Source organism: Hylobates moloch, unplaced genomic scaffold (genome assembly GCF_009828535.3).
Source record: "Hylobates moloch isolate HMO894 unplaced genomic scaffold, HMol_V3 SCAFFOLD_14, whole genome shotgun sequence".
NCBI lineage: Eukaryota > Metazoa > Chordata > Mammalia > Primates > Hylobatidae > Hylobates > Hylobates moloch.
In genome coordinates, this window is record NW_026652289.1 from 76,303,602 (window position 1) to 76,375,690 (window position 72,089).

A 72,089-nucleotide genomic window follows, 5' to 3' on the forward strand; every position below is an offset into this window, starting at 1 on the left:
GCATGGTGGTGGGTGCCTGTAACCCCAGCTACTTTGGAGGCTGAGGCAGGAGAATCATTTGAACCTGGGCGGTGGAAGTTGCAGTGAGCTGAGATCATGTCATTATTCCAGCCTGGGCAACAGGGTGAGACTCCATCTAAAAAAAAAAAAAAAGAAATGTAGAAGTGTAGAGATGTTGCCTAAATAGGCCAGTTGATAACAGCTCAGAAAACTCAGATTTGACCATAGAAACGAATGGTGTCTCTAACGCTGGCTTTTAGTAAACTGTTTCTCTTCTCCAGATGCAGAACCTTCAAAGGAGCGTGGAAAATGTCTGGAAGGAAAGGTGTGCACCTTGGAGCTTTCCTTGGAGTGTATCATTGAGCTCTTTGCGTTTGGGTGGTGAGTCTTTGGAAGGTAAGAATTCTGACCTCCAAAGGGGTGGATCTCCAGAGAGTAGCCTGACTTCCTGAAGGGCATCCTGGAGAAGCAAGGGTGAGGGAGGCAGAAACCAGAGTTCATCTTGATCCTCTAGGAGCTTGACCTTGGAGCAGAGGGCTGAGGAGGGCTGAGTATTTGAATGGAAGAAGAGGTGCACCTTGAGTCTGGCACTGAGATTCTAAACATGGGATACTGTTATCTGCACTTAACACTGAAGAATGAAATCCACCTGCCTCAGCAAACCACATAGGGTGAACAAGATCTTGAATTACATAGAAGGTAACCATACCTCCTGGTTTTCTGAAACAGTCCTGGCATAATTATTAACAGCATTCCTTTCTATTATCACAAGTGTCTCAATTTGTACAATAAATTCCTTGACCACGTTGTGTAGGATCAGTTTTCAACAGTGATATTATGCGTTCTCACAAAGCAATGGCAGTGGACCAAGGAGTCCCAGGTTGGCTCCTGGCTGGTGTGAATGCTAGAATGACCCCTCCCTGCCCTTGGACTTGAGAGCTATAAATGCTCGTGACAATTTAGGAGGGAGGAATAACTTCAAGAAGGAGTTCAAATATATCCAGTTTTTTAAATTTAATACATGGTACTTTATTCGATTTTATGCAACTTTCTGAAAAGAGGTACTTCACTGCAGTGAATAGTGCCTGTATGTGACAAGAATTTCTGTTTTCATCTAATACTAAGCTAATAGGGTAGAATTTTTTACCTTAAATTAAGAAAGTTACAGCCTCTGGTAACCATTCTTCTACTCTCTATGCTTCCTCCTTAGCATGTAACTGACCCTATAAAAGTAATCTCAGTTTGGATTTTCCATTTAATCCAGAAGTTAATTAAAAGGATCTTTTATAAAATTTGCATGTGGCTAGATATTACTGGTTGGTTACACATTTTCATAATTTCTATAGTCATTGCACAATGCCTAGAAAATATGACGTGCTTGATATCAGCTTTCTTAAAGTTGAGACATTTTTAGACCTAAAACCTTACCATTTAAAATAATTTTCTCTTGTACTGGAAAATAATGTAGAGTATATCCTGTTAGCAAGGCATGTGAGTGTTTCAGCAATTAATTGGAAAAATAAGAGGTGTGATATATATGCTACTTTGAGTTGGTGAAGCTATTTATACCAGTCATATTCTACTTATTTTAGAATTGTTGCTTACTTTAGCCCTAGTGACCTGATTATTTACATGGTTCTTAAATTGAGCTCTTTGTAGAAGCTTTCACCATCTTAATCTACTATCTTTAGAAGTTATAATTTTTGCTCATAGGAAGACACAGAGTTTAACAATGAAGTAGACCTCTGCTTTTGCATGTCCAGCATCCCTTTTCTCTTCCATAGGAACTGAGCCCCTTTTACTGGGAGAAAAGCATTCCATATAGTTTAGGTGATTCCCTTACTTTGTTCTTCTTCTTTTACTGCTCTTAGTCCTTAATAAGGGGCTGAACATATGATATTAGCTTGACCAATCAGAGTACTCCATCCCTCTGGCCACATTGACTGTGGGACAGGGTAGGCAATTGACCTCAGATAGGCCAGTTTATGACCTTTTCTGGACTTTACTGCTGAACCTGTTGGAAAAGACTTTTATTCTGCAAAGGTTGCTAATCTGGTAGTACGAGATCTAGGTTGTTGGCAGCCATCTTGCCACTAAAAGGAGAAGGCCCATCTGAAGACAGAAGAAAAAGAAATGATGTCCCGAGACATTGTTTTGAGGTTTCTTGCTCTAGCCTTGCCTAAAGCCCCAAGTCTATTTGCGCACTGAAAAAAATTTTGTGGGTACATAGTAGGTGTGTATATTTATGGGGTACATGAGATGTTTTGAAACAGGCACACAATGAGTAATAATCACATCATGTAAAATGATGTACCCATCTCCTCAAGCATTTATCCATTGTATTTACAAACCAATTATACTTAGTTATTTAAAAATGTGCAATTAAATTGTTATTGATGATAGTCACCCTATTTTGCTATCAAATACTAGGTCTTACTTAAAAAAAAAAAAATCCACTAAGCATTCTCACCTCCCTGCCATCATCCTTCACAACTTCTGATAACCATTATTCTACTATCTTCATGAGTTCAATGTTTTGATTTTTAGATTTCACAAATAAATGAGAACATGTGATGTGTGTCTTTCTGTGCATGGCTAATTTTACTTAGCATAATGGCCTCCAGTTCCAATGCAAATGACGGAATCTCATTTTCTTTTTATGGCTGAATAGCACTCTATTGTGTAGATGTACCATATTTTCTTTATTCATTCATCTGTTGATGGGCACTTAGGTTGATTCCAAATTTTGGCTATTGTGAACAGTGCTGCAATGAACAAGTGTAGATAGCTGTTCAATGTACTGATTTCCTTTGTTTTGAGTATATACCCAGCAGTGGGATTGCTGGATCATACGGTAGCTCTATTTTTAGTTTTTTGAGGAACCTCCAAACTGTTCTCCCTAGTGGTTGTACTAACTTACATTCTCACTAACAATGTATGAGTGTTCCCTTTTCTCTATATCTTTGCCAGTATTTGTTATTGCCTTTTTGGATAAAGCCATTTTAACTGGGGTGAGATGGTATCTCGTTGTAGTTTTGATTTGCATTTCTCTGATGATCAATGATGTCAAGTACCTTTCACGCATGCCTGTTTGCCATTTGTATGTATTCTTTTGAGAAATATCTATTCAAATATTTTGCCCATTTTAAATCAGATTATTAGTCTTATTTCCTATAAATAAGTTGTTTGAGCTCCTTATATACCCTGGTTATTAATCCCTTGTCAGAAGAGTAGTTTTCAAATATTTTCCCCCATTCTGTGAGGTGTCTCTTCACTTTGTTGATTGTTTCATTTGCTGTGCAGAAGCTTTATAACTTGATGAGAACCCATTTGTCCATTTTTGTCTCGGTTGCCTGTGCTTGTATTACTCAAGAAATTTTTGCTCAGACCAATGTACTGGAGAGTTTCTCTGATGTTTTCTTGTGCTAATTTCATAGGCTGAGGTCTTAGATTTAAGACTTTAATCCATTTTGATTTGATTTTTGTATATGTTGAGAGACAGGGATTTCATTTCATTTTTCTGCATATGGATATCCAGTTTTCTCAGCACCATTTATTGAAGAGACTGTCTTTTTGCCCATGTTTGTTCTTGGCACTTTTGTCAACAATGAGTTCACTGCAGGTGTGTAGATTTGTTTCTGGGTTCTCTATTATGTTCCATTGGTATATGTGTCTGTTTTTATGCCAGTACCATGCTGCTTTGATCACTATAGCTCTGTAGTATAATTTGAAGTCAAGTAATGTGATTCCTCCTGTTTTATTCTTTTTGCTTAGGATAGTTTTAGCTATTCTGGGTCTTTAATGGCTCCCTATAAGTTTTAGAATCGTTTTTTTTAATTTATGTGAAGAATGTCATTGGTATTTTGATGAAAATTGCACTAAATCTGTAGATTGCTTTGGGTAGTATGGATATTTTAATAATATTAATTCTTCCAATCCATGAACTTGGAATAACTTTCCATTTTTTGGTGTCCTCTTCAATTTCTTTCATCAGTGTTTTACATTTTTCATTATAAAGATCTTTCACTTCTTTGGTTAATTCCTAGATATTTAATTTTATTTGTGACTATGATAAGTGGAATTATTTTTATTTTCTTTTCAGATTGTTCACTGTTGACATATAGAAATGCTACTGATTTTCACAAAGTGGAGACAGGTCATCATGGTGGATGGGAGGCAGCACTAGATGGCAGCTCCAACTCAGACAGAGAGAGAAGCATGCAGAGGCTCGCATTGTGAATTTTAGCTCCAGATCAACTTCAAGAACAAACCAGCAATTCTGAGAGGACCTATAGACCCTCTGAAGGAAGTGGACTGCTCCTGCAGGACCCAGAAGACACCCCAATGCTGTGTTGGTACCCATGGCTGAGAGACCCATAGACAGTTCATATGACAGGACTCTGTGCAGACAACCCCTGGTACCAGCCTGGCACCTGGTAGACTTGCTGGGTAGCTAAACCCAGAAGAGAGGCAACAATCACTGCAGTTCTGCTCACAGGAATCCACATTCTTAGGAAAAGGGGGAGAGTGTTACATCAAGGGAACACCCCATGGGACAAAAGAATCTGTACAACAGCCTTCAGCCCTAGACCTTCCCTCTAACAGGGCCTACACAAATGAGAAGGAACCAGAAAACCAACTCTGGTAATACGACAAAACAAGGCTCTTTAACACCCCCCAAAATCACACTAGTTCACCAGCAGTTGATTCAAACCAAGAAAAAAAAAATCCCTGATTTACCTGAAAAAGAATTCAGGAGGTTAGTTATTAAGTGACTAAGGGAGGCACCAGAGAAAGGCAAAGCCCAGTGCAAGGAAATCCAAAAAATGAAACAAGAAGTGAAGGGAGAAATATTCAAGGAAGAGGTAGCTATTCTTATATCAGACAAAACAAACTTTAAAGCAATAGCAGTTAAAAAAGAAAAAGAGGGACATTTTATAATGGCAAAAGGCCTTGTCCAACAGGAAAATATCACAATCCTAAACATATATGTACCTAACATTGGAGCTCTGTAATTTATAAAACAATTACTAATAGACCTAAGAAATGAGATAGACAGCAACATGATAATAGTGGGGGACTTCAATACTCCACTGACAGCAGTAGATAGGTCATCACACAGAAAGTCAACAAAGAAACGATGGATTTAAACTATATCTTGGAACAAACGGACTTAACAGATATATACAGAACATTTTATCCAACAACTGCAGAATACACATCCTGTTCAACAGCACATGGAACTTTCTCAAAGATAGAACATATGATAGGCCATAAAACGAGGCTCAATAGATTTAAGAAAATTGAAATTATATCAAGCACTATCTCAGACCACAGTGGAATAAAACTGGAAATCAACACCAAAAGGAACCTTCAAAACCATGCAAATACATGGACATTATATAACCTGCTCCTGAATGAGCATTGGGTCAAAAATGAAATGAAGATGGAAATTAAAAAATTCTTCGAACTGAAGGACAATAATGACACAACCTATCAAAACATCTGGGATACAGCAAAGGTGGTGCTAAGAGGAAAGTTTATAGCCCTGAACCCCTACATCAAAAAGACTGAAAGAGCACAAGCTGAATTCGAAGGTCACACCTCAAGGAACTACAGAAACAAGAACAAACCACACCAAACCCAGCAGAAGAAAGGAAATAACAAAGATCAGAGCAGAACTAAATGTAATTGAAACAAACAACAACAAAAGAAATACAAAAGATAAATGAAACAAAAAGCTGGTTCTTTGAAAAGAGAGATAAAATTGATAGATCATTAGCAATATAAACAAAGAAAAGAAGAGAGAAAATCCAAATAATCTCATTAAGAAATGAAACAGGAGATATTACAACTGACACCACAGAAATACAAAAGATTATTCAAGGTTATTATGAACACCTTTACACATATAAATGATAAAATCTAGAAGAGATGGATAAATTCCTGGAAAGATACAACCCTCCTAGCTTAAACTGGGAAGAATTAGATACACTGAACAGACCAATAACAAGCAGCGATATAGAAATGGCAATTTAAAAATTACCAACAACAAAAAAAGTCCAGGACCAGACGGATTCACAGAAGAATTCTACAAGACATTCAAAGAAGAATTGGTACCAATCATTTTGACACTATTCCACAAGATAGAGAAAGAGGGAACCCCCACCCCCCAATTCATCCTGAGAAGCCAGCATTACCCTAATACCAAAACCAGGAAAGGACACAACCAAAAAAGAAAATTACAGATTGATATCCTTGATGAAGATAGATACTAAAATCCTTAACAAAATACTAGCTAACTGAATCCAACAACATATCAAAAAGATAATCCATCATGATCAAGTGGGTTTCATACCAGGGACACAGGGATGGTTTAACATACACAAGTCAATAAAGGTTATATGCCACATAAACAGAATGAAAACCAAAATCACATGATCATCTCAATAGATGAAGAAAAAGCATTTGACAAAATCCAGCATCCCTTTATGATTAAAACTCTCAGCAAAATTGGCATACAAGGGAGATACCTCAATGTAATAAAAAGCCATCTATGACAAATCACCAGCCAATATAATGCCGAATGGGGAAATGTTGAAAGCATTCCCTCTGAGAACTGGAACAAGACAAGCATGCCCACTCTCACTACTCCTCTTCAACATAGTACTGTAAGTCTTAGCCAGAGCAATCAGACAAGAGAAAAAAATAAAGGGCATCCAAATCAGTAAAGAGGAAGTCAAACTGTCACTGTTTGCTGATGATATGATCATTTACCTTGAAAACCCTAAAGACTCCTCCAGAAGGCTCCTAGAACTGATAGAAGAATTCAGCAAAGTTTCCAGATATGACATTAATGTACACAAATCAGTAGCTCTTCTATATACCAACAGTGACCAAGTGGAGAATCAAAACAAGAATTCAACCCCATTTACAGTAGCTGCAAAAATAAAATAAAATATTTAAGAATTTACCTAAACAAGGAGGTGAAAGACCTCTACAAGAAAAACTGAAAAACATTGCTGAAAGAAATCATAGATGACACAAACAAGTGGAAACACATCCCATGTTCATGGATGGGTAGAATCAATATTGTGAAAATGACATACTGCCAAAAGCAATCTACAAATTGAATGCAATCCCCATCAAAATACCATCATCATTCTTCACAGAATTAGAAAAAAACAATTCTAAAATTGATATAAAACAAAAAAAGAGCCCACATAGCTGAAGCAAGACTAAGCAAAAAGAACAAATCTGGAGGCATGACACTACCTGATTTCAAACTAATCTATAAGGCCATAGTCACCAAAACAGCATGGTACTGGTATAAAAATAGGCACATAGACCAATGGAACAGAATAGAGAACTCAGAAATAAACCCAAATACTTATAGCCAACTGATATTCGACAAAGCAAACAAAAACATAATATGGGGAAAGGACACCCTTTTCAACAAATAGTGCTGGGATAATTGGATAGCCACATGTAGGAGAATGAAACTGGATCCTCATCTCTTGCCTTAGACAAAAATCAACTCCAGATGGATTAAGGACTTAAATCTAAGACCTGAAACTATAAAAATTCTAGAAGATAACATTGGAAAAACCCTTTTAGACATTGGCTTAGGCAAAGATTTCCTGACCAAGAACCCAAAAGCAAATGCAATAAAAACAGAGATAAACAGTTGAGACTTAATTAAACTAAAGAGCTTTTGTATGGCAAAAGGAATAGTCAGCAGAGTAAACAGACAGTCCACAGAGTGGCAGAAAATCTTTGCAATCTATACATCTGACAAGGGACTATTCAGAATCTATATTCGGAATCTACAACAAACTCAAACAAATCAGCAAGAAAAACCAAACAATCCCATAAAAAATTAGGCTAAGGACACGAATAGACAATTCTCAAAACAAAATATACAAATGACCAACAAACATATGAAAAAATGCTCAGTATCACTAATGATCAAGGAAATGCAAATCAAAACCACAATGTGATACTACCTTCCTCTTTCAAGAATGGCCATAATCAAAAAATCAAAAAACAGTAGATGTTGACGTGGATGTGGTGAAGAGGGAACACTTCTACGCTGCTGGTTGGAATGTAAACTAGCACAAACACTATGGAAGACAGTGTGGAGATTTTTTAAACAACTAAAAGTAGAACTACCATGTGATCCGGCCATCCCACTACTGGATATCTACCAGGAGGAGAAGAAGTCATACAAAAAAGATATTTACACACTCATGTTTATAGCAGCACAATTTGCAATTGAAAAATCATGGAAACAACCCAAATGCCCATCAATCAACTAATGGGTAAACAAATTATGGTATATTTATATGATGGAATACTACTCAGCCATAAAAAGAAATGAAATAATGGCATTTGCAGCAACCTGGATGAGATTGGAGGCCATTATTCTAAGTGAAGTAACTCAGGAATGGAAAACCAAACATCATATATTATTATTGATATGTGGGAGCTAAGCTGTGAGGATGCAAAGGCCTAAGAATGATACAATGGACTTTGGGGACTTGAGGGGAAGAGTGGTAGGGGGTGAGGGACAAAAATGTAGGGACAAAAATATTTTTTAAAAGACTACAAATATAGTGCAGTGTATACTGCTGGGGTGATAGGTACACCAGAATCTCACAAATCACCACTGAAGAACTTACTCATGTAACCAAATACCAACTGTACCCCAATAACTTATAAAAAAAGTTACTGATTTTTGTATGTTGATTTTGTATCCTGCAACGTTACTGAATTTGTTTATCAGTTATAAATAGGTTTTTTTGGGGGGAGTCTTTAATTTTTTTTCCATATATAGTATCATCTGAAAACAAGCAGAATTTGACTTCTTTCTTTCCAATTTGGATGTTCTTTATTTCTTTCTCTTTTCTGGTTGCTCTAGCTAGGATTTCCAGTACTATATTGAATAACAGTTATGAAAGTGGACATGTTCCAGATATTAGAGGAAAGGCCTTCAGTTTTTCCTCATTCAGTATGATACTAGCTGTGGGTCTGTCATATATGGCTTTTATTATGTTGAGCTATGTTTTTTCTATCTCCAGTTCTTTGAGGGCTTTTATCATGAGGCCTTGTTGAATTATATCAATTGCTTTTTCAGCATCAATTGAAATGATCATATGGTTTTTGTCCTTCATTCTGTTGATATAATCAATCGCATTGATTGATTTGTGTATGTTGAACTATCCCTGCATCCCAGGTCATGTATTGTTAATTTGGTTTGCTAGTATTTTGTGGAGGATTTTGCACCAATATTCATCAGATATTTTGGCCTGTAGTTTTCTTTTTTGATGTGTCTTTGTCTGGTTGTGGTGTTACAGTAATATTGACCTTATAGAATGAGTTGGGAAGTAGTCCCTCCTCTTCTGTATTTTGGAATAGTTTGAATAGGATTGGCATTAGTTCATCTTTATTTATTTTTAATTATACTTTAAGTTCTGGGGTACATGTGCAGAATGTGCAGGTTTGTTACCTAGGTATACACGTGCCATGGTGGTTTACTGCACCCATCAACCCATAATCTACATTAGGTATTTCTCCTAATGCTATCCCTCCCCTAACCTAACCCCCAACCCCCTGACAGGCCCTGTTGTGTGATGTTCCCCCCTGTGTCCATGTGTTCTCTTGTTCAACTCCCACTTATGAGTGAGAACATGTGGTGTTTAGTTTTCTGTTCCTGTGTTAGTTTGCTGAGAATGATGGTTTCCAGCTTCATCTATGGCCCTGCAAAGGACATGAACTCATCCTTTTTTATGGCTGCATAGTAGTCCATGGTGTATATGTGCCACATTTCCTCTATCCAGTCTATCATTGATGAGCATTTGGGTTGGTTCCAAGTCTTTGCTATTGTGAACAGTGCCACAATAAACATACGTGTGCATGTGTCCTTTTAGTAGAATGATTTATAATCCATTGGGGATATATCCACTAATGGGATTGCTGGGTCAAATGATATTTCTAGTTCTAGATCCTTGAGGAAATGCCACACGATCTCCCACAATGGTTGAACTAATTTACACTCCCACCAACAGTGTAAAAGCATTCCTGTTTCTCTACATTCTCCCCAGCATCTGTTGTTTCCTGACTTTTTAATGATCACCATTCTAACTGGTGTGAGATGGTATCTCATCATGGTTTTGATTTGCATTTCTCTAATGACCAGTGATGATGAGGTTTTTTTCATGTTTGTTGGCTGCATAAATGTCTTCTTTTGGAAAGTGTCTGTCCATATCCTTTGCCCACTATTTGGTGGAGTTGTTTTAGGTTCTTTGTAGATTCTGGATATTAGCCCTTTGTCAGATGGATAGATTGCAAAATTTTTCTCCCATTCTGTAGGTTGCCTGTTCACTCTGATGATAGTTTCTTTTGCTGTGCAGTAGCTCTTTAGTTTAAGTATATCCCATTTATCTATTTTGGTTTTTGTTGCCTTTGCTTTTGGTGTTTTAGTCATGAAGTATTTGCTCATGCCTATGTCCTGAATGGTATTGCCTAGGTTTTCTTCTAGTGTTATTATGGTTTTAGGTCTTTTTTTTTTTTTTTTTTTTTTTTTGAGACAGAGTCTCACTGTCGCCCAGGCTGGAGTGCAGTGGCGTGATCTTGGCTCACTGTAGGCTCCGCCCCCCGGGGTTCACACCATTCTCCTGCCTCAGCCTTGGTTTTAGGTCTTATGTTTAAGTCTTTAATCCATCTTGAGTTAATTTTTGTATGAGGTGTAAGGAAGGGATCCAGTTTCAGCTTTCTACATATGGCTAGCCAGTTTTCCCAACACCATTTATTAAATAGGGAATCCTTTCCCCATTGCTTGTTTTTGTCAGGTTTGTCAAAGATCAATGGTTGTAGATGTGTGGCATTATTTCTGAGGCTTCTGTTCTGTTCCATTAGTCTATATATCTGTTTTGGTACCAGTACCATGCTGTTTTGGTTACTGTAGCCTTGTAGTATAGTTTGAAGTCAGGTAGTATGATGCCTCCAGCTTTGTTCTTTTTGCTTAGGATTGTCTTGGCTATATGGGCTCTTTTTTGGTTCCATATGAAATTTGAAGTAGTTTTTTCCGATTCTTTGAAGAAAGTCAATGGTAGCTTGATGGGGATAGCACTGAATCTATGAATTACTTTGGGCAGTATGGCCATTTTCCTGACATTGATTATTCCTATCCATGGGCATGGAATGTTTTTCCATTTGTTTGTATCCTCTCTTATTTCCTTGAGGAGTGGTTTGTAGTTCTCCTTGAAGAGGTCCTTCACTTCCCTTGTAAGTTGTATTCCTAGGTATATTAATTCTCTTTGTAGCAATTGTGAATGGGAGTTCACTCATGATTTGGCTCTCTGTCTATTATTGGTGTATAGGAATGCTTGTGATTTTTGCACATTGATTTTGTATCCTGAGACTTTGCTGAAGTTGCTTATCAGCTTAAGGAGATTTGGGGCTGAGATGATGGGGTTTTCTAAATATACAGTCATGTCATCTGCAAACACAGACAATTTGACTCCCTCTTTTCAGAACTGAATACCTTTTGTTTCTTTCTCTTGCTTGATTGCCCTGGCCAGAACTTCCAATACTATGTTGAATAGGAGTGGTGAGAGAGGGCATCCTTGTCTTCTGCCAATATTCAAAGGGAATGCCTCCAGCTTTTGCCCATTCAGTATGATATTGGCTGTGGGTTTGTCATAAATAGCTCTCATTATTTTGAGAAATGTTCCATCAATACCTAGTTTATTGAGAGTTTTTAGCATGAAGGGCTGTTGAATTTTGTTGAAGGCCTTTTCTGCATCTGTTGAGATAATCATGTGGGTTTTGTCATTGGTTCTGTTTATGTGATGGATTACATATATTGATTGGCATACGTTGAACAGCCTTGCATCCCAGGGATGAAGCCAACTTGATCGTGGTGGACAAGCTTTTTGATGTGCTGCTGGATTCGGTTTGCGAGTATTTTATTGAGGATTTTCAAATCGATGTTCATTAGGGATACTGGCCTGAAATTTTCTTATTTTGTTGTGTCTCTGCCAGGTTTTGGTATCAGGATGATGCTGCCCTCATAAAATGAGTTAGGGAGGATTCCCTTTTTCTATTGTTTGGAATAGTTTCAGAAGGAATGGTGCCAGCTACTCTTTGTACCTCTGGTAGAATTTGGCTGGGAATCCGTCTGGTCCTGGACTTTTTTCGGTTGGTAGGCTATTAATTGCTGTCTCAATTTCAGAACTTGTTATTGGTCTATTCAGGGATTCGACTTCATCCTGGTTTAGTCTTGGGAGGGTGTATGTATCCAGGAACTTATTCATTTCTTCTAGATTTTCTAGTTTATTTGCATAGAGGTGTTTATAGTATTCTTTGATGTAGTTTATATTTCTGTGGGATTAGTGGTGATAATCGCTTCATCATTTATATTGCATCTATTTGATTCTCTGTTTTCTTCTTTATTAGTCTGGCTAGTGGTCTATCTATTTTGTTGATCATTTCAAAAAACCAGCTCCTGGATTCACTGATTTTTTAAAGGGTTTTTCGTGTCTCTATCTCCTTCAGTTCTGCTCTGATCTTAGTTATTTCTTGCCTTCTGCTAGCTTTTGAATGTGTTTGCTCTTGCTTCTCTAGTTCTTTTAATTGTGATGTTAGGGTGTTCATTTTAGATCTTTCCTCCTTTCTCTTATGGGCATTTAGTGCTATAAATTTCCCTCTACACACTGCTTTAAATGTGTCCCCAAGATTCTGGTACATTGCGTCTTTGTTTTCATTGCTTTCAAAGAACTTGTTTATTTCTGCCTTCATTTCATTATTTACCCAGTAGTCATTCAGGAGCAGGTTGTTTAGTTTCCATGTAGTTGTGTGGTTTTGAGTGAGTTTCTTAATCCTGAGTTCTAATTTGATTGCGCTGTGGTCTGAGAGGCTGTTTGTTATGATTTCCATTCTTTTGCATTTGCTGAGGAGTGTTTTACTTCCAATTATGTGGTCAATTTTGGAATAAGTGCAATGTGGTGCTGAGAAGAATGTATATTCTGTTGATTTGGGGTGGAGAGTTCTGTAGATGTCTATTAGATCTGCTTGGTCCAGAGCTGAGTTCAAGTCCTGGATATTCTTGTTAATTTTCTGCCTTGTTGGTCTGTCTAATATTGACAGTGGGGTGTTAAAGTCTTCCACTATTATTGTGTGGGAGTCTAAGTCTCCTTGTAGGTCTCTGAGAACTTGCTTTATGAATCTGCGTACTCCTGTATTGGGTGCATGTATATTTAGGATATTTAGCTTTTCATGTTGCATTGATCCCTTTACCATTATGTAATGCCCTTCTTTGTCTCTTTTGATGTTTGTAACCATTTAAAGTTTGTTTTATCAGAGACTAGGATTGCAACCCCTGTAGTTCATCTTTAAATGTTTGATAGAATTCAGGAGTGAAGTCATCAGGTCCTGAGCTTTTCTTTACTGGGAGACTATTTATTACAGCTTTGATCTCATTACTTGTTATTGGTCTTTTCAGGTTTGGATTTCTTCATGGTTCAGTCTTGTTAAGTTGTTTTTGTTTGGAAATTTGTTAATTTCTTCTAGATTTTCCAATTTATTGGCCTATAGTTGCTCATAGTAGCCACTAATAAATCCTTTGAATTTCTGCAGGACCAGTTGCAATGTCTACTTTTTTCACCTCTGTTTCGTTTATTTGGATCGCCTCTCTCTTTTTCTTAGTCTGGCTGCAGGTTTTTCAATGTTGTTTAACTTTTCAAAAAAGCAACTTTTTGTTTCATTGATCTTTTGTATTGTTTTCTTCATTTTGATTTCATTTATTTCTGCTCTGATCTTTATGTTTCTCGTCTACTAATTTTGGGGTTGTTTTGCTCTTGCTTTTCTAGTTCTTCAAGATGCATCATTTTGTTGTTTATTTAAAGTTTTTCTTCTTTTTTGATATAGGCACTTACAGCTATAAATTTCTCTTTTAGTACTACTTTTGCTGTATTCTATAGATTTTGTTCTGTTGTGTTTCCATTATCATTTGTTTCAAGAAATTTTTAAATTTCCTTCTTAATTTCTTCATTGACCTACTAGTCATTCAGGAGCATATTGTTTAATTTCCATGTATTTCTATACTTTCCAAAATTCCTCATTATTGATTTCTAGTTTTATTCCATTGTGGTCAGAGAAGATGGTTGATATTATTTCAATTTTTGAGAATGCTGTTTTGTGACCTAAAATATGGTCTATTCTTGAGAGTGATCCATGTGCTAAGGAAAATAATGTGTATTCTGAAGCTGCTGGATGAAATGTTCTGTAAATATCTATTAGGTTTATTTTGACTACAGTGAAGATTACATCCAATGTTTGTTTGTTGATTTTCTGTCTGGGAGATCTGTCCAAAGCTGAAGGTAGGGTGTTGAAGTCTCCAGGTATTATTGTATTAAGGTCTGTCTCTCTCTTTAGCTTTAATAATATTTGCTATATATACCTGGGTGCTCCAGTGTTGGGTGCATATATATCTAAAATTGTTGTATCCTCTTGCTGAATTAACTCCTTTATAATTATGTTATGACCTTGTCTCTTATATTTTTACTCTTTAAAGCTATTTTGTCTTATATAAGAATAGTTATTCTTGCCTGAATGTGTTTCTTTTAGGCAACAGATCTTTGGGTTCTGTTTATAAATTCCTTCAGCCAGTCTATGTCCTTTGATTGGAGAGTTTAGCCCACTTACATTCAATGTTATTATTGATAAGTAAAAACTTACTTCTGCCATTTTGTTACTTGTTTCCTTGTTGTTTTGTGGTCTTCTCTTCCTTCTTTCTTTTCTTCCTGTCTTCCTTCTAGTAAAGGTGATTCCATCTGGTGATATAATTTAGTTTTTCTTTTGCATTTTTTTGAGTATTCATTGTATGTTTTTTGAGATTACTATGTGGTTAGCAAATACTAACTTATAACCCATTATTTTAAGCTAATAACAACTTAACATTACTTGCATAAACAAACATGAAAAAAGAAAACAAAGGCTCTGTTTCTTAACTTTGTACCCACACTTTTTAACTTCTTCTTGTTTCTTTTTTTTTTTTTTTTTTTTTTTTTGAGACAGAGTCTCGCTCTGTCTCCCAGGCTGGAGTGCAGTGGCGCAATCTCGGCTCACTGCAAGCTCCACCTCCCGAGTTCACGCCATTCTCCTGCCTCAGCCTCTCCGAGTAGCTGGGACTACAGGCGCCTGCCACCACGCCTGGCTAATTTTTTTTTTTGTATTTTTAGTAGAGACGGGGTTTCACCGTGGTCTCGATCTCCTGACCTCGTGATCCGCCCGCCTCGGCCTCCCAAAGTGCTGGGATTACAAGCGTGAGCCACCGCGCCCGGCCTGTTTCTATTTATATCTTATTATACTGTCTATGTTTTGAAAACTTGTTGTAGTTATTATTTTTGATTGGTTCATTGTTTAGTTTTCCTACTTAAGAGTAGTATACATACCACAGTTACAATGTTATAATGTTGTGGTTTTCTGTGTACTTACTATTAGCAGTAGTTTTGTACCTTCAGATAATTTCTTATTGCTCATTAATGTCCTTTTCTTTCTGACTAATGTACTCCCATTAGCATTTCTTGTAGGATAGGTCTGGTGTTGATGAAGTCCCTCAGATTTTGTTTGTCTAGGAAAGCCTGTATTTCTCCTTCATGTTCGAAGGACATTTTCACCAGAATACTATAGCGGGATAAATGTTTATTTCCTCTAGCACTTCAAATATATCATGGCAGTCTCTCCTGGTCTGTAAGATTTTCATTGAAATTTCTGCTGCCAGATATATTAGAGCTCCATTGTGTATTATTTTTTTCTTTTCTCTTGCTGCATTTGTGATCCTTTCTTTATCCTTGACCTTTGGGAGTTTGATTATTAAATGCCTTGACATAGTCTTCTTTGGGTTAAATCTGTAGGTGTTCTATGTTTGGATATTGATATTTTTCTCTAAGTTTGGGAAGTTCTTTGTTATTATTCCTTCAAGTAAACTTTCTATGCCTATCTCTTTATCTCCCCTTTAAGGCCAATAACTCTTAGATTTTTTTCTTTTGAGGTTACTTTCTAGATCCTGTAGGTGTGCTTTGTTTTTTATTTTATTTTTTCCTTTTATGTCCTCTGTGTATTTTCAATTAGCTTGTCTTTAAGCTCACTAATTCTTCTGCTTGATCAATTCTGCTATTAAAAGACTCTGGTGTATTCTTCAGTATGCTAAATGCATTTTAACTCCAGAGTTTCTGCTTGATTCTTTTAAATTACTCTAATCTCTTTGTTAAATTTTTCTGATGGAATTCTGAGTTTCTTCTCTGTGTTATCTTGAATTTGAGTTTCCTCAAAACAGATATTTTAAATTTCTGCCTGAAAGGTCACATATCTCTGTTTCTCTAGGATTGGTCCCTGGTGCCTTACTTGGTTAGTTTGGTGAGGTCATGTTTTCCTGTTTCCATGTTTTTGATGCCTGTAGATGTTTGGTGTTGGGGCATTGAAGAGTTAGGCATTTATTGTAGTCTTCTCAGTCTGGGCTTGTTTGTACCCATTCTACTTGGGAAGGCCTTCCAGATATTCAAAAGGACTTTGATATTGTGATCTAAGCCATATCTGCTTTAGGGGACACCCTAAGCCCAGTAATACTGTGGTTCTTGCCAACTTGTAGAGGTACCACCTTGATGGTTTTAAGCAAAATCTGGAAGAATTCTTTGGATTATCAGGCAGAGGTTCTTATTCTCTTTCCTTACTTCCCCCCAAATGAATGGCATCTCTCTCTTTTCTGAGTCACCTGGAGCTCTGGGTGGTGTAACACAAGTACCTCTGTGGCCAAAACCACTAGGACTGTGCTGAACCGTTAGACCTGAAGCCAGCACAGCACTGGGTCTTACCCAAGTCCTGCTGTAATCACTCCCTGGCTATGGCCTATGTTCACTCAAGGTCTTGGGGCTCTACAATCAGCAGGTGGCAAAGCAACCAGGCTTGTGTCCTTCCCTTCAGGGTGGTGAGTTACCCCTGGCCCTGTGCATGTCCAGAGGTGCTTTCAGGGGCCAGGGCCTAGAGTCAAGAGCTTTAGAAGTCTACCTGATATTCTATTGTACTGCAGATAAGCTGGCATTCAAACCAAAAGACTCAGTTCTTCCCACTCTTCCCTCCCCATTACAAAAGCAGAGATGCCTCACACCGTGGCCACTGCCACCACAGGCCTATGGGGAATACTGCCAGACTACCACTAATGTTTCCTTAAAGAAGGCCCCAAGGCTCTTCAGTCAGCTTGTAGTGAATGCTGCCTGGCCTGGGACTCACCCTTCAGGGCAGTGGGAACTCCTCTGGCCTAGGGCAGTTCCACAAATGTATTCCAAGAGCCAAGTCCTGAAATTGGGTACCCAAGGGCTCACTCTGTGCTCTACCTCACTGTGACCAAGCTGGAAGACAAAGTCCACTTTGCTTTTTCCTCTGCTTTTCTCAAGTAGAAGGAATCTTGACCCATAGCCACAATAGCTGGGACTATGCTGAGTCTCACCTGAAGCCAGAAATTCTCAGGGTCTCTCCTAAAGCCCTCCACATAGTACCTAAGTATCGCTGCTGGTTATTCAGGGCCCAAAGGCTTTTCAGTTAGCAGGTGATGAGTCCTTCCAGGACTGAGTCCTCTTCAAAGTAGCAGGCTCCCTTCTGGCCCAGGGTGTGTCTAGAAATGTTATCTGGGAGCTAGGGCCTGGAAAGGGGGCCTGATTACTCTGACTGGTGCCCTATCTTCCTGTGGCTGAGCTGCTATTCAAGATGCAAGACAAAGTCCTCCCAACTTGAGTCCTCCTTGAGCAGTGGGAAACGGTCTCTTTTAGAGCCATGAGCTGTGCTGCCTGGGATTAGGGGAGGGGTGATTCCAGCACTCCCTTAGCCACTCTGTGACCACCCCCACTCCCTGCCAAGTCCACTGTGTCTGGGCCTAGTGCAGCACTAGGACTCACCTAGGAATTTCAAGTTTATTTAAGCCTCCAGAGTACTTTAGCTTGGCAGTGGCAAGGCTTGCAGAAACTTAAATTCCGACAGCTGGAATCAGCAATTCTCCTCTAGCTAGGGCTGGTTTAAATTATCCCTCTGTGGGCAGGTGTCAAGTGAGTTTGGTCTGGTTTTGTTTTCTGTTATAATAGGGAAGCACTGAGTTCAATGTCTCATGAGTGCTGCAATCTTTCTCTCCCCACCACACAGAAATGCTCTCCACACCACACCCTTGCTGCTGGAGGATGGGGAAGGGGTGGCATTGGCGATTCTAGACTGTTTTTCCTATCTCTTCAGTGTCTCTTTCAGCAATATGAAGTTAAAACTAGAGACTGTGAGTGCTCACTTGATTTTTGGTTCTTAAAAAGGTGGTTTCTTTATGTAGATAGTTGTTAAATTGGTGTCCTTGAAGGGGGATAATTGGTGGAGTCTTCTGATTTCTTGCCTAGCTTATTTATTCATAGACTTTTTGTTTTATATTTAAATATGTAAATATAAATACTTACGTATTTGCTATAAATTATCTTAAGCTAAGGTCACTTACAACCTATGAGTTCTAATATAAGCAATCTTCTGTATTTCAGGAATCCAGTGTGTCAGATTTTTGAGATTCACTAGAATAATTTATCAATTAACTTTTCTTAGCATCTATATAATTCCCCAAATGGTCAAATTTGTTTACTATCAAGTACTATTCAGCCGATTCATAGAGCCACATAAATCTATTACAGAGTGTTTTACTGGTCAAGGTTAATCCTGGAAAGATGAAGTGGTGACAGAAGGTAGTCAAGCAGGCAAACGGTGAGGAAAAAACTGAAGCAAATCTCTTTCCTCCACAAGTTTCATGCCTCCCTTCTACAAGCTCGGATCCTGCTTCCCTTCTGTTGCTCAAGGATATTTCTTGGGGAATCAGTGGGGTAAAATGTCCTCTGTCTCAAGTGTGAGAGATGGAAAGAAGAAGCATCTGAGCTTCCACAAGGTGCTCCTGCTCAGTACCTTGGGCAGTACATTGATGAGGAGATCTGGATTTATGAATCTTACATGAAAAAACATGTAGCTCAGCAGTCTGATGAAAAATAGGGTGATGAAAAAGAGACAGCAAAAAATCCTAAAAAGAGAATGCCATGAAACTGTTAACCAGAAAGTTAGAAAACTTGGAACAAAAAATAAATCATACCTGAATGCATATCTGGCTCCTAATTGATATTCAAATGGATTATCACCCCCTTTCCTGACAACCCTTTATAACGGCAGCTCCCCCTCCCATGTTCTGGCCTATTGGTTATTCTCTGTCCATTACCATGTTTTATTTTCTTGGTAGCATTTATCACTAAAATAATTTTGTTCTCTGATTTTTCATTTTGTTTATTTTTGGTTTGGGTTTGGCAAGTTGTTTTTCAAAACAGTTTCATTGGTTTATAACCCTCTAGCAAGGTATAGGTTTCTGTGGACCCATATCCTCTCCAACACTTGATATTATCAGATTTAAACACTTTTGCTGATCAAATGGGTGTAAAATATTCTCTCATTATGGCTTTAATATGCATTTCCCTGATGAACAATGATGTGAACATCTGTTATAGGTTTATTGGTTTTATGTGTTTCTTCTTGCCCATTTATCTAGAAGGTAGTTTGAGCTTTTCTTGTTGATTTGTAAGAGTTTGTTTTATGTTCTTGATATCAATCCTTTTCCATTATGTGTATTGTTATGTATCCTCCCAACCTCATAACTTTCACTTGCTCTAAGATGTTAAAGAAAAAAATTCTCAATTTTAATAGGGTCTAGTTTGTCCATCTTTTCTTTAATTAGGATCAGTGCTTTCTGTGTCCTTTTTAAAAAAATCCCCTATCCCAATACCTGAAAGATACTTATATTTTCTATTAAAAGTCTATGTTAGTTTAAAAATATGTCTACAGATTCTTTGTGTTACTCCTCCTCTCAAGAGTATTCCCCTCCACTGGAGTTTGGGCTGGATTTAATAACTTACTTCTAAAGAATGGAATATGGTGAAAGTCACAGTATGTAGTGCAGCTTCCTAGATTACACCATAAAGGTATTGCAGTTTCCTGCACACCCTTTGGAGGAAGACAGCAGTCATGTTGTGAGGATACTCAAGCAGCCTTATGGAAGGGTCTACGTAGTGAGGAACTGAGACTTTGTGTCAACTACCAGAAAAAGCTTGCCAGATATGCGAGTTCGTTACCTTGGAAATATAACTTCTAGCTCCAGCCAAACCTTCTAATGACTGCAATTTTGATCAACATCCTAACTGCAACTTCCTGACAGATACTAGCTAGAACCATTTGGCTGGTACCACTTGGCCCACAGAAACTGTGCTAATAAATGTTTGTTCTTTGAAGTCACTAAGTTTTGGGGGTAATTTATTATGTAGCATAGAAAATAATACAGAGTTTTGAAGATTTTTTTTTTTTTAGCATTTACATCTTTAAAACATCTGGGCTTGCCTTTTGTATATACTGTATTTAGTGATCCAATCTCATATAGATAACCATTTTTTCCCTGCTGTTCTTATTGAACAGTTCGTTCTGCCTTTTCCTTTGACATGCAATCACTGTCACATACCAAAGATTGCTATGTGCACAATTTCTGAACTCTTTGTTCCATTCCACTAGGTAGTTTTCCTATTCCTGTCCCAATACCACACTATAACAATTACTATAGCGTCATAGTAAGTCCTGATATCTGGAAGGGCATGTTCCCCACTCCCTGCTCTTTAAGACTGTCCAGGTTATTCTTGACCCTTTATTCTTCCTTATAGAGTATATTTTAGAATTATTTTATTCAATTCCATGAAAAACCATTTGGAGAGTCTGATTGAAATTGAGTTGAATTTATTAATCATTTGGAGGCAATTCTTACTTTTTTGATATGAGTTTCTATCCATGATTGTATTGTCTTCTTTCATTCATGTTATCTGTAACATTTTGTAATAATTTTTTATAAACCTTCTTATGGTGGTCTTAATTTTTTTTTCTTTCAACTGATGAGTTATTTAGGCCTTATGGCTTTAATATGATTGCATGAGGAAACCTTCCCCATTTCTTGCCTGTATTATTCTTAACCAGCTGTTTTGGGATGCCTCTGCCCCAGGACAAATTCACTATTCACCCTTAAAGGTCAAAAACAGCCCCTTCCCCTCTACTTTTCTCAAGTTTGCTGCTATGGTTGATCTTGGTGACAGGAGCCAGCACTCATTTCAGTACAACACCTTGGTCAAAATTAGAATCAGAAGCCCTTGACAAATCTTCCCACCACTCTCCATGAAATTTGAGCCAATATGCATGAGAAGGTTCTGGGATTGCATTCCCAGGCAAAATCCTAGGAATAGCCTAGCTTTCTTGTCTCTTGAGTTAGTGCCCAATGTACCAGTGCCCCACAAGATGTTGAAGCAGAATGAGAGGAAAGACATTTATAGTTTGACATGATTAGCTAGACTTTCAGGATCTCTTTTCTAAGATTTCCTTCAGGATACCAAGTCTCTTTAGGCAGACAGTCCTTATTCTAGAAATCCACACAGTCAATTCCATGGTGGGCCCTTGTGTTGGAGTACAAGAGAACAAACTAGGAGTTCTAGAGAAAATTCTGCTAGTTGTTTCAGGAATATTGTATTTAGGAATATTGAAATATGTAATATTTCATTTATCTGGTATGATGGGGTATTCTACTTAAGCAAATTTTCTAGACAATTGGAGCTGACCTTTAAGCACCAATAATTTTATGTTAAACATTTTGATGGAACTCTCTCTAAATCATATTTCATACCATTTTGAATAAATGTTTCTTTATGCCTTCTTAAACAGATTATATTGAATATAATTTGACCTTTTCTTGAAAATGTAGGAGCTTCATGAATACCAATTTTACTTTGCTATCACGGTGATTCCCTCAGGATGAATATCTCCTCAGGTGTTTGAATCTTAAATTTTTATCCAATTTAACAAGTATTTTCAAGCAACCATTATGTGTTGGATACTGTTAGATGCTCTTTCTCATAATGCTTGTCTCTCTTCTATCCCTTATTAGGCAGTGGTATACTAGCATGTGACAGTCTTCATTCTAATCTACCAATGCTACTAGGAAACCAGACACATCAAGCTAATCCAAATTGTTAAAGGGAAAAGGCAGTAAATAAGAGATTTGCCACATCTCTTTTACATAATCAAATTTCTATTTCTTAATACCACAAGGCTGTTGATTTTTAATAATGGAAAGTTGAGATTATTAATTACCTTTAAACAAGTAAGTCATAACATTAAAATTGAGAAATACAAAGACATTAGTTTGCTGACATGTGTGTGTGTATGTGTGTGTGTGTGTGTGTGTGTGCACTTGCATATACAAGGTTCTCCTTGTCTAGACTTTTCCCTCTGCCAGGATAGCTAAATAGGGCTCCCAATTTTATAGGAAGTTTACTTGAAGATATTTTACTTACTTTTTACTGAATAACGTTGCTGTCTTTTGGGTAGGAGTACCCTGGAAGAAGAAAGGATATTGATAAATAAGCAATTTCTGGAGGGTATTATCATTGTCCAATAATATTTAGTGAGCCATTAGTTATATGTTATTTAGATAACTTTAACAAATTCTTTTTATATGCATAAGCACATATAATTTTCAGGCCAAAATTTTAAAATATATTTATTATTATTATTATTTGTCCTACCTTTTTACATATTTATATGACTAAACTAAGGCACAGAAAGGCAAAGTATGTTGCCCAAGGTCACATAGCTAGTTAGCGGCAGGATTGGGCTGGAACCTGGATTCTCTGACTCCACATTCTTGGCTCTCTCAACTATACCATTCTATCTTCTGCTCAGCCAGTGACTGTTAGAGAAGCTTATAGGCTAAGAAAACTATATAAACATATCTTAAGAGATAAGTCTTAAAAGCTATAAAAATCTAAAGATGAGTGATCAAGTTTGGCTTCATCCCTGGGATGCAAAGTTGGTTCAACATACACAAATCAAGAAATATAATCCATTACATAAACAGAACTAAAAACAAAAACCCATGATTATCTCAATAGATGCAGAAAAGACCTCTGATAAAATTCAACATCTCTTAATGTTAAAAACTCTCAATAAACTAGGTATTGAAAGAACATACCTCAAAATAATAAGGGCCATATATGACAAATCCACAGCCAATATCATACTAAATAGGAAGAAGCTGGAAGCATTCCCCTTGAAAACTGGCACAAAACAAGGATGCCCTCTCTCACCACTCCTATTCAACATAGCATTGGAAGTTCTGGCCAGGGCAATCAGTAAAGAGAAAGAAATAAAGGGTATTCAAATAGGAAAAGAGGAAGTCAAATTATCTTTGTTTGCAGGTGACATGATCCTATATCTAGAAAACCCCATCATCTCAGCCCAAAAGTATCTTGAGCAACTTCAGCAAAGTCTCAGGCTACAAACTCAATGTGCAGAAGTCACAGCATTCCTATTCACCAACAACGGTCAAGCAGAGAGCCAAATCATGAATGAACTCCCATTCACAATTGCTACAAAAAAGTAAAATATCTAGGAATACAGCTTACAAGGGAAGTGAAAGACTCCTTCAAGGAGAACTACAAACCACCACTGAAAGAAATCAGAGAGGACTCAAACAAATGGAAAAACATTCCATGTTCATGGATAGAAAGAATCAATATCATGAAAATGGCCATATTGTCCAAAGTTATTTCTAGATTCAATGCTATTCACATTAAACTGCTATTGACATTTTTCACAGAATTAGAAAAAAATGATTTTAAAATTCATATGGAACCAAAAATAAGCCCTAATAGCTAAGACAATTCTAAGCAAAAAAACAAAGCTGGAGGCATCACTCTACCTGACTTCAAACTGTATTACAAGGCTACAGTAACCAAAACAGCATGGTACTAGTACAAAAACAGACACATAGACCAATGAAATAGAAAACTCAGAAATAAGACTGTTCACCTACAACCATCTGATCTTCAACAAACCTGACAAAAACAAACAATGGGGAAAGGACTCCCTATTCAATAAATGATGCTGGGAAAACTGGCTAGCCATATGCAGAAAATTGAAACTGGACTGCTTGCTTACATAATATACAAAAATTAACTCAAGATGGACTATAGACTTAAATATAAAACCCAAAATAGTAAAAACCCTAGAAGAAAATCTAGGCAATACCATGGACATAGGCATGGGCAAAGATTTCTTGATGAAAATGCCAAAAGCAATTGCAAGAAAAGCAAAATTAGACAAGTGGGATACACTTAAACTAAAGAGCTTCTGCACAGGAAAATAAACTATCATCAGAGTGAGCAGACAACCTACAGAATAGGAGAAAATTTTTGAAAACTATGCATCTGACAAATGTCTAATACCCAGAGTCTATAAGGAACTTAAACAAATTTACAAGAAAAAAACAACCTCACTAAAAAGTGGACAAAGAACATGAACAGACACTTCTCAAAAGAAGACATACATACAGCCAACAAACATACAAAAAAAGTTCAACATTACTGATCATTAAAGAAATGCAAATCAAACCCACAATGCAATACCATCTGATACCAGTCAGAATTGCTATTATTAAAAAGTCAAACAACAACAGATGCTGGTGAGGTTGCAGAGAAAAGGGCATGGTTTTACACTGTTGGTGGGAGTATAAATTAGTTCAACCATTCTGGAAGACAGTGTGGCAATTCCTCAGAGACCTAGAGGCAGAAATACCATTTGACCCAGCAATGTCATTACTGGGTATATACCCAAAGGAATATAAATCATTCTATCATAGAGACACATGCACACAAATATCATTGCAGCACTGTTCACAATAGCAAAGATATGGAATCAACCTAAGTGCCCATCAATGATAGACTGGATAAAGAATATGTGATACATATACATCATGGAATACTATGCAGCCATAAAAAGGAATGATATCATGTCCTTTGCAGGGACATGGGTGGTATTGGAAGCCATTTTACTCAGCCAACTAACCCAAGAACCGAAACCCAAACACTGCATGTTCTCACTTATAAGTGGGAACTGAATGATGAGAACACATGGACACATGCAGGGGAACAACACACACTGGAGCTTGTCAGTGGGGTTGAGGTAGTGGGAGGGAGAGCATCAGGAAGAATAGCTAATAGATGCTGGGCTTAATACATACGTGATGGGATGATCTGTGCAGCAAACCACCCTGGAACACGTTTACCTATGTAACAAACCTGCACATCCTGCACATGTATCCCTGAACTTAAAAGTTGAAGAAAAAAAAAAATCTAAAGATGAGGCTATGTCCTGTATTTCTGTTGGCATTCTTGTTTCAAAATATCTTCTTAGTTATTTCATTGTCCTTTAACCTTCCTTATGAGATAAATAGAGGAATTATGATCACATTTTAGAGCAAGCCAGGCATGGTGGTGGGCGCCTGTAGTCCTAGCTACTTGGGAGGTTGAGGTGGGAGGAACCCTTGAGCCCAGGAGTTCAAGACCAGCCTGAACAACATAGTGAGACTTCATCTTTCTACTAAAAAAAATTAGAGCTGTGGAAATGAGGCTCACAGAATTTGAATTGGAAAGAAACTTTTAGGATTACAAATTTTGATCTATAGTTTGAGTAAGATTACATGGCCTGCCAAACAGTCAGTTCTCAGGCATACTCTCTCCAAAGTTGCTCAGACATCACTAGGTCATTGAACCATCATGGGACCCTGATGAATTGATGTAGACAACTTTATTTTTTTCCTCTGATACATAGTTAGAAGGAATATTTTGATGAGCTGGGGGGAGAGATGGTAGGACACATTGGAGATGTCAAAAACTTGGTTGTGCAGGAGTGGGTCGAGTTAATTTCGGGGATTTTGTTTACTAAGCAGAATATGCAAGCTTTGGGGCCAGAATGACTTGTTCAGTACCCTAAGAACCATGGACATGGCCTAACATATATCCAAACATTTGGATGACCCAAGCACAATGGCCAATATTTGATATTTGCTTTTAAGGAAGTGATTAGTTCTCTTTTCTGAGTATTTATCTTGACTATCTGTAATTTCTGATGTTTGTCAACCTGGACTTTAAAGCCAATATAAATTACAAAATTAAAGCCCAATCAAAGTTTAACGTTAACCTTTTATCCTTGCTGCCACAAGACATCAAGCAGGCCAAGAGGATTGGTGCTCTGTATGAAATTGTTCTGTTTCCTTCAGACCTTTACATGTGTGCTGGTGGCTTCGTTATGTTAAATGTGAACAGACACTGAAACAGTGTCATAAAGAAGCAATGGCTTTCTATGTTTTAACTCACAGGCCAATTCTGACTAGATGATAACAGATGGTGGGTGCTCTGTGTTGTGAGAGATTAGGGACCATGTCAAGATCATCAGGAAAGAGTACTGTGATTGCAGGAGATGGAAGAGGTGGTGTATGTGCCCTGTATTGGCCTCTTTCTATAAAGCATACCCTCAATTAAGGTTCTTGCTTCTTGCCTCCATTCTGAGTTCTCTTAGGTCTTCAGCTAGTTTTTTGAGAGCCTGTTATTTGTATGGCTGAATGAGAAGAAAGTAGATTGTTCCTTAGAGTCTAGTTTGTTTGTTTAGGGTTGGAGTGCTCTGTAATTATAGCTGGTGCTGTTCTTGGAAAATGCACATGGCAAGATTGGGTATATATTTGGTGCCTTATAGTTTGCTGGAGATGTCTTTGAAAGGCAATGACACTGTGAGGAGCTGAAGAGAGAATGGAGTGTTTACCTCATTATTTTGGCTGGTATGCTCTTTTTCCACAGAGTTCATGCTCACGAGTTTTGATCTATGAAGATAAAGGCCAGGACAGAAATTGAAAAAAGCGCACTAAAATATTCATACTGCACTATGGTTATTTTAAAAAAGCTTTATATTCTAAATCTGTACTGTCCAATATTGTAACTACTGTCTACCTATAGCTATTTAAATTAATTAAAGTTAAAATTAATTTCCTCAGTTGAGTACATCTTTTATGTACTCAATTGCCATATATAGTTAGTTTTACCTACTAACTAGCACAGAAAATTCTACTGAGCAACCTGTTCTAGAATCTTGGCTTAACAGTTAAGCCATAAACCAATGTTCAGCAGGGATCTTGAGTGACTTGAAGGTGTCCTTTAGGGGTAAGGATCTACAAGTCCTAGGACCCTGGACTATATATATATAGAGAGAGGTTATATGCAGTTTTGATCCCTTGTTCTTGATCTAAGGATTTAAAAATATTTCATAAATAGAATACTTCTTGACTGCATTAAGATTTAACTTACAAAGGGGGTCAAGAAATGGAGATGAGGTTTTTGGTTTGGATTTCTCACCATTTATACCTTGACAAACTCAGTGTATTTTGAGGAGTGCTTTCCCTTTATAATCTCTAATTTTAAATGTTCGTAGTTCAATACAGTGTACAGTTCTGATTTATATAATGTGGTAGCTGTAGTATGAGTCTAGAGATTAGTTTCATGCCTATCCCATATGGTTGGGTGTCCATATATTTGGGGGAAGTGAGGATGGTATTAATTAAAAGGCCTTTCTGTGATACATAAGGAATACCCTACTTATCAAGGTGACTGACCGCCAACTCTGTTTTTACTCTTAATATCAACCTGAATAATAATGTGATAATGTGATAAAATTATGAAGGGAGATGTGTTTCTGTGGTCTTTTTAGAAGGATGAGACAATGACTGGAAGTTTTAAGTTGGTGTGATCTACTGGGGTCAACCAGATCACTAACAGAGGGCAAAGATATGTGGCGTCGGGACTCATTCAATTCCAAACAGAAATTGGTCTGAGAACTGTTTGCTCTGACTCAGGCTGAGATGGAGTTTCTACCAAAACCAGGGTGTTCCTTTGCCAAAGCTCACACTTCTCTCTCAAGGAACCAAGCCTCTAGTTCTTCTTCTATTTTCTTCAATGTGTCCTGGTACTTCTTCAAAGAGAAACAAAGGAAGCCACAGTTACTACTTAGAAAGTTTATAATTTTTCGAAGCATAATAAGCACTTGTTGTTACATGATACCCTGAATGCTTGGTATTCCCACTGCCGCTTTCTCTGCTTTCATAAACCTCACCCTACCACTACTCTTGATGTCTCACTATGCCTTACCACTGGATAGGTTTCTGGGCATCACTGACATTATAAATAGCAGAAGTGTGTATTAATAACTTAACAGCACAGACAGTGGGAGAGCAGGGCAGGAATTCCCAGGGAGACAAAGAAAAATAGAGTGATATTGGTAGTGAGGTGGGGTGCTGATGACCTTAAAGTCTCCTAGTAGTGCCACCTTGAACTGTTGAAATTGCTCTGGACAGTATTCTTTGAAAATCCTGGTTCTATTTCATCCTGTACCTTAATAAACTCTTTGCTATCCCTTTACCAAGAAGCTCTACCTTTATGTAGAGGGCTTGATCTTCACAGAGCTGGGTCACAAATGCATACTCCTTCATTACCTGGGAAATCAAAATTTGGTTGTAAATATATTTCAGTAAATTGCTATAAGAACATAAGCATACTTGTTTCCTCTTGGGTCCCAGCTCCTAAATGTGGTTTTCTAATTGTTGTAAATATGTTTTCTTTTTTGCTGTACAGATAAATGTATTTCCTTTTTTAAGGGTAAATAAACCAAATGGGAGTTATTGGTCAAAGGTGGAATTTGGGGGCAGTTGGGAGAGGAATAGATAGATACTAATATTTGCGAGATACAAACTGTAGAGTGTATTATGTAAAAAAATGTTTGAATAGAAAGTAACCTCAGGGATTGTGCTTATCTTCCTTTTCTTTACATCTCCCTAGCCCCATCATGGTTTTGGATCTGGAACCTTCATGTAAATCAATCATTTGAGAAATAGATTGACCAAAGACCGCATTTCCCTTTTTGGGGAGAAGTCACATTGAAGTTCCTGCTGTTACCTTGAGCAGCTCCTTCTCTTGGCGTGCATAGGAAGCTTCCAGCTGTTGTAACTTAGCCTAAAGAAAGCAAAAGAGACTGCTAACTCGGCAAGGTAAAAGCTGTGCAGGAATGGAATGCTGTCACCAAGGTGGCCTCACAAGCCGTGAGGAGCCTCAGGGCCATGACTTCACATGTCTCCTGATGGAGGAGTTAAACCACCCAGCACCCTTTGCAGCTGCTTGGTAAACTTGCTCTTTTATACTCCTTACCTTTCCGTCTTCATTTGATGCTACCTTCACCCCTAAACTTCAGTTCTGAGCTTCCTACTCTTACTTAGCCATTTCTCTTAAAAATAATACCAGTTTTGAAAAACTTCACTCTTCCTTTTAATATAGTCGGTCAGACTCTAAGGTGTTTGTTCACTCCTTTCTCCCTCCCTGTATGCCTTGCTTGCCCTTTGATTTCCTTCAATACTTGGCAAAAGACCATTCTATATCAGCTGCTATGCTGGAGTGAAGCATGTGTCAGGGGGTAGTACTTAGGATACAGTAGTAGACAGGATGGACCAGCTCTCCATCCTCGCAGAGCTGGCATTGTAGTAGGGAGACACAACAAATACATCTACATGATAATGGTATGTGCTATGAAGGAAACAAAAACATTAATGTTTAAAGATAGTGATGGTAGTGGTGGGGTGAGAGGAAGTGGTAGGTGGTTGGCAAAGGCCTCTCTGATGTAATGATACTTGAGCTAAAGCCTAAATGATAAATGCTAGCTAAATGGAGATTTGCAAGAAATATGTTCTCTGTGAAGGGTATGGCAAGGGCCAAGACCATGAGGTTATCACAGATTTCCCTTATATGAAGGAAATGTGTGGCCAGAACATAAGAGAAATTGGTAGGTACAAGACAATGTGGAATAAGGTAGACAGGGGCTAGATTCTGCAGGGCCTTTTGGCTTCTAAAAGGATTTCAGTTCTTTGTTCTAACTGCAGTGAGAAGGCAGGAGAGGCTTGAAGTCTAAAGACAAAATCTGATTCATGTTTTTAGAGAATAGCCTTTTCTGTGTCTAAAAAAAGGGTTGTGTGGGTGTGAGAGTAGAAGCAGGGAGACTGGTTGAGAGGTGACTCCTGTTGTCCAGGTAAGGGGTTATGGTGGCTTGCAAAAGGATAGTAGTAACAGAAGTGGTAGAGAGGAATGGATGCATCTGGGAGATAATTTGGCGGAAGAGCAGACATGACAAGTCTTCCTTCCCTTTTCGGCTCTGCTGTTCCCACTTTCATTTAGGTGCCATTATTTCACATCCAGATTCTTCTGAGAGTTGCTTCACTCTTCAGTCAGTTACATCCAGGACCAGTTAGCCAAATGTGCTAAGGGATATATAGTTTCAAGCCAATGGTGTGAGTCACAAAGGGTTGAATTAGGCACCCTATTAGCTGCTGCACTGATTACTAGCATGCCAGAGGAACAGAAGCAGAAGAGATTCTGTACGTTTCACAGAATTAGAGATATCATCTGATAATTCAATAAAATAGGTGGGCAAAGAGTGGTTCAAAGGATTAAACAGTACTCTAGAACTCTTTAGGGCTAGCCAGCAAAATAATGGTCATTCTGACTAACACTAGACTCTATTCTCTATCACCTGAAATAGTGAGCACAGCCAGACTTAAAGTGTCACCACTCAATTCTGGCTGGGCTTATTTTCTGGGAAAAAGAAGTGATCTTGGAAGAAAATCAGTGTCCCGACCACTGCAATCATATGGCAAGTGCAGCCAGGGGTCTTTATAGCTCTTCCTAATTTTGACTCCAATTTCTTCCTGATTTCTCTCTTTCCAGATAACTTACCTGAATGAGCACAGCCAAGCAAGCTTATTTGGTGGCTTTGGACTTCCTATTTTTGTGGTCATCAAAACTAAATTGGCCAGGAGAAGACAGGGGAGTAATTCTCCATACTTTCATTTTCTATTTCTATTTTCTATGTATCCAAATCTTCAGAGGCTTCATATACACAACCAAGTGTGGGCTTTAGAGGGTAAACAGAAGTTAGATAAGGCAAGGACAAAGATGTAATTCTAGAGAAGGTGTCAAAAAAATCAAATGATGAGTTAATGGGTGCGGCACACCAACATGGCACATGTGTACATATGTAATAAAGCTGCACGTTGTGCACATGTACCCTAGAACCTAAAGTATAATAATAAAAAAAATTTATCTGCTCTCTGAAGAAAAATAAAGTCTCCACAACACAATATGTCAGTGTTGGCAAAATGGCACTTGTACCCCATGAATACACACAAAAAAATTTCTCTCTCTCTCTCATCAAATAGGTTGTGGTTGGTCTCAGGTTCTTAGGTCTGGAACACAGTTAGAGATATGCCAAGCAGAGAATGATGTGCTTAGCAGGTAGTGGTCACATTAAATACTTCAGTGACTAATTGAACCCTTTTCTAGATTGGAATCCATGACAGGGTACATAAATTGCCAAGCACTCAGTAGACTTACAAATCCTAGTTCTGCCTCTATGAATTCATACATGCACCTCAGCAAGACTTGTAAATAATAACGTAAAACTTATGCAACTTTTTGAAGTTGCAGCCATCCAAAAAAGGACAGAATATTTTATATACACAATTTCATTTAATCTTGAAACTGAGGCTGAGAGGAAGCAATTAAATTACCCAACTTCATACACCAAATTATGTGCTGTGGCTTTAAACTGGGGACTTTGACTGCCCCAAATGTTACATATGCATTTGCGCCCTGCTCTTCCTAACAGAAGAGAGAACAATAAATAATACTTAAGAGTGACATTCCTTACTAAGGGCAGAGAAGAATTCAGCACTCAGTGGCTCAAGCTTAAGCTTGACATGGGGGAAAACTACCAAGGATTTGTCACAACGTTGACAACGATTTCCAACTTAACAGCTTGTTTCCTGGTTACATAGCCCAACCGCATTTAGGATTGCTTTTTCATTTACCTTTGTCTCTTCTAGGGCTCCATCTGGACTGCTTTGTTCACAATTGGTTATCTTTTGTGATTTCCTTGTAAGCTATAGTTTCAAATAAAAAATATACTAAATTAAAAGGTGTAGAAGGCAAAGACTTTCTCTTGTGTGTGGAGATTAGTAACTATGGCCTTTATAAAACTTTCTAGGACATGGTCCTTTGGGAGATATTTGGTGACCTGTGGAAGCATCTTTGTTCTACCTCCATCTTCTTCTCACTAGTCTTGGCCACTGATGCTAGAGTCCACTCAAGGCAGGAGTACTTTCCTGAACCCCTAATTCATGCTGGGTTACTCAGGGATACAGCCCTCTACAGTAGAAGGCTACTTTCTACTCACGGGTCAGAGAGTAGGGTAGTCATTGGAAGCCCACTGTAATCTGAGGAGGTATTGAGGTATTGGAAATGGCTAGATAAGAAAAAGGAAATCCTTGGGGATTAAGTTAATTGTTGTTGTTGTTGTTTAAAAGGTCTCTGTTGAAAGTAAAATTAACCTCTCACCCAAAGGTTCCAGTCAATGACTTCAACAGAGTATCTGTTGGAATCCATTTTCTGGTGATAGAATGAAGAACCCATGAGATTACTAAATATTCTATCAATTCCTTTCCCCTCATGCTCACACAGGAAATCCATAATATTTAGGTCATGAACCTTGGCCTCAGGGGAGTGGATTAGAGAGTAGTAGGCACTCCACATACAGGCCTCTCTGACTTATGGGTTCCTCTATCATCACTTCCCCCCAGCCTTGCCTCTTTGATGAATGGGGCTATTGTGGAGGCACTGGAGAACACAAGAACCCTACCTCACCTTTTGTTGAAGTTCTGTTATACTGTGGACCAATGTCTTATTCTTCCTTTCCTGTAAGAGAGAAATAACAGTGTAAGTCTACCTCTGTACTCTATTTTTTTTTTTTTTTTGAGATGGAGTCTCACTTTGTCACCCAGGCTGGAGTGCAGTGGTGTGATCTCGGCTCACTGCAAGCTCCGCCTCCCAGGTTCACGCCATTCTCCTGCCTCAGCCTCCCAAGTAGCTGGGACTACAGGCGCCTGCCACCATGCCTGGCTAATTTTTTTGTATTTTTTGGAAGAGACGGGGTTTCACCATGTTAGCCAGGATGGTCTCAATCTCCTGACCTTGTGATCCGCCTGCCTCAGCCTCCCAAAGTGCTGGGATAGGCGCGAGCCACCGCGCCCGGCCCATCTGTTCTTATTCAGTTGATTGCTGTCCATTTCACCCCAGCTATATTTTCCTGCAGTAGCTTGACCTTATTTGCATAATGTCATGTGTATATTGAAATCAAACCACAGGTGAAATACAGGGATATAGATGCCCATCTGCAGGGCTTCCCAATGATTAAACATTGCCCAAGAAGCCAGACACATCCCCTTCCATGCATGGACAAATTCTGTCATGACTTTTGGGGTGGCTACTCTTCATGTATAAAAAGGAGAGACAAGCTTATCTGATAACTGATGAAGGATGGAATGAGGAATGCAACCTATTAAACGGTTCTTCCCAACTTCTTGCTTACAAGTCTGGCTGTTTCTTCCTCCAGCTCCTGCAAGGCTCTTTCCCTTTCCATCGTGGTGCGGTTCTCCTTCTCCCACTCTTCATCTTCTACCAGGTCCCCCGTCTGAATGATCTCACTTTCCAGCCTGGACAACACAAGCACATGCCATGAGGACCCATGTTTGGCAGTTTCAGAACTGGTAAAACACAGATATCAGATATAAGGGAACTTCAGGGACAGTGTACATGAATCTCAAGCTGAAAATTCTTCCTTACTGAATCCATAAAGAAGGAAGACCTGCCTGATTCCTAAGCCAAACACCCCAGTGTTTTCTCAACTCCATCTTTTAGGAATCTATTTGAAACTTGCTGTGCTTCAGTGTTCAAGAGAAATGTCAAAGAATGAAGAATTAACTTTTTGCCACACAAGATAGAGGTCTCTAGAGCAAGCAGGAAAATTCAGTTTTGGTTTTGGTCCTCCACCCCTTCTTTGGATTGGGAATTTCCCTCATGAAACCTTAATACTCACCTCTGAATCTTATCTTCTTTCTCTTGGATTTTGAGAAGAAGTTTCTGATTTGCTTCATCTATTCTCTGCATATCCCTTTCAAGGTCCGTGTTCAAACTGACAATGTTTCTTTTTGACTGAGCCAATCTTAAGATTTCCATTTTCTCCGACCTATAGACTCAGCCCCCCAAATGAACAAGGGCCAGTTATCTCAAGATCAGTAATCATTGGGCCAAAAAGGGTATTTAGAAGACATCTAGTTTATTAACCTTGCTCTCTCTGGGGGCATACCATTTTCATTCTTGAAAAATTACGTTTCTTGATCATGCTCTACAACTGTTTCGATAATTCTCAGGTCAGTCAGCAAGGGTCTTTCCCAGGCTTTCTCTCCAAAGTGCTCAATCTAATCGTGCACCTTCACTCTGGTTTCATGAGAAGCTTTGCTTCTTTAAATAACTCCTTGCATTGAAGAGAAATGTTTCTCTTGGCAATCTTTTGTTAGATAAACTATTCACAAAACCTGCTCATACAGTACACATTTATTGAACACTTTTATCTAAGCACCTGGCACATCACTTCTGGTTGGGCCTGGCTTTCTGCAGAGCCACAAGGGGTTCCCACCAGCATGATAGGGCTTCAGTTTTTCCCCTCCTCCTCCCGCCTCAACACCTCTCCCTCACTTGCCTGCTACAAAGTTTGAAATTTTTGCCATGACAGTCATTCCATTGAGCACACCCACATAGGCTCTAAGCATAGCTTTCAAAAAATGCAAACATCCTTTGTGAAGTAAATTAAAATGAAATAATGGTAACTCTAGAGTATTTTAGAAAGGGTACATGGGAGGCTCTTGATATATTTTTCTTTTTATTCTAATGTAAATTAATTCATTGGTTTATGTTTGAATTGATTAAGCACAATTAGTGTAGTGAGGCACAGGGGCTTTTGTTTTAGATAGGAATGAAGGATAATATTGGAAAGTTAAGTCCTGTCTTGGAAGGGCTTGCTTGGATGGGGGATTTACAGTAATCACTTCAGGAGGGTATGGCATGCTTGGGGTAGGGTGCGGAGGTGGGTGCCTAACAGGAGTAGAAGGTGAGAAGGAGGCTGGAAGATGAAGAAAGGGGTCAATAGCAAACCTGCTTTACACCTTGGTCTCTGGATATGGCTTTGCATAATCATGACTACTTAATCCAGCTGATCTTTCTTGTGTGGTTCCATTGTAGATTCCCTAAAATGCCAACAGAGATGTATCTAATGAATTGGAAAAACAGGTTCATTTATGAATAGAGTAACTAGGGAAGAGTCCCAAAAAGTAGAAACCAAATTAAGTTAACTCATTTTCTCCCTCTAATCCCCACATTTTAACCATGACAAAACTCAGCCCTTTGATTCTTCTGCCCATGACCTGATTATACCCTGTTAAAGATACAGTCAGGATACAGAGATAATGCTGGAATATACGTCCTATTAATAGACATAGTCAGAGATGGTTTATCAACATGAAACCCTGTGGAAGTTTATACAAGACAATATAAAGAAATAGAGGTAATCAATAAGTCTCTTTTTGCTCTAGGCCTGTTGCTTTCCATAAAGCCCCATGGGCATGGATGTAGGTTTACAATATCCCTGAAAAACAATCTTTGCTCTGTATCTTTGCTTATGCTAGAATTTCCAGATATTAAGATCTTTAGTATTAAAGAGGGCTCAGAAAACCAAGTATATGTAAATCATTTGTCTCTCCCTTCCCCTTAGTTTCTTTTTTTCCCCTTTATTTCTTCTACAAACTCTACCTCCCCCTTTTGGTGTGTCTTGTCTTCCTGATCCTTCCCTAGTCAATTAGCTTCTGAGGAGTCTAATCTTTCTCCACTGGAACTATCCAATAGAATCTCAGAACATTCTGAGAGATCATGACTTTTCTTTTGACATAGGATGGGCGGGGCAACATGTCATAGTGGGGTGGGTGGCAATGGTTTCTCATCATTTGTGTGGCGTCCAGAGCCTAGATAAGTAGGTGGATTTCATGGCCAAGTCTGCCCTAGGTAGCAGTAGGTTCAATGGATTTGATTTCTGGGCCGTTTGAAGGGGCAGCCTCTATCTTTTATTTCTCTGGCAGATAAAGCTCTCTTCCTGCCTCAGTGTGACTAAAATGGAAAGTCAAGGTCCTTTGGCCAGCAGTCTAATCTCATCATGTAGCCAACTAACTACTCATTCATTCAACAAACAATGAAACACTGAATGAGCACGATGTGTATCTTCTAGGCTCTGTTCTAAGCACTGGAGGGAAAGAGTGAACAAAGCAGCCAAAAGCCCTTGACCTCATGAAGTTTATATTCTAAGATGTGTGTGTGTGTGTGCGCGTGTGTGTAGGGGGGACTGGTAACACAATCAATAAAATAAAATTATTTTTACTTGATATGATAAAGGAGGTCTGGCTGAAACTATACCCCAAAGAGTTAAAGAAACCAGTGACTAACAGAAATTCTTGAGCTTGCAGAATAGCAGATAAGACAATAAACAACTTGCTGAAATGCTGAAACTCCCTCTATTTGAGAGATTTCAAAACAAAAAACCTGGCTGAAATCGATTGGAACTGATAAGGCCAACGGGAGTCTGTGCAGAACAAGCTTACTGATGTCACAGCTTGAATTTCCACTGCATGTTTTATACTAATTTCCCCTGAATTTGCACATGGGACCCATAAAGAGGCATGAAGAGATAATCGTGCATGCCTGAGGACTTCCCAGACCTTCCCTTTTCTTCTACCAGTCATTTGCTAATTCCGGAATCCACTCCCTAAACCTTTTCTAATAAAAGTACTGCCTGAAAGTCAGCACAGGGAGACAGATTTGAGTTGGATTCCTGTGTCCTTGTTAGTAGACCTACAGTAAAACGGTTTTTTTTTTTTTTTTTCTCAAAAATCTTGTGTCATAGTATTGGCTTCCAGAACATTGGGCAGTGAGCCCCTTTTGCTTGGTAACACTGCCATGAGGAAACATAAACAGGTGAAGGAGGTAAGAGCGAATGCAGTGTGTATATGTGTTTTGTGTATGGTGGGGAGGTTGTTGCAAGTATAATTAGGGTGGCGCAGAAAAAGCGACTGAGCATTCTCAGACCTGTAAGTGGGGTGTAGATGTGGTAAGAGGCTTGGTGGGCAAGAGAAGCCCTTCAGTTGTGCTGAGGTGGACACAGAGTCCAGCAGATCTAGGAGCATGTAGGGGAGGCATGAAAACCCAAAGCTTTTCCTGTGATGCTTCCTGGGTACATAGCTTTTCCTTGTACCTGCCGCCATCTTAGGAAAGAGCAGCATTCTGGAGAGGGAGAATCTCCTTAAAAGACTGAGAAATTACCTGAAAGAGAATTTTAAGTTGGAAAATTTTATGATATCTCAAACTGGCTTTATTGAGTCTTTTCTGCCAATTTTAGGAACAAGAGCTGGAGGGGAAGGTATGATCAGTTGCAGAATCTAAAGAATATAGTTCTGCGTACCTGAAGCTATGTACCTTTGATAAGATTCTGTACCGTTTGTAACTTTTTGTGTAGGCAAGTCACGGAAACTTGTGAAGTTTTGGATCTCTACTTAGTAAGGACCACATTGAGTTGATTTGTGAGCCAGAGTGACTTCTTAACATACTGTAGTTTCCAATAAACTATTTGTAAAATTAATGGCCTCTGATGACCCCCATTACCATCTCCCTTCTTCCTGAAAGAAGGCATTTCATTGCTTTATGAAGCTGTACACAGAAGAGGAATTAAGTAACAATTCAGGCCAATGGCCTCTCCCAGGAATTAATGGTAGGGAGAGTTCATTAACCCCAGCTGGTTATAGCTTCTGCAGGAAATGCCCTGGACCAAGGTTATCGAAGCTGTTAATGGATTGGACAGAGACTTTAACTGGGATAAAAATAAAGCTCGATCTCCTTCCTGGGGAGCTTTTCTCCTTGAGGGGCTACCGAAGGTAAGCTGGTATGAGCGGCAGAACCCCAAGCTTGAGGCCTTGTGTGGGATGAGGACAACAGACTGCTATCATTGGGAATTGTTAAATCAAGGTAAAAACAGGGCCTTGGGGGCAAATTAAGGTGTTTGGTATAAGCCTTCCCACTATTCGGGAGATGGTTTGATTAACACCCCGGGCAGCTTTAGAGCGGCTGTTTTTGCCTTATTAACTTTTCGGTGCCATGCTTTGCCCCATTCTGTGGAGTTGCTGAGAGACCCCATGCCTATAAAAGCATTCAAAGATTTTATTTGTATAAGTATTATAATTTTCAGTATAAGCAAAATAAAAAAACTTATATTTTGACCCTTTATAAATCAGTATTCAAAATAAAAAATATAAGAAAAATAAGGACAAGAGGGAATAACTATCTCACTGGGATTAAAAGGCAATATTAAAAAATCTCCCATACGTATGACTGTACCCAGAACATTTTCTGACTCATTTTTCTGGAAGGCTGGAAAAGTGCAATAGGAAAAGGGAATTTTCTGGATTATAGCATGGAGACACTACTATGGAGCAGTTATTTATGTATGATTCATGTTAGTGACTGTTTTTTAATTTGTTTTCAATGAGGTCATTTCATCAGAGGTAACCAATGCTTGGTCACTGCTTTAATCATCCTTTGCTTTATTTTAAATTTGCTTCCTTAACTTTTATCTTTAAAATTTGCAATTAGTTAGTAATAATTAAATGGAGGATTCCTAAACAAGAATAACCAGAATAACTTACATGCAAAGTCTTATAAAAAATTTACACTGACTTCCAATGTAACTTTGTACTCTTTTCTCAAGTCTTCCAGCTCTGTGTTCTTTCTGCCATATATAGAAAACACAATCATTTTATTTTTTATTAGTCTTATTTGATAATTGTAGAGAATCTTCCTTACATTGAGACTTTGGGGCATCTTTTGTTCAACCAAAGTAATATTGTGCTGAGACAGTCATGCTATAAATGACATCATCAACTTAGCTTTAGCTACATACCTATCATTCTTTTGTTTAACAAATATTTTTATTGAGCATCTACTATGTACTGACCTAGATAATGGGATAAACCATGGATGACTACTCAGTTTCATAAGGGAGACAGACATGTACACAGTATGTCCCTACAATGTGATAAATGTCATACTGAAGAAAGGTAGAAGGTAGGTAGAAAGTGCTTTGGAATACAGAGAAGAAACATCTAGCTTTAAGTGATTTGGGGAAGCTTCCATGGGAAGGCAACTTTGGGTTAAGTTAATCCTAAAGGAAGGGAATAACTTTACCAGATAATGCAAAGGACACGGTAAGAGGAGGAAAACAACAGGTTCAAAGGCACAGTATGCTCAGTGTACAATAAAGAAGTCACTGTAGTTTCTGTCTAGAGCGGTGCATACCAATATGTGTTACGTGAACAACTAGTGGTGTAACATGACACAGAGATCAACTTTTTAATTTTAAAAAGTTAATTTCAAGAGTAATAATCAAATATTTAGTAAAATTGAAAGTAGCACATTAAAACTTGACTAAAAGACATTGCTTAGCATGAGGATAATTTTAAGTAAAACCATTACTTGGTTTGTAGAAAAATACTAAGTTGATAGCAATTCTGGGGGAACGTGAATGTAGCAAACACTGTGAAGGTGGTGTGTGAGTGGCTGAAGTCTGGGAAACAGCTCCAAGAGTGTATGTGTTATGGCATGGTGGGGAAGAAACAGCTATGTTGGCTGAGGAGCACCACGTGTGTGTGCTGCAGGCTTTAGGTTTCACCTTGAAAGCTCCTGAAGAGGCATTTGAGACTTCTAAGAAAAGAGTGGTAAAATCATTGTCTTTGAGAAAGATAACTCAGGGGCAGTGAAGGATGGATATAAGGAAGGAGTCCTCTCCTTATCCCCATGCTTGTCTATGCTATGCATTCAGATTAGATGTCTGAGGGGAGATGTATTACATTTATTTCCATTTATAATGGAGGCTCAAGTTTTTTTTCTTTCCTCCAACCAAAAAGAGTACATTTGGAAATTTATTTTTGTTTGTTATCTTTTCTTTTTTTTCCTTTGTTTTTAATTGACACATAATAATTCTATACATGTATGCAAGTTTTTGCCATGGATTTTTTCCTATTGAAAATAATATATTGGAAGTTTTCCCCCTTTATATTATTTATACTCTGGTTGGTTTTTAAAGGCAATACTGAGTGTTTTTCTACATGCACACAGTCTGTCAAACTGTCAGTGAGTTTTTACGTCTGACTCCCTGACTTTGACCTGATTATATAATCATTGGCTGAACAAGTGCTTGTCCATAGATTGTTTGGTTTCCCATTGTTCTTTAAATGTATTTATTTTTTCCACTGGGACTAATTCTTCCTCCAAATGGAAACTTGGAAATCCCATGACATTTTCTGGTTGCTTCCAGTCACAGAGCAATGTTCCAGTTCAATAATCAAGAAATCTGATATCATGTAGTAATCAAAACTCTGAACTTGGTATAGAGTTGAGTATTCAACCCTCTGGCAGCTGAGGTGTACTATAGGCAGAAAAGCTGTAACTGAGGAAGGGGGCTTTGTTTATTTATCTCTTTCCACATGGAGCACATCTGCTCTTCCCTCCCACCAAGCTGGCTATGATGATGAACATATACCTACTACACAGGAGAGGGAAGGGGACTTAAAGTTCTTACTTGCTCTTATAGATGTTTTGGAGATTGCCCAACCGATATCTTGGTGTAACTGGGATCTGTAGCCTTGACCTGGGCAGTAGCATGTCTAATCTAGCTCTTCACTTGCTTCTCTACTAACCGCAAGACTTTTGTCATTTTGTCAGCATCCCTTTGCTGGTCTCTTGCCCTTTTAGGTGACCATGATTGGCGACATAATTTTCAAGACCCAGTGCAAAATAAAATTGCAGGGCCCCTTGCTCAGAAATGATTAAGAATTTCAAGCTAGGGAAAACAGAACATTAAATTAAGCAGAGATTCCTTGTGAATGTAGGTCCCTGTGTAGCTGCACAAGTTCCGTGTCCATGAAGTTGGCCCTGCAGGTGGGTTTCATGAATAAGACCTTGACAGTCCTTTGCAGGAAAGGCACACTCACATATTCTTTGTCTCTGAACAGGCTCTGGAATGCAGACCAATTCCCAGTTTTTCACTCTGATGTCAAAGCTGTTAGCTAATCTGTATCAAGCCCTTGGACTTTTCAGAGGAGAGTCAGATAGCAGTACCCAGGGTTCACTGGGATTTAGAGGAAATATAGTAAGATGTCCTAGTGGGCTTTCTAAAACCTATTATCTTGTATTAGTTTTCTATGCCACTATGACAAATTACTACAAGTCTTGTGACTTAGCACAATGCAAATCTACTATTGTACAGTTTTGGAGGTCAGAAGTCTGAGATGGCTGTCACTGGGTGATATGATTAGGCTTTTTGGCCTCACCAGAATCTTATCTTGAATTGTAATCCCGATAATCCCCACGTGTCAAGGGAGAGAATGAATGGAGGTAATTGAATCATAGGGGCTATTTCCCCCATGCTGTTCTTGTGATAGCGAGGGAGTTCTCATGAGATCTGATGGTTTTACAAGGGGTTCTTCCCCCTTCACTCAGCACTTCTCCTTCCTGCCGCCTTGTGAAGAAGGTGCCTTGCTTCCCCTTTGCATTCTGCCATGATTGTAAGTTCCTGAAGCCTCCCCAGCCATGCTGGACTGTGAGCCAATTAAACCTCTATCCTTTATAAATTACCCAGTCTCAGGTGGTTTTTAATAGCAGTGTGAAAACAGACTAATACACTGGGGTAAAATCAAGGTGTTGGCAGAGCTGCGTTCCTTCTGGAGGCTCTAGGAAAGAATCTATTTTCTTGCCAGTTATAGCTTCTAAAGGCCACCTGCATTCCTAGTGTGTGGCCCTGTCATTCATCTTTGCAGCCAGGAGTATGGAATCTTCAGATCTCTCTGGGACTGTCTCAACTTTACATACATTGGCATATTGCTTCTCTCACTCTGACCCTCCTGCCTCCCTCTTATAAAAACCTTTATGATTATATCTGGTCCATCTGGATAATCTAGTACAATCTCTGCCTTTAAAGATGCTTAATCACATCTGCAGAGACTCTTTTTACCATGCAAGGTATATTTATAGGCTGTGAAGATTAGGATGTAAACATGTTTAGAAGCTCTTTACTTAGCCTACCTCACTTACCTTGCATAGGGAGAGCAGGTCTCCCATCCTTCCTTTTGGTCCTCTTGTCTCTCTAGGTTTGCAGGGGTAGCCCTTGCACCTTTCCCTTTGGGGCTATAGAGTCACAGCACAGCCCTCTGAAGAGATTGCTCTTCTAATCTTGGCTCAACTTTGTTTATTACATTTTTTAAAAAATATTTTTGATTGATAAATCATAATTATATACATTTATGAGGTACAATGTGATGTTTTGATGTATTTATATAATGTGATGTGATTAAGTCAAACTGATTAGCTTATCCATCACCTCACTTACCTGTCATTTTTTATAGTGACACATCTAAAATGGAGTCTCTTAGTTATTTTGAAATATATATTACTATTGACTATAGTCACCCTACTGTGCAATAAATCTCAAAATATATTTCTCCTGTCTATCTGAAACTTTGTACCCTTTAATCAACAACTTCCTATTCCCTCTTTTCCCACCCCCAGCCTCTGGTAACCATCATTCTACTCTCCAATTCTGTGAGTTCAACTTTATTAAATTTCACATGTAAGGGAGATCATGTGGTATTAGTCTTTCTGTCCTGACTTGTTTCACTCAGCAAAGTGTCCTACGGATTCATCTATGTTGTTGAAAATGACAAGGTTTCCTTCTTTTTTAAGGCTGAATAATGTCTCATTTTGTGTGTGTGTGTGTGTGTGTGTGTATAACATTTTCTTTATCCAGTCATCTGTTGATAGACACTTAGGTTGTTTCCATAATTTGGCTTTTCTGAATAGTGCTGCGATGAACATGGAGTAGTACAAATATCCCTTTAATATATTGATTTCAGTCCCTTCGGCTATATACCCACACATGGGGTTATGGATAATATAGTAGTTCTATTTTTAGTTTTTTGAGAAACTTTGATACTGTTTTCCACAATAACTGTACTAATTTACATTTCTCGCCAATAATGTTTAAAAGTTTCTGTTTCTCTGCACCCTCTTCAGTGGGTATCTCTTATGTTTTTGATAAAAGCCATTCTAACAGGTGTAGGGTGATTCTTATTTGCATTTCCCTAATGAGGAGTAATGCTGAGCATTTTCTCATGCACTTATTGACCATTTTTAAGTCTTCTTTTGAGAAATGCATGTTCACATCTTCTGCGCATTTTTTATTGTCTTTCTTTGTGTGTGTGTGCTGGTCTGTTCAGATCTTCTATTTTCTCATGACTCAGTTGTGGTAGCTTGTATGTGACTAAGAATTTATCTGTTTCTTCTAGGTTATAATATTTGTTAGTATAAAATTATTCATGGTAGTTTCTTATGATCATTTATATTTTGGTGGTATCAGTTGTAATGTCTCCTCTTTCATTTCTAATTTCTATCTTAACTTCCTAGTTGGTATAGCTAAAGGTTTGTCAATTGTGTTTATCTTTTCCAAAAAAAAAAAATCCTAACTCTTAGCTTCATTAATTTTTTTTTCTATTGTTTTCCTGATCTCTATTTTATTTATTTCTTCTCTGATCTTGGTTATTTCCTTCCTTATGCTAATTTTGGGCTTAGTTCGTTCTTCCTTTTGCTAGTTCCTTGAAGTGTAATGTTAAATCTAAGATTGTTTATTTGTGATCTTTCTTTTTTTTTTTTCCTGAGACACCTCACTCTGTTGCCCAGGCTGGAGTGCAGCGGCACAATTTTGACTCATTGCAACCTCAAGCTCCCAGGTTCAAGTGATCCTTTCACCTCAGCCTCCCAAGTAGCTGGGACTACAGGGCACACACCACCATGTCCAGGTAATTTTTGTATTTTTGATAGAGGTGGGGTTTTGCCATGTTGCCCAGACTAGTCTCAAACTCCTGGGCTCAAGCAATCCACCAGCCTTGGCCTCTCCAAGTGCTGGGATTATAGGTGTGAGCCACTGCACCTGGCCCCTTCTTTTTTTGATATAGATGTTTATCACCATAAATTTCTTTCTTAGAAATGCTTTTGCTCCATCTCAAATGTTTTGGTATGTTGTGTTTCCGGTTTAGTTTGTCTCATGGTAATACTGATTTCATTTTTTATTTGTTCTGTGACCTATTGTTTGTTTAGGAGCATGTTGTTTAAGTTCCACATATTTGTGTATCTTCCAAGATTTCTCCTGTTACTGATTTCTAGTTTTATGCCATTGTGATCTAAAAAGATATTTAGTATGATTTAAATCATCTTATATTTGTTCAGATTTGTTTTGTGGACTAGCATATGACCTATCCTGGAGAATGTTCCATGCGCACTTGAGAAAAATGTATGTTTTGCTGCTGTTGGATGGAATGTTCTGTGTATGTCTATTAGGTCTGTTTGATCTAACGTGCAATTCAAGTCCAATCTTCTTTCCTGATTTTCTGTCAAGATGATCTCTCTATTTTTGAAACTAGGATATTGAGGCCCCCTACTATGACAGTATTGAAATCTATCTTTCCCTTCAGATCATTCAATAATTGCTTTATATATTTAGGTGCTATGATGTTGGGTGCCTATATATTTACAATTGTTATGTGTTCATTACACACAATGAAGGTGAACTAACACCTTCATTGTGTGTAATAACCTTTTTTGCCTCTTTTTATGGTTTCTTACTTAAACTCTACTTTGATATAAGTATAGCTCCCCCTACTCTCTTTTGGTTTCTATTTGTGTGGAATATCATTTTCCATCTCTTTACTTTCAGTCTGTGTTCTTACTAGTAAAGTAGGTCTTTTGTAGACAGCATATGGTTGGAATTTTCAAAAAATCTATTTAGCCATTTGGTCTTTTTATTAGAGAATTTAATCTAATTTCATTCAAGGTAATTACTGATAAGTAAGAACATAGTACTGCCATTTTGTAATTTGTTTTCTGATTCTGTTGTAGATCGTTTTTTCTCTTCCTCTCTTGCTGTCTTCCTGTGTGGTGTGATAATTTTCCATGTCGATGTGCTTTCAATCCTTTCCTTTTCTATTTTGTGTAACTACTATAGGTTTTGCTTTGTGGTTACTGTGAAGCTTACCTAAAATATCCTTAAAGCAAGCTAGTTTAAGATGACAACTACTTGTCTTTAATCACAATAAAAACTCTAACACTTTCACCGTTCCCTACCTTTTATGATTTTGATGTCAAAATATACATTTGTTTTTGTAATTTGCACTCCTTTACAACTTGTGGTAGCTACAGCTGTTATTAATACTTCTGTCTTTTAAACCTTCTAGTAGGGATAAAATTGTTTACACACATTCTTACGGAATAAGAGAATTCTGAGTATGGCTATGTATTACTTATACCATAGAGGTTTTCTTTTACTTTATATGGTTTTTGTCATTAATTAGCAGATTTTCATTTCAGCTTAAAGAACCAAAGAACTCCCTTTAGTAATTCTTGTAAAACAGGCCTAATTGTGATGAACTCTCTTAATTTTGTTGTTGTTGTTGTTTTCTGGGAAATTTTAATTTCCCTCTCATTTCTGAAGGCCAGCTTTTCTGAGTAAAAAAAATCTTGTTGGCATGTTATTTTCCTTCAACACTTTTTTTTTTTTTATACTTTAAGTTCTGGGATACATGTATCAGAACGTGCAGGTTTGTTACATAGGTATACACGTGCCATGATGGTTTGCTGCACCTATCAACCTGTCATCTACATTAGGTATTTCTCCTAATCTTATCCCTCCCTTAGCCACCAACCCCCTCACAGGCCCTGGTGTGTGATGTTCCCCTCCCTGTGTCCATGTGTTCTCATTATTCAGCTCCCACTTATGAGTGAGAACATGTGGTGTTTGGTTTTCTGTTCCTGTGTTAGTTTACTGAGAATAATGGTTCCCAGCTTCATCCATGTCCCTGCAAAGGACATGAACTCATCCTTTTTTATGGCAGCATCATATTCCATGATGTATATGTGCCACATTTTCTTAATCCAGTCTATCATTGATGGGCATTTGGGTTGGTTCCAAGTCTTTGCTATTGTGAAGAGTGCTGCAATAAACAAATGTGTGCATGTGTCTTTACAGTAGAATGATTTGTAATCCTCTGGGAATATACCCAGTAATGGGATTGCTGGGTCAAATGATATTTCTGGTTCTAGATCCTTGAGGAATCACCACATTGTCTTCCACAATGGTGGAACTAATTTACACTCCCACCAACAGTGTAAAAGTGCTCATATTTCTTCACATTCTCTCCAGCATCTGTTGTTTCCTAACTTTTTAATGATCACCATTCTAACTGGTGTGAGATGGTATCTCATTGTGGTTTTGATTTGCATTTCTCTAATAACCAGTGATGCTGAGCTTTTTTTCATGTTTGTTGGCTGCAGAAATGTCTTCTTTTGAGAAGTGTCTGTTCAAATCCTTTGCCCAATTTTTGATGCAGTTGTTTGTTTTTTTCTTGTAAATTTGTTTATGTTCTTTGTATATTCTGCATGTTAGTCCTTTGTCAGATGGATAGATTGCAAAATTTTCTCCTTTCTGTAGGTTGCCTGCTTACTCTGATGATAGTTTCATTTGCAGTGCAGATGCTCTTCAGTTTAATTAGATCCCATTTGTCAATTATCTCCTTCAGCACTTTTAATATATCATACTCCTACTCTCTCCTGGCCCGTAGGGTGTCTGCTGAAAAATCTGCTGAAAGTCATATTAAGGTTCCCTTGAATGTGGCATTTCTTATCTCTTGCTACTTTTGGTAATTTTCTTTGTATTTGATTTTTGATAATTTGGTTATGATGGTTATGAGGTGTCTTGGCTAACTCTTTTTTGGCCTTAATTTGATTGATGACCTCTGAGCTTTCTGTACCTGAATGTTGTCTTTCACCAGATTTGGGAAATTGTCACCCATTACTTCCTTAAATATCATTATCAGGCCTCTTCTCTCTCTTCTCCTCTAGTAACTCCTATTATGTAAAGGTTAGTTTGCTTGATGGTGTCCCATAATTCCTGAGTTCATCATTCTTTTCCCTTGTTTTTCTTATTACTCCTCTAACTGGAGAACTTTAAATGTCCTGTCTTCAAGCTCACTGAGCCTTCTGCTTGATGAAGTCTGCTATTGAAGTTTTTAATTGTATTTTTCAGTTCAGTTATCATGTTCTTTATCTTCAGAATTAATGTTTTTTATTGTTTCTATTTCTTTGTCAAACCTTTAATTTTTTTCATAAATTATTACCTAAATTTTATTTAATTTTCTATTAGTATTTTCTGGTAGTTCCCTGAACTTCTTTAAAATGATTATTCTGAATTCTAAACAGTTTTCCAAATAAACTTATTTACACTCAAGTCCTTGTCTCAGTGTTTTTCACATTCATCTTTTGTTTTACGCTTTTCTAATTTCATAGTTAAAATATTCCAATAGCAATTAGTATGTCAACTTTAGTGCTTACAGAAAGTGTTATAATAGCAGTCATGTAGAAAAACAATAATACATCATTTCATATTCTATAAGTTAAAAGATTCATTTCCCTCTGATTAGGAGTTTATTTTGAAAATTCTGGGAAGTCGCTGTTGACTTCTACTCCCTGCTTTGCATCCTGATACCTTGCAGTTTTAACATTTATATGACCTAGTTTAAAATATTCAGTGGCATATCATGTAAGTTTTTTCCCCCTTTGGAAATAGAATATTGGAGTAGATAACTCTGTGTGACCTGTTTGATTTTCTGCCCCACATTCATACAGCTGCAAATTCAGCTCTGTGCCAAGCTCTATCATTCATCATGGGGAGTCTAATTAAGGTAGAATCCAGTCAGCTTGTGCTAGGGACTGAATGTTTGTGCCCCCTAAAATTCATATGTTGAATCTCTAAGCCCCAGTGTGATGGTATTTGGAGGTGAGACCTTTGGGAGCTGATTAGGTTTAGACAAGTTCCTGCAGGTGAAGTGCCCATGCAGGAATTAATACTCTTACAAGAAGAGATAGGCATAGCTTTCCATCATGCTGGACAAGAGGCAGGACTAGATTGCAGCTCTGACTCGGATGGACAGAGCAGCATGTGGAGGACCGCATCATGAATTTTAGCTCCAGCACAACTGCAGGAATAAATCAGGAAACCTGAGAGGACCCACAGACCCTCTGAAGGAAGTGGATTGCTCCTGCAGGACCCGGGAGACACCCCAAATACTGTGAGTGCACAAACTGGGGAAGTTGAAAATGGAGATCCTCCACCCCCGAATACACACCCCCACTGGGAAAACTGGAGGTCTAGTTTACAGGAGAAGATTCTGACCTTACCTGGAGCTGAGCCAATGTAGAGAACTGGGCACAATACAGGGATAGAGTAAGCAATGGGAAAGGCCCTGTGAGCTTGCTGGGTCCCCAAGTGGGTCATTCCTGCTTGGCACTACAGGGATCCTTCCAGAGGGTGGCCAGAGGTACAGGGAAAATGCCACAGGGAGAACAAAACCTCCAGCTGAATTTTGTAACAGTTTGAACTGGTCAAGAAACCTGGCCAGAACTCAAGGGAAGGCATGAATCTGGCATGCAGACTCCAGAGGATGGGGAAGAACTAAAGCCCTACTTTCTTTTGTAGTTGGGAGGCAGGTAGCTTGCAGCAAATTCTCAGCCCCGCTTGCCCACTGCCTGGAAATAGACTTAGTGCTGTTGGGGGTGGGGAGCGGGGAGGGGGCAGGCATGGTGGGAGTGAGACCAGCCCTTTGGATTGTGTGGGAAGTGGGTGAGGCCTGTGGCTGCTGGCTTTCCCCCACTTCCCTGACAACCTGCATGACTCAGCAGAGGCAGCCATAATCTTCCTAGGTACATAACTCCATTGACCTGGGAACCTCGCCCGCATCCCTCACAGCAGCCGCAGCAAGACCTGCCCAAGGAGAGTCTGAGCTCAGACATGCCTAGTCCTGCCTCCCACCTGATGGTCCTTTTCTACCCACCCTGGAACTGAACACAAAGGGCATATACTCAGGAGTTCTAGGGCCCTGCCCACCACTAGTTCCTCTCCATACTACTACAGCTGATGCTCTCTGGAAAGCAACACCTCCTGGCAGGAGGCCAGCCAGCACAAAAATACACATAGAGCATTAAACCACCAAAGCTAAGAACTCTCAGAGTCCATTTTACCTCCCTGCCATTTTCACCTAAACAGGTGCTGGTATCCACGGCTGAGAGATTCGTAGATGGTTCACATCACAGGACTCTGTGCAGACAATCCCCAGTACCAGCCTGGAGCCTGGTAGATTTGCTGGGTGGCTAGACCCAGAAGAGAGATAACAATAGCTACAGCTTGGCACTCAGGAAGCCACATCCATAGGAAAAGGTGGAGAGTACTAATCAAAGGAACACCCCTTGAGACAAAAGAATTTGAACAACAGCCTTCAGCCCTAGACCGTCCCTCTGACAGAGCCTACCCAAATGAGAAGGAACCAGAAAACCAACTCTAATAATACGACAAAATGAGGCTCTTTAATACTCCACAAAAATCACACTAGCTCAATAGCAATGGATCCCAACCAAGAAGAAATCCTTGATTTACCTGAAAAATAATTCAGGAGGTTAAGTATTAAGCTAATCATGGAGGCACCAGAGAAAGGTGAAGCCAAATGCAAGGAAATAAAAAAATGATACAAGAGATGAAGGGTGAAAAATATTCAATGAAATATATAACATAAATAAAAACATTAAAAACTTCAGGAAACATTGGACACATGTATAGCAATGCAAAATGCTCTGGAAAGTCTTAGCAATAGAATTGAACAGGTAGAAGAAAGAAATTAAGACTTCAAAGACAAGGTATTTGAATTAACACAATCCAACAAAGGTGAAGAAAAAAGAATAAGAAAATATAAACAAAGCCTCCAAGAAGTCTGGGATTATGTTAAATGACTAAACCTAAGAATAATCCATGTTCCTGAGGAAAAAGAGAAATCTAAAAGTTTGGAAAACATATTTGGGGGAATAATTGAGGAAAGCTTCCCTGGCCTTGCTAGAGACCTAGACATCCAAATACAAGAAGCACAAAGAAGACCTGTGAAATTAATCACAAAAAAGGTCATCGCCTAGGCACACAGTCATCAGGTTATCTAAATTTAAGATGAAGAAAAGAATCATAAGAGCTGTGAGACAGAAGCACCAGGTAACCTGTAAGGAAAAACCTATCAGATTAACCACAGATTTATCAGCAGAAACCCTACAAGCTAGAAGTGACTGGGGCCCAATCTTCAGCCTCCTCAAACAAAACAATTATCAGCTGAGAATTTTGTATCCAGAGAAACTAAGCATCATATACAAAGGAAAGATACAATCTTTTTCTGAAAAACAAATGCTGAAAGAATTTGCCACTACCAAGCCACCACTACCAGACCTGTAAAAGGAGCTCTAAATCTTGAAACGAATCCTGGAAACACATCAAAACAGAACCTCTTTAAAGCATAAATCACACAGGACCTATAAAATAAAAATATGCATTTAAAAAACAAAACAAAAACAAAAAACCAAGGTACACAGGCAACAAATAGCATGATAAATGGAATGCTACCCCACATCTCAATACTAACATCAAATGTAAATGGCCTAAATGTGCCACTTAAAAAATACAGAACTGTGGAGTTGATAAGAATTCACCAACCAACTATCTGCTGCCGTCAAGGGACTCATCTAACTCATAAGGACTCATATAAACTGAAACTAAAGGGGGAAAAAAGCATTTCATGCAAATGGACACCAAAAGTGAGCCAGAGTAGCTATTCTTATATCAGACAAAACAAACTTTAAAGAAACAACAGTTAAAAAAGACAAAGAGGGACATTATATAATGGTAAAAGGCCTTGTCCAACAGGAAAATATCACAATCCTAAACATATATGCATCTAACACTGAAGCTCCTAAATTTAGAAAACAATTACTTATAGACCTAAGAAATGAGATAGACAGCAACACAATAATAGTGGGGGACTTCAGTATTCCACTGACAGCACTAGACAGGTTAATCAAGACAGAAAGTCAACAGAGAAACAATGGATTTAAACTATACCTTGAAACAAACGGACTTAACAGATGTATACAGAACATTCCATGCAACAACCACAGAATACACGTTCTATTCAACAGTGCATGGAACTTTCTCCAAGATAGACCATATGATAGGCCACAAAATGAGTCTCAATAAATTTAAGAAAACTGAAATTATGGCTGGGCACAGTTGCTCATGCCTGAAATCCTAACAGTTTGGGAGGCCGAGGCAGGTGGATCACCTGAGGTCAGGAGTTTGAGACCAGCCTGGCCAACATGGTGAAACCCTGTCTCAACTAAAAATACCAAAAATTAGCTGGGCATAGTTGTGGGCACCTGTAATCCAAGCTACTCAGGAGGCTGAGACAGGAGAATCACTTGAACCTGGGAGGCAGAGGTTGCAGTGAACCAAGATCGTTCCATTGCACTCCAGCCCGGGCAAGAAGAGCAAAACTGTCTCCAAAAAAAAAAAAAAAAAACTGAAATTATATCAAGCACTGTCTACTGTCTCAGCCCACAGTGGAATAAAACTGCAAATAAACTCCAAAATGAACCTTCAAAACCATGCAAGTACATGGAAATTAAATAACCTGCCCCTTAATGAGCATTGGATCAAAAATGAAATCAAGATTGGATCAAAAATGAAATTTAAAAAATTCTTCAAACTGAACAACAATAGTAACACAATCTATCAAAACCTCTGCAATACAGCAAAGGCAGTCCTAAGAGGAAAGTCCACAGCCCTAAACACCTACATGAAAAGACTGAAAGCACAAACTGACAATCTAAGGCCATACCTCAAGGAACTAGAGAAACAAGAACAAATCAAACTCAAACTCAGCAGAAGAAAGGAAATAACGAAGATCAGAGCAGAACTAAATGAAATGGAAACAACAACAAAAAACAATACAAAAGATAAATGAAACAGAAAGCTGGTTGTTTGAAAAGGTAAACTGATAGATCATTAGTAAGATTAACCACGAAAAGGAGAGAGAAAATCAAAATAACCTCAATAAGAAACGAGATGGGAGATATAACAACTGACATCACAGAAATACAAAAGATCATTCAAGGCTACTATGAACACCTTTACGCACATAAACTAGAAAACCTAGAAGAGATGGAAAATTCCTGGAAAGATACAACCCTCCTAGCTTAAATCAGGAAGAATTAGATACCCTGAACAGACCAATAACAAGCAGTGAGATTAAAATGGCAATTAAACCAACAAAAAAAGTCTAGGACCAGGTGGATTCACAGCAGAATTCTAACAGATATTCAAATAGGAATTGGTAGCAATCCTTTTGATGCTGTTCCACAAGATAGACAAAGAGGGAACCCTCCCTAGTTTATTCTATGATGCCAGCATCACCCTAATACCAAAACCAGGAAAGGACATAACCAAAGAAGAAAACTACAGATGGATATCCTTGATGAACATAGATGCTAAAACCCTTAACAAAATACTAGCTAACTGAATCCAACAACATATAAAAAAGATAATCCACCATGATCAAGTGAGTTTCATACCAGGGATGCAGGGATGGTTTAATATACACAAGTCAATAAATATGAGACACCACATAAACAGAATTAAAAATAAAGATCACATGATCATCTCAATAGCTGCAGAAACAGCATTTGACAAAATCCAGGATCTCTATATGATTAAAACTCTCAGCAAAATCAGCATACAAGGGACATACCTCAATGTAATAAAAGCCATCTATGACAAACCCTCAGCTAACTTAATACTGAATGGGGAAAAGTTGAAAGCATTCCCCCTGAGAACTGGAACAAGACAAGTATGCCCACTCTCACCATTCCTCTTCAACATAGTACTGGAAGACCTAGCCAGAGCAAGTAGACAAGAGAAAAAAATAAAGGGCATCCAAATTGGCAAAGAGGAAGTCAAACTGTCACTGTTTGCTGATGATATGACTATTTGCCTTGAAAACCCTAAAGACTTCTCCAGAAAGCTCCTAGAACTGATAAAAAAATTCAGCAAAGTTTCAGGATATAAAATTAATGTACACAAATCAGTAGCTCTTCTATACACCAACAGTGATCAAGCAGAGAATAAAATCAAGAACTCAACACCCTTTACAATAGCTGCAAAAAAAAAAATACTTAGGAATATAGCTAACCAAGGAGGTGAAAGACTTCTACAAGTAAAACTACAAAACACTGCTGAAAGAAATCATAGATGACACAAACAAATGAAAACACATCCCATGCTCATGGATGGGTAGAATCAGTATTGTAAATGACCATACTGTCAAAAGCAATCACAATTTTCAATGCAATTCTCATCAAAATACTCCCATCATTCTTCACAGATTTAGAAAAAAACAGTTCTAAAATTCATATGGAACCATAAAAGATCCTGCATAGCCAAAGCAAGACTAAGGAGAAGGAACAAATCTGGAGGCATCACACTACCTGATTTCAAACTATACTGTAAGGCCATAGTCACCAAACGGCATGGTACTGGTATAAAAATAGGCACATAGACCAATGGAATGGAATAGAGAATGCAGAAATAAACTCAAATATTTACAGCTAACTGATCTTCAACAAAGCAAACAAAAATGTAATGTGGGGAAAGGACACCCTTTTCAACAAATGGTGCTGGGATAATTGACTAGCCACATGTAGGAGAGTGAAACTGGATCCTCATCTCTCGCCTTATACAAAAATCAACTCAAGGTGGATTAAGGACTTAAATCTAAGACCTGAAACTATAAAAATTCTAGAAGATAACATTGGAAAAACCCTTCTAGAGATTGGGTTAGGCAAGGATTTCATGACCAAGAACTCAAAAGCAAATGCAATAAAAACAAAGGTAAATAGTTGGGACTTAATTAAACTAAAGAGCTTTTTGCATGGCAAAAGGAACAGTCAGCAGAGTAAACAGACAACCCACAGAGTGGGAGAAAATCTTCGCAATCTATACACCTGACAAAGGACTAATATTCAGAATCTACAACAAACTTAAACAAATCAGCAAGAAAATAACAAACAATCCCATGAAAAATCGGCTAAAAACATGGATAATTCTCAAAAGAAGATATACAAATGGCCAACAAACATATGAAAAAATGATCAAGATCACTAATAATCAGGGAAATGCAAATCAAAACCACAATGTGATACCACCTTACTCCTGCAAGAATGGCCATAATCAAAAAATTAAAAAAACAGGAGATGTTGGCATGGATGTCGTGATCAGGGAACACTTCTACACTGCTGGTGGGAATGTAGACTAGTACAGCCACCTTGAAAACAGTAGAGATTCCTTGAAGAACTAAAAGTAGAACTACCATTTGATCCAGCAATCCCACTACCGGGTATCTACCCAGAGGAAAAGAAGTCATTATACGAAAAAGATACTGGCACATGCATGTTCATAGCAGCTCAATTTGCAATTGCAAAATCGTGGAACCAACCCAAATGCCCATCAATCAACAAGTGGATAAAGAAACCGGTGTATGTATACAATGGAATACTACTCAGCCATAAAAAGGAATGAATTAATGGCATTTACAGTGACCTGGATGAGATTGAAGACTATTATTTTAAGTGAAGTAACTCAGGAATGGAAAACCAAACAGTGTATGTTCTCACTGATATGTGGGAGTCAAGCTATGAGGACATAAATGCATAAGAATGATACAATGGACTTTGGGGACTTGGGGGCAAGGTTGGGATGGGGGTGAGGGACAAAAGACTACAAATATGCTGCAGTGTATACTGCTCGGGTGATGGACTCACCAAAATCTCACAAATCACCACTAAAGAACTTACCCAGTCAACCAAACATCACCTGTACCCCAATAACCTATGGAAAAAAAAGAGATACAGGAGATATCTCTCTCTCTCTCTCCCTCCCTCTCCCTCCTTTTCCCTCCCTCCCCCTCTCCCTCTCCCTCTCTTTTTCTCTCTCTTCCTTCCCCTCTCCCTCCCATGGGAGAAGAGGGTGGTTGTCTGCCTGCAAACCAGAAAGAGAGCCCTCACCAGAAACTGAATTGGCTGGTATCTTGACCTTGGACTTCCAGCCCCCAGAACTGTGAGGAACATATTCTTTTGTTCAGATCACCTAGTCTATGGTATGTTGTTAAAGCAGCTTGAGCAGACGAAAATAGCCTGCCTTCCTGTTTTCACTGACTCTGTGCTCTTGGTCTGGTACCTGAGCTTGTGCTTCATTCCTGTGACCAATGTCCTACCTTAATTTTCAGTTTCAGGGCCTGAAACCCTGACCTGCAAATGTAGTCCTGGCCAATCTGCATTGAGACACTGTTCTTGTCAAAACCTCCATGCCTGAATCTTTCACTCTAAATTCTTCCCCAAAGCTGGGGCCCATCCAGGGCTTCCACATCTCTTTAAGGCCCTGCGTGCACAAGTCACCCTGTTTCTCTGATCTTCCTGTTTACCTGGGAATGCCACTATTACCATTTGTTGGATTTCTTTGGTTCCAAACACGATTTTGCTCTGTCCTCCTCTTTTGCCTATACTAGATCTCTACATTGCAATGTTTTCCTGGACAACCATCATCCCCTTTGCTGCTGAATCAGAATCTTAATAGCATCCCTGTCCAGAAGTTATATTTCACTCTTGTCTCAGCCTCTCCTCCTATGGGATATTCTGTAGTGGGTGAAATGCTTGTTTTAATAATATTAATGTATAGATTTCATAAAAGTGAAAAAAGAGACTTTAGAATTAGATACATTTTGAAAATTCTATGCGTGTAATAAAATCTGATGACATTTAAGCACATACATCATTGTAGAGAGCTCTTTTCACAAATAACATATGTTTTCAAAGGCTGAGTTATGCTATTGTTCAGGATAGAAGGTGCTTCCCTTTAAAGTAGACCTTCCCCCCACCAATTGTCATGAATTTTGCTTGAGTTTTTTGTAATATCTAGCAGATCTCTTTCCTTAGAAAATGTAAGTAGATAAACAAAAACAAAGTTGAGTGCTTTCTTGGGCCAATTTTAGTTTTGAAGAAAATGTGTCTGAGAGGTCAAACTCAAGATAATTTCAGAATTCTCAACAGGTTCTATAACCTCTATTGGTGAGAGATCTGTATTTGCAGAATCCATAAAGCTTTTAAGGTATAGTTGATATTGAAACAATAATGACCCTGGAACAGGATATTTCCTGGAGATTAATGACCAGCTGGGAGGGGTTGATGGCCTGAGGTGTAGTTGAGGGCCATTAACCTCAGACAGTCATTAAAGCCCAGGAAATGTCCTATGCCTAGGTCGTTATTGTTATTATAAATTGAAAATGGAAAAAAGAAACAGGCATACAGATTATCTGAAGGGCGACTCCATTTCCAGTGGTTGGAATGGGGAATGTTCTGGGGAGAATTTATTCCCCTGTCCATTAGCCAGTGAATCTCCCTGAATCCGCTGTCACTTCGCCCTTCAACTGATGCGTCTTTGTGCTGAAAATCCCAGAATCCCCCAGATGCTGGAGTAAAGAGGACCATTCCCTCATTGCAGCTGCCTTTGCTCAGCATGACTGGATGAGACAAACAGTAGTGGTGAATTACTTTGCCACTGCTTTCTATTGCATCCTACATTACCATGTACTTGCTTCCCCTGAGATCAACTGTTTTTTTCTCTATTTAGCTGCAGTAAACTTCCCACAGCTATATTTTAAGCCCTTGACTATTTTGTTTGTGCTTATTTCCCAGATCCTTGTGGGTGAAATCACAGACTATTCACTTAGCAGTTGTGCTGCCTCTAGTCTATAAAATAATAAAATGTTGGAAGATTGCAGAAGGTTCCAGTCACTTTCAGATATTAGAATACTCTAGTGTTGTCATTTCAAAATTTTTAAATTAAATTCAACGTTCTTTTTTCCCTTTTATTATGTAAATAATTGACTTCTCTTTCCTCCATCTTATGGCCAGGAGGTTTGTTTTTTGTTTTTAATTCTCAAAATCATGTTCAGGCAATGTAGAAGAGGGACAATGGCAAATGCCTCCCTACTTAACTGCTTGTAATGAGGTTGAGTTCTCTACTTGGTTAGTTGTCCTTGCTTGTTTGGCTCAAGGTCATCGTGAGTTCCCTCTGTGTGGCAGGCATGCAGTTGCTGGTCCTTGCATAAATGGGTTCTTCTGAGGGTCTTCAAAATTCCTCCTTTCCTAGTACATATTTCCCAATATGAGAAATTTGCTATATCTTTGCCACTCCCTTAATCCCTCCAGAAGTTGCACACCACAACACCAAGACCCTTTTTCTGATGGTCAGTTCCCTTGGTAAAGTCTGAGAAGACAGTCAGAATTCAACAACATTTATTAGTGTCTACTGACTCTCAGGAAAGTCATCTATTCAGGCAGTGTTAAATGATGGGGCCAGAGAGCTTCATTGCTGCCTCTTCTCTCAACCTCACCATGCTCTCTAATCCTCTTTCCTTTGGCTCAGGTAGCCCAGGTATGCTGGCCAAACAGATTGCCAACTGAAAAATGAATTGCCCATCTTGCCTTTATGTAGTCACCTCTTATTATTAAAATGAATTCTCTTGAAGCTTTCTTCCTTTGATTTTAGGTAGCATGATCACCTACTATCCTTTTCCCTCATGAAATAGTTTCTCTTTATAAAGATGATCCTCCTTACTACTCTCTAAGTTCTCTTCTTATATTGTCCATGGAGAGATGGCAGTGGTTGGTAGTAAGGCTTTTTTTTAAAAGCCAAACTTCTTAGTAAACTCTTTAGGGATGTTTGATATATTAGAATATGGAGGGGGTTCTTAGCATATTTTAGTCTTCAACTTTGATCTTAAATGCAGCTCTGGGAAAACAGGAAAATTCCCACTTTATATCTAGCTTGAATCCAGAGGAAAAACAAAGGGAGGAGAAGATTAAATGAAATCACTGTAGCTGTTCCTATCCTAAAAGAATGAAATCAGAGTCAGATAAGCAAAGATAAATGGGCAGAAACCAATATAAACCATTTGGGAAAAATTCCTGGCCCAGAGGAGAGATGGCTTACCAGAAATCCTAAAAGGAGTGGAGGTGAGAGCCACTGTCCATGTGTGGCAGATGCAGTATCAACAGTTAACACAAAACAAAAGTCACAGTTTGCTCCTATTGGCTCTGAGTGCCTTATCTCTCTCCTGCAAAGAGTAGAACTGAAAACCTAAAGATGGACTCAAATCACAAGTACTAGGGCCAAGCAGAGAGCACCAATGTGTTTTAAGCAAGTTCATATCTTCAGGCCCTAATATATTATATCCCGAGTGTGAAGAAATCCACAAAAATTTGATTACCTTTTGCTTATCATGAAGAGCTTATTTTTTAGTTGCATCCCTTTTTTTTCTTGAAAGTTTATTGAAATTCACACAGAACCTGCCAAAATATCAAATTAAGAAAAATAAAAGGAAAGGAAAAGGATTTTGAAAACTCTACCCTAGTGATCTTGATGTCTATTCTAAGCATAATTCTTGACTAGACTGTAAGTAAATAAAACCATGAGTGGATATGAGGGGAGTATGATTACTGAGAGCAACACATGAGTTCAAGAAGAACGGTAGCTGGACTAGTCATATCTCTTCCTTGTCTGGTAATGCAAGGTAACATTGAAATATAATGTATCCTAAATTTCATAGATCACCTCATATTCTTTCATAGCATTCTCAAAGACAGGATGGGGAAAACACCGGTAGATTAATGTTTGCTTATTTGGATTCACAGCTGTTTGAAAAACCATCCACTCAACAAAAATGTTGGATTTATGTATTTTGGGCAACATGCCTAGCCCTCAGGATAGAAAGACAGATAATTAACAGTCAATAAACTTCTGCTGTATACTACGAGAGGCACATTATACATGGAATCTCTTTTACTTCTCTAACAGGTGGGTATCACTGTCTCCATTTTATAAGTGAGGAAGCAGAGGTTCAGAGTTGCTGTCCAACAGCATCATACATACAGTGGTGCAGCGGAGATTCAAACTGTGATCTAACTGATGATAAGCCGAGATCTTCCTACAACATGATCTCTGTTGCTCCAGAGAGAAGAACTAGGATCAATGACTTAAAGTTACCCAGAGAAGAGTCAACATAAGAAAATTCAGCATAAGATGCTGAGTCAATATCAGGAGGAACTTTTCATCACCTAGAGCCAGAAGCATTCTTGAATATGAAAGGGCTCTGAGCCTTGCCGCTCCCACTCTCACTGCAGGTCTGCAAATAGAAAATGAATGACTACCTGTCACAGAAGCTGTGAATGTGATAGCTGTGTTAGGGAAAATGTTGATCCACATCACCTCCGAAATCCCTTCCAATTAGTGTACCCTTTGAGTCTGTGACATTCTGCACCCTCAAGGAGTCTATATACTTCTGAGAAAATGGGACAAAGGAGAAAGTGACTTTTTAGAAAGAATTTTAAACATTCGTATTGATTATCAACATCATGCTTATTATAGGCAATTTGGAAAATTCAGGAAAGTAGTAAGAAGAAAAGAAATGCTATACACAACAACACAGTGATAGCTACAGTGACCACTTGGTGTCTCTTTTTTCATTTTTCTCCATGTTTATCAAATTTTTCAGTTACAGTTATAAACACAAGTTTTTTAAATTGCCTTTATAATTTAGAGATATAATGAAAATATTTTACTATGCATAAAAAACTTTTTGTCAATGTCATTTTTAATTACATGATTTTTGAAATTTCTTATATGTAATATTTTCTCTCTGATTCAGATAATTTCTTAGGATAGATTTCTTTTCATTTCTTTCTTTCGTTTTTTTTTTTTGAGACGGAGTCTCACTCTCTCACCCAGGCTGGAGTGCAGTGGTGCGATCTCCGCTCACTGCAAGCTCCGCCTCCCGGGTTCACACCATTCTCCTGCCTCAGCCTCCCCAGTAGCTGGGACTACAGGTGGCTGCTGCCACACCCGGCTAATTTTTTGTATTTTTTAGTAGAGACGGAGTTTCACCATGTTAGCCAGGATGGTCTCAATCTGCTGACCTCATGATCCCCCTGCCTCAGCCTCCCAAAGTGCTGGGATTACAGGTGTGAGCCACCGTGCCTGGCCAGGATAGATTTCTAAATGTAGGATGATAGTAACAAAGTGTTAGCATGTTGAAGTGTCTCTATATATTGGCCAATTTAGTTTTGTAAAAATATTTGCACAGATTTATATTCCTATAAACAGTTTTTGAGAGTTGCTTGTTTTTCCTCAACTTCACTTCTGTTTTGGATAATTATTACAACTTTTTGGGTAAACTTCATAGGTAAAAAATGGTTTAGGTAAGATATACTTTAATTGAATTTCTTTGATTATTAACATGGTGTATTTTTAAATTTTCTTAATTAGCTATTTTATCCATTTATTAAATCGTTCATTTTCTTTTTGAGGCAAAGTTCTTATCAATTTATATGAGTAATTTATATATTCAGAAAATTACCATTGTTATGCAATGTTTACTTTTCTTTCTCATTTTGAATTTTAATATTTTTTAGTTGCAGGAGACAGAAAGCCACTTCAAACTAGCTTAACAAAAATCAGAATTTATTAGCTCACGTCACTGAAGGCTCTGGAGAACTGCCTTTACAGAGAGCTGAGTTGAAGGACTTAATAGCATCATTCAGGCTCAGAATCTGTCCATTGTCACAACTCGGATTTCCTCTGGATTGACCTCATTCAGGCCAACATTTTTTTCTATCTGGAAGCAAAATGACCAGGCAGAAATTCAGCCCTCTCAGCCATCCCTGTGTAAAAAGGATTCTCTTTCCCAGTCGTTTCAATACAACGTCTTGAACTGAGTCTCAGGCATGGCCCATGTGCTTATTTCTGAAATGGTCATTCTGCATAGGGATGTAGAATGTGGGATTGGTCACAATGATCTCAAATGTCCACCACTGGAGGAATGGAGACACTTACAATTAAGCCAAGAGAGAACACTGTTTGCCCTAAGGAAAATTAAGGCACAGCTGCCAAATAAATTAGATGTCTATTACAAAATGTCATTTCAAGGTGCTTTCTTATATAAAGACTTAAAGTAATATGTTGTCAAATTTAGCTTTCTTTTGTAATTTCTTATCTAACTTCAATGTTTAAAAGGCCAGGGAATTGATAAAGTTAGCTTTTATTTTTCTCTATTTCTTTTTTAACATTTAGATTTTTTCACTTAATTTTTTAAATAAACTAGGAATTAAGTGGATTTAAAAACCAAATAGTTTTATTTCAATAACACTTATTGCTGAAACAAATTCAAGTTATCACATTTACTATATATATATCTTTTAAAATAAATGCTAATGTTTATTTCCAAGTCATCTATTGACCTTTTTTCTGTCCGTATTTATCCAGATCCATAGAATTGTAGCTATTGTAGCTGTTTAATATACTCTGATATTTGGTAGGGTAAGTACATGGTAGGTAGCTTGAATGAAAGGGCATAGAATGACCTGGTGCCGGGAGGTTGATGTACAACAGTGGGTCTGTTTTTACTCAGAGGAGACTGCCTGTACACATGGGCTTTCCTGGAACTGAGGTTACTGAATAGTTGAAAGGAAGTAGAGAGAAAGAAAGAAGGGACATAGGGGCAGAGAATCCAAACATTGCCTAATGCTTTGAAGTATGGCAGTGCCTAGGTGTTTCAAAGGATGAGGGGTCTTTTCCATTTGGAGTTCAAGGCAAATTGCTAAGGGAGTAGCTTCTTCTTTAGCACGTTTCTTTTTCTTTTCTTTCTTTCTTTTTTTTTCTTTACTTGTTTTTGACATCTCCAAATCAGGCTATCAATGCCACTCATGTTTCAGAGAATGACATCAGTTAGATATTAGTACTTCATGAACTTGCCATTTCCAGGGCCATTTGGCAGGGAGAGGGGTGATACTTAACGCTGAGAAATCACCCTCTGGTGACCACATCTGAGCCTGCCATGAGCGCTTCTGGAGGTCAGCGAAAGAAGGAGACTCCTGTGATTCTCAGATAACATCTCCTAAGTGATCCTATTTTATCCCTGTGCAAGGTCGCTTCTGTCTCTACTACAGCTCACAGCATCATAGAAGGGACATCATGCCTCTGTTTATTTATCAAATGTTTATTGAACTCTTAATACGTACTGAGAATTCTGCTTGCCTCTAAGGATTTTAATATAAAGAAGATATCATGTCATGTTTTTAAGGAGTTTATTATCAGGTTGAACTTCTTAGCTCCTAGCATTTGCTTTCCCAAAGGATTCCCACTTGGAGGGTCTCATGCACTTGACATTGCATACCAGCACTCCATTTAGAGGTCATATTAAATTGCCTTCCATATTTATACAGACCCTGTAGGCTTCAGGGTTCCCATCTATGTGCACTCACTGGCAGGAACTCACACCCCCAGTACCTGCTTCCCCTTATCCCAGGCCTGGCTATTTGAAAGTAGGCAATGTTAGAATCGTTTTTGATTTCTACTCAGGATACTTTGCTTATCTTTTCAAACTCCATGTGCCCTTTTTGCCGATGTTAATATGACAAGATTTTCCTGCCTCAGAATCTTGAATCTGGGCCCTTCAAAGCCTGGACTTAAACTTACATAGCCCTATTGTTAAACTCTTGGAATGTTTGGTGTTATGGTTTGAATGTTTGTGTCCCACCACAATTCATGTTGAAACTTAATCCGCAAAGCAACAGTATTAAAAGTCAGGGCCTTTAGGCCACGATGGCGCCAACTGCATGGATGGGAAAAGCGCCTGATAAAAGGACTGAAGAGAACTGTAACAGCTAGGCCTTTTTTTGTCTTTCCATCTCTTCTGCCATGCGAAAACACAACAACCATCCCTTCCAGAGAATACAGCATTCAAGACACCATCTTGGAGGCAGAGACCCAATTATAACCAGACACTGAACCGGCTAGCACCTTGATTTTGTACTTGTAGCCTCTAGAACTGTGAGAAACAAATTTCTATTGTTTGAAAATTGCCCAATCTTAGGTATTTTGTTATCGCTACACAAACAGACTAAGACATTTACTATTTAATGGTTATATTTTATTCTATTTTTATGAAATGTTGTTGCTAACAGGGACTTTCTGCTTGATCAGAAGACTAACTTGTAATTATCTCAAAATCACCTCATCTCAACACTGCAGAGGCGAAGCTGCTCTGGGTGATTTGCAATGGTGAAAAGATATGCTTCTTTCTTCATTGATCTTATTAAGTGAAAAGATGTTATGTTTGGGGGTGAAAAATCTCCATGTTATTATATGTTCTAATTCATCATGCAATGATCATATTAGCTTTGTCACCTTCTTGCATTTTGTCATCTGAGCCCCACTGAGAGGTGAGGCTATTACCCTTCACAGGAAGGTGGTGACTTACTCATCACAGGGAGGCTACTTCCTGCCCATACTGCTGTGTCTCTCTGGAATCCTTCCAACTGGGACATCCATCGTTTACAAATTAATTTGCACTGCCTTGGCCAGCATTTAATTCTAACTCAAATTTTTTCTCCTGAAGGCCTTCTGCAAAATTTCAACTATTCCCTTCTGAGTTTCCCTTCCTTGTTGTCTTTTTATTTTTAGTTTCTTTTCAGTTGTATTTATTTATTTACTTTGATAACATCTACCTTTACCAAGTTTATTTATCCCTCAAGCTTATATCATTTTCCAGCTCTTCCAGAAAGCCTACCTGATTACTGTAACTGACTTAAAAGTTACAACATCTAGTTATATTCTGCTAATTTGGTGATTATTTAACACCTTCTATTACAGCATAGTGGTTAAAGTCACAGGCCTATGGGTCAGATTCTCTAAGTTTTTGAGCTGCTTGACCTTGGGGAAGCTGTGTACCATTTCTGGACTTCAATTTCTTTCTTCATCAGTAAACTGGGACCAAAACTCACCTTTCTTGGCATCATTACACAACAGAGTCTATCTGGTGTTTATATACATACTAAATGCTCGAGCTTAGAAAAGAAAAGGCTTGTAGCTTCTTTGTGACAATTATGGGTTTATTTTGGAAACTATTTTCCTGCTACTTTAGAACAAAATGTCTTATAAATATTGATTAAGACTGGTCTATAGGTAAAACCTTATTAAATTGAGAGATTATGGACCATAGACTAATGGATTATAATCTCAAATTTTCTAAATTAAAAATATAACAAGAGACTAATACGATTAATCTCACTGGAGATCAAATCAAGGCAAGAACCATTGTCATGCACTTACCTGACAGATGTCAAAAGAATGAATAGAATATTGATGTAAGAAGTTTGCTGCACATTAATTATAATTTATTGAAACATTCAGAGTGATTGACTTTTTCATGAGTAATGTTGAAATGAATCTAAAAGGCTTTTAAAAAGTTTTCTTTATGATTTAGTTTCTCTTAGATTTTCCCCAACAATTGTCTTGATTGTGTTTAATCATAGATGTATAAAGGAGGGTTGGTTCAGTTCCAGGGATTTTTTTGTTCTAATGTTGTTTAAGGAGAGTTACTGCCTGGTCCCAATTTGACCTGTCCCTGAGACAAGGCATTCAATTTTATGATTTCACATTCTCCTTTTTCAGAAGTCCCCTTGCTTTGCTGATAAATTCTGTATGAGTTCTGTCCTGAATGAGGTGTGGAATCTTAGGACCAAGTTTCTTAGTTTTTAAAATAAAGGAATGAATTAGATGGTTCTCAACCATTCTGAAAGTTAGCATAATTCCTGTAACATCATCAATGATTTTTTTTGGTCATGAAAGAAACAATCTATTATCTGTACATCAGTTTTGTGCATTTAAAAAATAACTAATAATGCATATAATTTGATGTCATTTTTGTAATGATCATAATCAAAATATGTGTTTAAACTTTTTACACTTTAGCATTCAAAGGTTCTCAGCCACTGGCCTTTATAAATGACATGGTAGTATACAGTACTGCTCCTCTTGCTTGTAACTTCATTTTTTTCCATTTCTGTTTTGGTTAAATTCACACACACGCACACACGCACACACACACATACACGCACACACAGGCAGTGGGGCAGGGAGAGAGAATTTTCCCCTTAATTGAATTATATGTTGAAAATCAGTTGGAAGGCTTTGTCAGACAGATGTTTTACGTCAAGGGTCAGTCTCCGGGACACATGTACTCATCATGCCAATGCCTACTAACATAGAAAGTTTTGAATTATTTTGATTGATTCAGCAATTCTTATTGCCTCTGATTACATGGCCTATTATGAAGCAAATTTCTGAACAATTTAAAGAAATTAATACTATATCACAATGTAATCTTTTTTGATATTTTAAGCCAAAACTTGGGATCCAAACTTAAGTTAAAAACTCAACTATGTTGGCTCCACCAATGGAATTAATGCAATAGAGGTAGTTGAACAAATGTTCACCTTTAAATGTTCACTAGTTTGCACATGTGCAGGCAATAAGGACTGTTGGCACATCACAATTCATTCCACTGTCTGAATGTTGTCAAATTTTTTTTTAGACATATATTCTGTGCAACTCACTTTTAGAAATGTTACGATGGAAAAATTATATCTTAGAAACAAAAAAGTATGGGGTATAATTTTGTTAATCTGACGTAATTTACCTTCTCTTGTTGCCCTGCTATCAATGGCAAGTTTATATTATTTTTATGTGTTTAACACATGGAGTCCTTAAAAGATTTAAGAGTTTAAAATCCATGAATACTGATGGTGTTGGTATGAGGGAGAAAAATAAAAGATCAACAAATTGGTTGGAAAGCTTGGTAAAGGTTTGGTATCTTCTCATCCCAAAAGGGAGTCCTTCTGTTAAGGTATCAGATGCTTCCCCTTGCCCATTGTCCTGCCCAGGGAGAGAAATTCAATCAGCCAGGACTTTACAGATCTATCTTCTTCCTCCAGGACAGAGGAGGGAAGGCACGACACCTGACACTTGGAGAGCTTAAGCCTCAGAATAAAAAATTGCTGTGAATTTGAATGAAGACAAGACAAGAGGACAGTGAGAGATGTTCCAATGGTGAGGGCTCGTTGGTGTTGGCGGCTGCCCGTCCCTCTTATCTCACCTAATGGCAGGCGCCTGCCAATGTTTATTTGGCCATTGCCATTCACCAGCTGCTCCTCTGCCATGTTGTTTTTCTTCCCAGATGGCAACACGATGTTCCACGATAAAACTGACACAAAAAACAATGCAAAATTTGTCTAAGAGAGGTTCAGCAAGCATGAGAAAAACATCTGATATCTCTCAGAGCCCGCCAAGTTCGCAGCTTACAGTGCCAGAGTAATTATGGGATGATTTGAACAGAGGCAATGCATGAGGAAGCCACTTCCAAATGTATCAGGTAGGTTTCCAGAAGAGGCGAAACATTCGGCTCTCTTATTCCTCTGGCACTCTGACAGAATTGATGAGCATAGTCTGTGGCTCCCAGAAGCCTTGTACATTACTAAAGCCTGTGCTTTACCCCATGCTGCCTAATTAATGGCTCACTATTTAAAAAAACTCTTTTATTCAATTAGACTCTGCTTTCAATAAGACAAACACTCCTGCTATCAAAATCCCGGGAAACGCACATTCATAGGCTGCCTTCATGCCAAGGCATCTGTTTTTCTGTGGCCCCTGGCCTCTTGTTCCGTCCAGCCTTGCTTTGGCTGCTTGATTTTGTAAAATCTGAGGACGGTCTCCCTGGTACCTTGTTATGCTGACAGCTATTTCTCCTTTAGCCTCTACACAATAACACAGAGTAAAGAGAATCATACTATTATTTTTATTGATTACAAAGACCCACAGATGTTATTTAAAATGAGACATTGACTGGGTCTCATATTCATCACTATTACTCAAACTTTTGCCTTTTATGTGAGTTACCATTACTACATTCTTTGCTAGATTGGATTTTTAGGTGAAAAGCTAGAGAGCTCTTTATTTTAGCCTTGTGTTTCTTTACTTGAGTTAGAACTGCCTCCTGGAGATGATTGCATTCATGTATATTTGGTTAGTTGTCAGAGTTATTACAACACTGTAATAACTTGCTTTAGAGAATATTGAGACAAAAAAAAAGTTTTAAAAGAATTCTATCTAGTATTTAAGGACTCTGTCCCAAATTGATTCTGTTGTGTAACTATTGGTTTTTAACTGTTGTTAATAATAATGAAGAATAGAAAATGCCCAGTAATCTCTGGTGAAAAACATTCTTTTAGTGAATGAATTAAATCTTTCTGATTCATAAGTGGTATAATGTATTGATAAAATTTAAAATAGATTTTTGCATTTACTTAGTGTGGTAAGAAAGTTTTTACTAGTAATATCTAACAGGAAAACATGTTCAAGAAACACTGACACATTCCCACATATAGGAAAAGGCAGTTGAAAGCCTCAAGATTTCCTGAAAAAGACTCGAGTTTGGGTCTTAGCTATGCCATTAACATTGGATGAGTCACTTAAACTCTTATAATCTCTATTTCCCTTTACAGAAAATGAAAATATAAGTAATAGTCACCAAATACAACTATTACAAGGATTGAATCAGGTGACAAGTGCAAAAGTGTTTTATAAATTGTAAAGCTTGATATAACTATTATTACTTATTAATTAGGTATTAATCTGTTATTGATGACATCTTTCTCTGGCTAGCTGCATCTTTATAAAATCTTACTTTTTCTTAGACTATAAGTTTCCTTCAATAGGGGATTTCTTTTTCTTTAGTTTTATAATTTGTTACTACAGACTCAGAAATCCTGAGAGGATAGATTAGTGCAGATTTTATGGCTGTTGTGAATACTTGACCTTCTGAGGGTAGAAGAAAGATCTGAATATATTAACATTTGAGGTCATGCTCTAATTCACTTTTGTAGGAAGCAAGGTAATTTGACATTTCAACCTTTTTGCAGGACAGATTGTTGGGCATTTTTCAAGGTAGCAAGAGCTGAACTTTTCCTTCCAGCATTGAAATTATTTGGCCATCTATATACAGGTGGAATTAATGTAATGTACATATTCTTGATCCTATTTATGTTGGATCCAAATGATTCAATGGAGCTGGAGTAGAGCAAGGTCAGGCTGAGGACTCTTAAAATATTTGAGAGAGAGGTTGATTTTTACTAATCTCTGCCTCTCTGAGCTCATATTCATCTCAACTAGACCAGTAGTTCTCAGTACTGGCTTAGAGTCACCCACCTGTATAATAGTTGTGTCCATTTGATTTTGATTCTTCCTAGCTATTGTAGCTTAAATATCTATCATGAAATAAAAAAAGTAACACTAATACTCAGCAGAACTCATGATCAAACATTTAAATGGTTTGGGGTGTTGCCTAGTCATCAAGTTTGTTTAAGCTGCCCAGGTGATTCTAAGGTGCAGCTAGCCTGAGAATTACAAATTTAGAGGTAAGTGGCAATAAATTATTTACCAGTATGTACACAGTGCTTAGGTATTCAGCTAGGTGTGGTTTGACTAGCATGATTTTTGAGTGAGCACTGGAATCAACATTCTGTAAAAGTATAAAAATGTTTTTTGAATTATAGTTGTTCACACTAAAATTTTTGATTTTTATGAGCATACATTTATTTAGCTTTTTTGGTATTAAACTTGGTGTTTCCACGCGAAGCATTAAACATGTACCACAAATTTTAAAATTTGAAGCAACGAATAAAATGGGGTATATTTCTAAAGTGGTAAATATTGACCATTTTATACATAGCCACAAACCTGGGGTCCAAGAGGTAAATGGATCCTGAGACCAAAAAGTTTCAGAACCACTGGTCTAATCCATTATGTTACTTTCTTCAGTGTTCTTATCTATGTCTGAAATTATCTTATTCATTTATGTGTGCGTTTACTGTATGACTTTCCCAACTAGAACACAAATGCCCCAAGTACAGTTTGTTCACTGCTGTTCTGCCAGTAACTAGAAGTGTTTAACGCCTAATAGGTGTTATGGGCTGAATTACATAGCCCCGAATTTTATATATTGAGGTGCTAATCCCTAGTACCTCACAGTGTGACCTCATTTGGAAATAGGGTTGTTGCAGATATAATTAGTGAAGGTGAAGTCATACTGGAGTAGGGTGGGCTCCTAATCCAATGTGACTGGTGTCCTTATAAGAGGATGGCCAAGTGAAGATAGAGACACACAGGGAGGGTGCCATGTGAAGATGGGAGCTATGCCACCCCAAGCCAAGAAATTGTAAGGAGCTAGGAAAAAGGTGTCGACACATCCTTCCCTATCACTTTCAGAGGGAGCGTGGCCCTGCCAATACCTTGATTTTGGACTTTTGACCTCCAAAACTATGACACAATAAATTGCTGTTGTTCTAAGCCACCCAGCTTATGGTACCTGTGAGAGCAGCCCTGGGAAACTAATGTAGTCCATAAATATCAATTAAATGCATGAATTGTTTACTGCATCACGTGTTTTATCACGTGCATTTTTCACAATAACCTTATCAAGTACTGTTATTGTTATTCTTTTCCGCATGCGAGGAAACTGAGGTTTAGAGAGGTTAAGTAACTTGTTCAGGCCTCTGTTTCCATAAGCCAGAGCTCCTAAGCTCTATACTATGTGGTCGACATATATACTGTATAATAGGTATTTATAAAAACAGGAAGCCGCTGTGAGTAAGCACAATGTGCAGAAAGAGTATACAGCTTGGAAGGCCAGTGTCTGGAATGTTAAATATTTAACCTCTCATTCAGTTTAGATCTTCTCCCTGTCTCTGCCCCATAACTCGCAGCCCCACTCAGTTTCAGAAACCTGCAGTGGGGAAAGAGGATGTGTAGTCTGTCTTTGCTTTCTGTGTTTACCTTGTTTTGCGTACTTTTCAAGGTTAGGATGAGGTGAGGGAGACAAGGGGAAGGAGGAGTAATAGTCTTAATTAGTAACAGTCATTCGTATGATATCATAGCCTTCTGGGTGGCAGATGAGATATTTTGGGGGCTCCTTGGAGACCCCTATTATAGCCTCGTTCCCTGGCAGAGGAGATGCACCCTCTGGCTGACCCAAGGACCTGATTCTTTCTGTTGGAGTCATCATACTCTGAAGGATAGCCACTTGGGCATGGCCCTTTGATGGCAACTTGAGTTCTGCTACTTTCCTTCTGGCATCCATTCTGACTAAAAGGAGCCATTTGGCTCTTTGTCCCATAAACTCTGGCAGTGCCATCTGCTCTCACCATAGGCTTCTCTTCTCCTTGACCATAAAAGGCAATAACTCCTGCAAGCCTTGCACATTTGGACTCTTTCCAGACTGCAGTCAGTCTCCAGGCTCTGTGCCCTCCAAATTCTAGGGGTTGCATGTTGAGGTCTCTGAGGGGGTTTCTTGACACCTCCCTCACTTGTCTTGAATGGTTGTGGTGGGAAATCTCCTGATGCAAATGGATTCTAAAGAGAGTTCACACAGTCATTATAGATTAAGTGTTGCTCAGAATGTTACTATGACCAGAAAAAAATTGAATATAATATAAATGTCCGTGTACGACTCATTGATCCCTCATTTTAACATTGTGATCATTTTAAGTAATTCGACTTCTCGTACTAAAAATCTACTATATGATTGGTACTGCAACATGACAAGAGAGACAGCCCCAAATCCTACATTCATGTCCAACATACTACTTTGGACAATAGCCTGGTGTGCACATTAACAACCTTGGATGAGAGCCAGAAATGGGCAGAGGGCAGAGCACTAGGAGAGACTGAGGCTCACGTGAATGTGTGTGCACTCACATGACCATGCTTCTAGCCAGGGTGAATATTGCTGTGCTGGCACTGGGCTTATCACAGGGCTATGTGCAGAGAGGCAAATCTGACTGGTCACTCCATGTTTACATATGAAAACTTGAAGAGTTCGTACCATAGCTGGGGGAACAGCCTTGTGCAAGCAAACACAATACAAGGTAATATGTTTTATACTAGATCAGCATTTTGGACAAAGCATTACACTTGTTTGATAGCATATCACAGGAAGGAAGTGTGGTTTGGTAGAAGGGACATGGGTTGAATGATCCTTATATGTGTCTCAGCTCCACAATTTCGTGAGATATGTTACCTTGGACATATTCATTTGAATTCTCTGAGTTTCAGTTTCCTTATCTGTAAAATATGGATAATATGTCTTTATACGTGTACATCTACTATATTTAGCTAGCCATCTTTTTTGCCTTATTCCATATATGATTTAAAACTGTATGAATTTGTATAATAAAATAGACAAAATGAATAAAATTCATGATCATGGAAAATACTGACAAAGTAAGCAGTAAAGACTAGGGGAAAGATAAAATACAGAAAGTTCTAAAGGCTTAAAAGAATGACTTCTGACTTCTAGATGTAGTTTCTGCCCTTTCTGGAGATTTCCTTAGTTTATTCTCCAGTTTTGGCCATACCCTTTATTCTGGTTTCTTGATAGCCAAAGGATTTGGTACCTGCCAATCATGGCTTTAGCAGTCTTTTGGTCTGAAGAACAGTGGCCTCTCTCAGAGTCAAAATATGTGACTCTGGTCCCTTTTTCTTGCACACATACCTCTTTTTATGCATAATCTGGTAATTTGGTATGCTTGATAAATTCCAGTGACCGAGCAGGTAGTTCTTTAGTCAGTAGAAAGTTGTCCAATCTATCTCTAAAATAAAAATTTGCAACTATCCTTTGGAGAATTTGCTTGGTATTAAATGAGTTTAGAGTGTGGGTATAGTTTTCCTTTATCTAGGAGCAAGGCTTAATATGTCTTCCTTACGAGAGGCTGTTTCTGATTTTCAATTGTGAATTATCATCTTTAGTTCAATCCCATAATCTTAATGAGAATATTCTGTTTAGTTGTCACTATTTCAGTGAATTTATTATCTTACCTATTTTATAAAATTTTTACAAAAATGAAATTTCTCTTGGTCCAGGAAGAGGGCCAACTCTAGGTGAAGAGTGTGGTTCTGGAGAGAGATGGAGAGTTTCCCCCTAACACATCCTTCTTCTGTTCCTATCCAAACAGTCATATGGAGACAGGTGACAACCAGGTAGTCTGGGCTTCTCTGCACTTCTCTATGTAACATTGGGAATCACTCTGTAAGAATATATCAAGGATATGAGTAAGAATATGTCAAGAAAAGACTGAATTGTTATTTGTAAAAAGCATCATATTTCCCTTGGTCTGATGATCTCACCACTC

The 72,089-nt window shown here is 38.2% G+C and overlaps 1 protein-coding gene across 3 annotated transcripts; it reads right to left on the minus strand.

The window, feature by feature from the left end:
- Positions 1-989: 989 nt before the first annotated feature.
- On the minus strand, positions 990-35,765 carry TMCO5A (transmembrane and coiled-coil domains 5A). Of its 3 annotated transcripts, none has more exons than XM_032174815.2 (12): positions 35,709-35,764; positions 35,055-35,146; positions 33,940-34,089; positions 33,433-33,556; positions 32,709-32,759; positions 31,877-31,948; positions 28,920-28,976; positions 28,400-28,459; positions 27,875-27,939; positions 26,740-26,797; positions 22,437-22,477; positions 990-2,112 (listed from the first exon to the last, which is right to left on the minus strand). In XM_032174815.2, the coding sequence occupies exons 3-12, from the start codon at positions 34,077-34,079 to the stop codon at positions 2,094-2,096; spliced, it is 687 nt and encodes a 228-aa protein (XP_032030706.1). In that variant the 5' UTR covers positions 34,080-34,089; positions 35,055-35,146; positions 35,709-35,764; the 3' UTR covers positions 990-2,093. The 3 variants fall into 3 exon arrangements, with proteins under 3 accessions (XP_032030706.1, XP_032030705.1, XP_058283637.1); XM_032174814.2 differs by lacking the exon at positions 990-2,112 and adding an exon at positions 18,704-19,090 and having other exon boundaries at positions 35,709-35,765; XM_058427654.1 differs by lacking the exons at positions 990-2,112; positions 35,709-35,764 and adding an exon at positions 18,704-19,090 and having other exon boundaries at positions 35,055-35,168.
- Positions 35,766-72,089: the final 36,324 nt, after the last annotated feature.

Bases quoted from the DNA above. Each gene is read 5' to 3' on its own strand.
- TMCO5A (XM_032174814.2), bottom strand. From the start codon at position 34,079: ATGGAAATCTTAAGATTGGCTCAGTCAAAAAGAAACATTGTCAGTTTG. The intron at 33,557-33,939 runs GTGAGTATTAAG...TGTGTTGTCCAG, and splicing joins AAAGAAGATAAGATTCAGAG to GCTGGAAAGTGAGATCATTC. The intron at 31,949-32,708 runs GTGAGGTAGGGT...TTGAAACTATAG, and splicing joins TAACAGAACTTCAACAAAAG to CTTACAAGGAAATCACAAAA.